This window comes from Amblyraja radiata, chromosome 6, assembly GCF_010909765.2.
Source record: "Amblyraja radiata isolate CabotCenter1 chromosome 6, sAmbRad1.1.pri, whole genome shotgun sequence".
Lineage (NCBI taxonomy): Eukaryota > Metazoa > Chordata > Chondrichthyes > Rajiformes > Rajidae > Amblyraja > Amblyraja radiata.
The window spans coordinates 20,823,867-20,895,955 of record NC_045961.1 but is presented as its reverse complement, the minus strand read 5'-3'; the positions used below and the strand labels follow the sequence as shown (position 1 = coordinate 20,895,955).

Below are 72,089 nucleotides of genomic sequence, written 5' to 3'. Positions count from 1 at the left end.
GCGTCTCCGGGAAAGTCCGCGCCGATCCTTGCTGTTAGGCCACGGGGGAGGCGACCTGAAAAAATCGCCTCTCCATGGAAGAGGCGGTCGAAACGGTTTCCCCCTTACCCCCCCACACCACCCCCCACACATAACACACAAAGAAACATTAAAAACAGACTTTTAAACATACTAAAAAATAAAAAAAGTTGGGGAAAAACGGACACGCTGCCGACAGGCTGCTGCCAGTGCAGCGCCCCCTTTAACAGCTCCGGCTAACGAAGTGGGACCGGCCCCGCGAGCCGTACGGCTTAAGCGACCACGTTAGGTTGCGCTTGCCGCATGGAGTCGCATGCTCGTTGGACAGGCCCTTTAGGTCGCACTTGCCGCATGGAGATGCATGCTCGTGGGACAGGCCCTTAATCCTGACACCCCTACTAGATTCACTACCATCTGACCAAAGACAGTTCCCCTCAGCTTCCTAAAGGACTGTCCCTTAATTCTGAGGCTATGACCTCTAGTCCAAGATTATTGGTATAAAACCCTACATAAGATGGTGGGAGAAAGACTGGAAGGTGATAGGTGGAAATGATGGGCATTTGGGCAGATGCGGGGAGGAGATAGGAGATATAAGCAAAGGGAGAAGCAAAATAAGTGGACACGTGAGTAAGTGTGGGAGAATTATATGAAATAGGTCAATTCAGGTTCTGCCCCAAAGCTTAGTCATTGTTCATGGACATTTCACCTGGCATGGAATAAGCAGCAATGAGATGTTGAATAGACCTGTGAAGCCCCAACGGTTCGTGTTTCTGCAGGGATCGGGCAGGAGAGAATGTGGGAAAGTGAATACAGTGCATTCAGAAAGTATTCAGACCCCTTCACATTTTGTTACATTACAGCCTTATTCTAAAATGGATTAAATTCATTTTTTCATCATCACACATAACAAAAAAGTGAAAACAGGTGTTTAGAAATTTTTGCAAAGTATTTAAAACTAAATAACTTAAATATCACATTTACATAGGTATTCAGACCCTTTACTCAGTACTTTGTTGAGGCACCTTTGGCAGCAATTAAAGCCTCAGGTCTTCTTGGGTATGACGCTACAAGCTTGGCACACCTGTATTTGGGTAATTTCTCCCATTCTTCTCTGCTGATCCTCTCAAGCACTGTCAGGTTGGATGGGGAGCGTCGATGCACAGCTATTTTCAGGTCCCTCCAGAGATGTTTGATCAGGTTCAAGACCGAGCTCTGGCTGGGCCACTCAAGGACATTCACAGACTTGTCACGAAGCCACTCCTGCATTGTCTTGGCTGTGTGCTTAGGTCATTGTCCTGTTGGAAATTAAACCTCTGCCCCAGTCTGAGGTCCTGAACGCTCTGGAGCAGGTTTCCATCAAGGATCTCTCTGTACTTTGCTCCGTTCATCTTTCCCTCGATCCTGACTAATCTCCCAGTTCCTGCCGCTGAAAAACATCCCTAAAGCATGACGCTGCCACCACCATGCTTCACCGTAGGTATGGTATTAGCCAGGTGATGAGCGGTGCCTGGTTTCTTCCAGATGTGGCGCTTGGCATTCAGGCCAAAGACTTCAATCTTGGTTTCATCAGACCAGAGAATCCTGTTTCTCATGCCTTTTGACAAACTCCAAGTGGGCTGTCATGTGCCTTTTACTGAGGAGTGGCTTCCGTCTGGCCACTACCATAAAGGCCTGATTGGTGGATTGCTGCAGATATAGTTGTTCTTCTGAAAGGCTCTCTCATCTCCACAGAGGAACCCTGGAGCTCTGTCAGAGTGACCATCGGGTTCTTGGTCACCTCCCTGACCAAGGCCCTTCTCCCCCGATTGCTCAGTTTGGCCGGGCGACCAGCTCTATGAAGAGTTCAGGTGGTTCCAAAGTTCTTCCATTTAAGAATGACGGAGGCCACGGTGCTCTTCGGGTCATGCAATGCCCCAGAAATTGTTTTATACCCTTCCCCAAATCTGTGTCTCGCCACAATCCTGTCTCAGAGGTCTACGGACAATTCCTTTGTCTTCATGGCTTGGTTTTTGCTCTGACATGCACTGTCAACTGTGGGATCTTATATAGACAGATGTGTGCCTTTCCAAATCATGTCCAATCAATTTAATTTACCACTGGGGGACTCCAATCAAGTTGCAGAAACATCTCAAGGATAATCAATGGAAACAGGATGAACCGAAGCTCAAGTTTGAGTGTCCTCACAAAGGGTCTGAACACTTATGTAAATGTGATATTTCAGTTATTTCTTTTTAATTACTTTGCAAAAATTTCTAAACACCTGTTTTCGCTTCTTCGTTCTGGTGTATTGTGTGTAGATTGACGATAAAAAAAAAGAATTTAATCCATTGTAAAATAAGGCTGTAACGTAACAAAATGTGGAAAAGGTGAAGAGGTCTGAATACTTTCTGAATGCACTGTATGAGGTGTGAGCTGGATCATTCAGAAACTAACCTCATACATCTGTAAAAATACGACCAATTCTGATATATTGTTTAGTATGACTCACCTATTCCTATTCGACCCTGTCCCAGAGTCATGTGATAAACTGTAATCTATTTTTGGATGTTTGGAATTCCGTGATGGGTATCAGATTCTCAATTATCTGAATCTTACTAGGATAATGTTGCAACATAGACCTTCAATTCAAACAATCTCTAGTTCCTTGCATTAGGACATAGAGCAGTACAGTATAGGAACAGTCCCTTCAGCCCACGATGTCTGTGCTGAACATGAAGCCAAATTAATCTCCTCTGCCTGCACGTGATCTATATTATTGCATTCCCATGTGCCAAACTAAAAACTTCTTAAACACCACTATCATTTCACCACAACCCTGGCAGCTTGTTCCAGAAATGCAGTACACTTTGTGAAAAAAACTTGCCTCCTTCATCCTTCCCCATTGTGACCTTGAAAAGCTTAACCCTCTAATTATTGACATTTCCGCATTAGAAAAAAACGTTTTGATTGTCTACCCTACCTTTGCCTTTCATGATAATATATACTTCTATCAGATCTCCCCTCTGACTCTCCAGATAAATAAATCCAAGACAAAACAATGCAAGATTGTCCAACCTCTCCGTAAATCTAAAGGTCCTGAATCCAGAAACCTCCTCTATACAGTCTCCAAAGCTTCCACATCCTTCCTGTAATGGGGCAAACAAAACTGCGCACAATACTCCAAATGTGGCCTGACCAGTTTTATAAAGCTGCACATGACCTCCTAACTGTTATACTCAATGCACTGACCGATGAAGGCAAGCATACCATAAACCTTCCAGACTACTCTATATACATGCGTTGCCACATTCTGGGAGCTATAGATTTGTATGCCAAGATACTTCTATGCATCAATGTTGTCATTAATTTGATGCTTTCCCCTTGCATTCAACTGCAACACCCCACAATTGCTTGGATTAAACTCCATCTGCCATTTCTCTGCCCATATCTGTAACTGATCTAAATCCTACAAGATCATTTGACATCCACCATAACTGTCTGCAACTCCACAAATCTTACTGCCATCTGAAAACGTATTCACTGGCCCATCTACATTTATATCCAAATTGTTTATATATGTCACAAACAAACAGAGGTCCAAGCACAGATCCCTGTAGAATCCCACCGGTCACAGACCTCCAGACAGAATAACATCCTCCCGCCACTACCCTCTGTCTTCTATGCGTAGCCAGTTCTGAATCCAAGCTGTCAGGTCACTATGGATCCCATGCATCTTAATCTTCTGGATCTTACAATGAGAGCCATTATCAAATGCCTTACTAAAATCGATGAAGACAAAATCCCTGCCCTCGCTAATCACGTTTGTTATCACCTTAAAAAAGTTATTAAGACAAAGGACAAAGCTCTGAACAAAGCCAACTTGACTGTCCCGAACAATTCAATTCTCTTTCAGATGCGAATAATCCTGTCAAATCCTCTCCAATAGCCTCCCTCCCACTGACGTGAGGCTCAATGGCCTACATTTTCCTGGGTTTTCTCCACTTCTTTAATAAAGGAACAACATTGGCTAATCTCCAATCCTCCAGGTCAATGCCTGTGGCTAGAGAGGAAACAAAGAACCATCTCAAGTCTCCTGCAATCTCCCCTCCCACCTCCCTCAATAACCTGGGATAGATCGCTCGGGTCCTGGGGATTTATCCACCTTAAAAAGAGCCAGCACCACCTTTTTCTTGATCTCAAACGGCCCTGGTGTATCAGCACACCCTGCACTGATCTCTCTACCCTCCATGTCTTTCTCCTTGATGAATACAAATGCAAAGTGCTCATTTAGTAGCTCACCTGCATCCTCAGACTCCAAGCATAAATTCCCTTCTCTATCCTTTACTGGACTGACCAACTCCCTAGTTGCCATCTTATTTTGAATGTACATAAAAAAAGCTTTGGGATTTACTTTAATCTGACTTGCCAATAACATTTCATGGCCGATTGGGCCCTTCTAATAGCCTGCTTAAGTTCTTTACCGCTTGTTTATATCCCTCCAAGGTGCAGTCTGATTTCAACTTCATAAACCTTACATATATTTCAATTTTTGACCAAATTTGAGCAATACTCACATATTCAAGGTACATTATTATATAATCAAAGTAAAATTGACGTTACATCAAAAATCCCAATTGGGGATATCTGTACATAGACTCAGAATGTCCTGTATTCAACTCTTTAACAGCTTTGCCTGAACCCTCTCCCACTGATTACTGATGGATTTAATATGATGACTGCGGTCTTTCATGCGTTTTTTCATTTATATTCACTAGTTGAAATAGGATTAATGTTGGCAAAAGTTAGCATTTATTGTCACCATGTTATAAAGTTTCAGGAGCATCAAATGATCTGCTGAAGGAAATCAGTGGGTTATTCAACATCTGGAGATGGAAATGAATGATTGGGTTTGCAGGTCTAATCCTTGTATTAGGACTGAGAGTGGAGAGGGAAGTGGCTGAAGTAGAGTGGAGAGAGGGAATAGTGAGACAGAAGTGAGGGATGATTGGTGGAATGGGAAGGGGTGAAGGATGATGAAAGTAGGGGAAGGGTGGAATGGAGACAGTGGCAGGTCGATGATCTGTTCAGGTAGATGGAAGAGAGACAAATACAAGGCAGATGGAGCCAGGCATGAGGGGAAGAAAATCAGTTTCAGTTCAGTTTATTGTCACGTGTACCGAGGTACATTGAAAAGCTCTGGAGGGTTATAAGTGTGAACACAAAGGCTAATAGTGCTGGAATCTGATCCGTAAGGAAGGCATCCTTGATATTACATAGAGCCTTCCGGATGCAACAGAACATGAAGATGGACGATCTGAGAGGAAGTGATAATCCGAGAGTGGACAGGGCTGTGTTCACCACTCTCTGCAGAGCAGAGCAGAGCAACTGCCATACCAGGCTGATGTGCATCCCGTCAGAATACTTTCTAGAGCACATCTACAAAGTTCAAGAGGATCCTCACAGACATGCCAAATCTTCTCAGATATCAAAGAAAATAAATTTGCTGATGCACTTTCTTGATCACTGTATCAGTGTGATGGGACCAAGTTAGGTTGCTGGTGTTCTGAATGTCTTTGAATGTGAAGCTGTTGACCATCTCTACAGCTGCTCTGTTGATAAGGACAGGGTTGTGTTCATGCACCCACTCCTCTGGCTTTCTTAAACCCCTGTCCCACGGTACAAGTTCATTCGAAGAGTTCTCCCGAGTTTGCCCTGATTCGAACTCGGAGATTTACGGTAATGGCCACTCGTCGGTACTCGGGGCTCTCGTGGACATTTTTCATCATATTGAAAAATCTTCACGAGTCTTCCCGTGCTTACCTGCCATTAGTGAGTATTCCCGAGTACCTGCCGTTAGCGCCCCGAGCTCCGACATACCCGCTACGTTCATTCTCCGTGCTTACCACGAGTTTGATTTTTTTAAAATCTCGGGAGAGCTCTTGGAATGAACTCGTACCGTGGGACAGGGCTTTAAAGGTTATCTTCTTTATAATATCATCCCTGATTTTGGCAGATGGAGGTTGGATCCCATCGCCAATCTTAGCAGTGAGATTATTTTAGCAGGGAGATAAAACCAACTCTTTCATTTTGCAATCAAGCCAATTGTAGATGCAGGTCCAAGACCCAGGTCCAGGCCTTTAGAGATGAGCCTATTTGGCATTACAGTGTTAAAGGCTGAGTTGTAATCAATGAATAGTATCCCGATATAGAGGATTTAATTGTTATTATTTAAATAAGGAATATTCCCATGACCTAGGATTTTCCAGCAATAGAAATTCCCAGTTAGAGCCAAAGATCCTATTCTTCATGTCCATTCCACTGCCCTTTCTGTTAATGCCATGAACTTTTCTGCTTGGCACTGTGCAGTATTGAAATTTAAATTCTGCACTGCCTTTGGACATGCTTTGCAATAAGGGCAATTACATGTATTTCTGTCCTTATGAAAGCATTATACATTGGTGAAATGAAATCTGAAAGCATTTGCCTCAACAGTTACTCAATTGTTCTGGAATAAGGACGTATATAAAGGAAGGTATCACTTTAGCCATGACCGTTTCCCCTGAAGACGGCATTATGTTCCTTATTATCGGCTGAATCCAACCCAGTTAAGCTACATCGGGAGGCAGTGAAGCACACACAAATTGCCAAGCACATAAAGATCTGTGAACATTCTTTCTCACCCCATAAAATAATCATTGAAAACCTCAGAATATTAAGCCAGCTTTACAACCCAAATTTAAAACTCTACAGTATATCAATCCTATTTCACAAGAGACTTGGCTGCAATCTCAAGCGTATATGACTTTTCATATTCAGTAGACTATTATCCCCGTCTGTCTTATTAAGTAATCCAATTCTCAATACAGATATTTTCCAGTTTGGTGTAAAGTACTCTTTATTAACTCATTACTAGAGAATAAAATATTTTTTTTCTGGTGATCCATCCTTCACATTATTTTATGGAGAAAACAAATCTGTCAATCTCCAGTCCAGGTTGAGGCTACTTAATTTTATATCAATGATTGCAGATTAAAACCAATCCACAGCCTCCCAAAACTGATTGTATCTCTCTCATTTCAACGGCGATCTGAATTTTGTACCATTTTAATTTCTGTTAGGCATGGTTCAATGGTAGTAAAGTAGGATTAGAAAATAGAACTTAGTACATGGTACAACACAGGAACAAGCCCTTCAGCCCATAATGTCTGTGCCAAACCTAACGCCATGTGATCTAATCTCCACTGCCCCCACATATTTTATATCCCTTCATTCCTTGTATATCCATGTGCCTATCAAAAGCCTTGTATGCCTCTTGTAAAACAAATCCACCCGAACAACACCCCAGCAGCATGTTTCAGCTGTCCACCACTCTTTCTGTAAAAAAAAAACTTGCCCTGCACATCTCCTTGCCACTCTCGCCTGGTTTAAAGCTATGTACTCTTGCCTTTGACATTTCCACTCTGGCTGTCTACCCTATCTACGCCTCTCATGATTTTATGTACGTACATAACATCCCCCCCCCCCCCCCCCTCAAGCACCGTCATGATCCACATCCTTCAATCTTTGCACACGTTCCATGCCCCTCCATCCCCATGAAACTATCTAAATGCCTCTTAAACACCAATATTATATCTGCTTCTAGCACCACCACTGCAACATGTTTCAGGTAGCCAACACTCTCTGATTAAAAGATTTGACCGCACCTTTAAACATCCCCCCTCTGACCTTATGGCTATGCCCCCTAATCTTTGACATTTCCACCCTGGGAAAAAGGTTCTGAGTGTCTACCTTATTTATGCCTCTCATAATTCTATAAATTTATTCACTGGATCCCCTTCATCTACTCTGCATGGTTGCAGTTTGAAATTGATTATTTAAACATGATTTTTCTTCCATAAATTCATGCTGATTCTGCTCAATCCTATTAGTCTTTTGAAGATGTCCTGTTCTCTCATCATTATAGATTCCAGCATTTTTATACTGCTGATGTTATATGCATAGGCAAAAGTAGCTCCTTGTTTCTCTTTCTCTCATTTTAAATAATGATAAAAAATCTAGTTCTGTAAATCCTTCATCACACTGCAAGTTATATTGATCAGAACTAGCCCTATCTTCTCCCTCTGAATTGTTTCTGATGTGTTTTTAAAGGACATCCATAGCTCTAACATTCAGCTTGCGGGAATTCTTCCATTAGCTCTATTGTTAATTACATATTTACACAATTACAAATAGCTCCTGCAACATCTTTATATATTTTGTGAATAATTGCTCTGTATACAATTATATTTATTGGTTGCTTACATTAAATTAGTTGGGCATTAAGTTTGGTTTATAATCCATTATGTTGATTTCTAAGGGCATCAATGTAAATCTCAAGGTCATGGAGACTTGAGTAAATCACAACATAATCATACCTAGCAGGAATTAAATGAGGTCTATCGAAATGAGCAATAGTAAAAAACACAGCAGAGGGTAGTAAGCTTTTCATTAAATACTAGACTAAGTGGGACCCGTTGGGTCCCAGCTTTACATTGGAGGGCTGGTCCCCAATGCAATATTCCACCTCTCCACCAATTCCAATATTGCTGGCCAGTGGGGGGAGGGGGGGGGGGGGCTTTCTGGAGCGCTAGCATGGGTGTTGTCGGCCGAAAGGACTGGTTTCCAGAGGGCTAGTATGGACATTGTGGTCCGAATGGAATCTTGGGCTGGCAGCTCAGTCACACAGGCCTGGAAGCTCAGTCGCTCAGGCCTGGCTGGCTGGCAGCTCAGAAACTGCCAGAAATTCTGCCAAAAACAGGTGACTGACTGTGAGAGAGAGAAGAGGGAGAGGGTAGACAATCAATTTTAGACATTTTCATATTTTTTTAAATCACAGCAATGAAGGAGGAAAGTCTATCCTTGCGTGGATCTCTGGAGCGCTAGTATGGGTGTTGTGGGCTGATGGGACTGGTTTCCAGAGGGCTAGTATGGACATTGTGGGCTGAATGGATTCTTGGACTTGCAGTTCAGTGAGTCATGGCTGGTGGGCTGGCAGTTCACTAAGTCATGGCTGGTGGGCTGGCAGTTCACTAAGTCATGGCTGGTGGGCTGGCACTTCAGTCACTTACAGCTGGTGGGCTGGTAGTTCACTTACTCATGGCTGGTGGGCTGGCAGTCCAGTCACTCATGGCTGGTGTGGTGGCAATTCACTCAATCACCCCTCCTCCATTCATCATCCCCCCCACTCTGCTGCTTGCCATTCCATTCCCCCGCACGCATTCATTCCATCCCTTCAACCTCCCCAGTTTTTTCTTGTTGTGTCTCTTGTTGTGTTCTGCTGCTCACTGCCTCTTGATGACTCTTTGCTGTTCATAAAATAAGAGACAATTTTAATATAGAGAGATTGAGCGGTCAAATTTTAACAAAGAAAATCTGAGAATTTACCTCAAAAGTCATCATTCAGTGCAGGCAGCAAATCCAATCGCACAGCACTTCAAGAAGAGTGCAGGCAGCAAATCCAATCCCACAGCACTTCCAGCAGAGTGCAGGCCAGCAAATCCAATCTCACAGCACTTCAAGCTGAGTGCAGGCCAGTTAATCCAATATCACAGTACTTCAAGCGGCGTGCAAGCCAGCAAATCCAATGTCACAGCACTTCAAGCGGCGTGCAGGCCAGCAAATCCAATGTCACAGCACTTCTAGCAGAGTGCAGGCAGCAAATCCAATGTCACAGCACTTCAAGCAGTGTGCAGGCTGCTAATCCAATCTCACAGAACTTCAAGCAGAGCAGCAAATCCAATCTCACAACATTTCAAACAGAGTGCAGGCAGCAAATCCAATGTCACAGAACTTCAAGCAGTGTGCAGGCAGCAAATCCAATCTCACAGCACTTCACACACATACACTCACAAACACACACATACACTCACAAACACACACACACACTCACACACACACACACACACACACACATTCACATGCACAGACACTCACACACACACAGACACTCACACACACAAGGACACTCACACACACACACACACCGACTCACACTCACACACACATACAGACTCACGCTCACACACACAGCCACACACACTCACACTCACATACACATACACATTCACTCACACACACTGACTCACACCCCATATATATGGCAGTAAACTCTCTTGAATTTACTCACACGGCTCAGCGCGGCTCTCCACTTTGGGGCCTCCGCAGTCAGTGGCACTTCCGCAATCTGCGTGACCTCTGCACTCACCGGAAATTACGCAATCAGCACGACCTGTCCACTAAGCGGAAGTCACAAAATGAGCGGGACTTTTGAATCAAACACAGTCAGATCTAATAAAGCATTGCAGTTTCAAGTTCAGGCAGTTCAGCAGGCCAAACAACTCATTTCATTTTCATCAAGGGCTAACAAATCATTTATTCAAGTACATTGCAGACTCACAGTTCAGTTGATTCCCAGCTTAAAATGAGAGTCGTGGCCTCTCCCTCACCATCTTGCAGAGTGACTGAGTCACGTCCAGGCATCCAGAGTTTTATAGTCCTGTCCACCCCCCCCCCCCCCCCCCCCTCCCCCCACCACCCACCCCCCGGAATGGGCATTGCCTTCATCGCGGTGATTGACGGGCGAGAGAATCTCAAGGTTTTTTAAACACTCTTAACTCTTTTATTCTTAATTGATGGGAAAATTCCTCGGGGCCTGATCAGCGGAGGAGGACTGTGAGTAAGATGGGCAAAAATCATAGCAATATATGTAGCATTTTTCCTAAAATCAATATACAGCGCAGACAGGAAGTGGTCAAAGTGAGACTTTTAATTATATAGATAATTTTAAGTTTATATGTTTAACATACACTGAAATAACAAGCGATGGTTTATTAACATATTTTTGATTGAATCTTCCACACTTGAGTAGTTTTAAATAGACTATGCTTATCAAATGCTCATACAGTATATCATGAATGGGTAAAATTTAGTATGGAACGTAACATGTGAGAAGTGTGCTTGAATTACACAATCTTTATCATTCTTCATATATTAGTGGATTTAAAAAAAATATATTATCCTTCTACATTCATAATTTCTAGTACATGTATTTGATAGTTTACTTGGATTGTAAACTTGTCCAATCCGCCAGGCTTCTTTTTGGGTATTTTCATTGCTAAAATCTCCAGAATTCCTGAACAAACAATAGCATCTTTCAGCAGGTATTGTTAACCTGGCCCATTAGTCCATGGGCCAGAGGGGCCAACAGTGCGACCCCCCATATGATCCTACTTCTTGGGTGTTATTTTGTTCATTGGTATCTCTTCTGTCAGAAAAATGATGTTCCCAAGAAAAAAACTAATTTGGACTATGTTTTTTAAACCCTTATTTCAATCTATGTCAAAATTAAGTTTTATCACACTTTGCCCTCTTTCTTGTGGCCCTCTTCCATCATCCTACGTCAACCGGAAAGCAAATCCAGATTTTTGTGTGCTGACCTGGAAGTGTGATGATACAATACAATACAACAATACAAATTTATTGTCATTTAAGCCTCAGTGAGACTCAAACGAAATTTCGTTTACACAGCCATACAAACAAAGACAATGTCCTACAGACATACACACAATTAAATTCACACAAACATCCATCACAGTGAACCCACTGTGATGGAAGGCAAAGTATTTTCTCTCCCCTGCTCTCAATTTCTCTCCCGATGTCCAAGCCCCAGGCGGGTGATGATAAGTCCCACGGCCATTTTAGGCCGCGCGGGGCGATTTACGGCCCCGCTCCCGGTCTGAAAGTACAAGGTTGGAGCCCCCACGGGCGATGGTGAGTCCCACGGCCATGAAGCCGCGCCAGGTGATGTACGGTCCCGGTCCGGGTCGTTCCAACCCCGTGACACGGGCTGGAGAAGTCGCGTTGCGGGAGCTCCGGGAAGCGGTCTCTCTCTCCACCCGGACCCGTGAGCTCCCGATGTCCCGGTCCACCGGACCTGCGGCTGCGTTGCTGGAGCCTCCGAGCCCCAGGAGTCGAGTCGCAGCAGCGAGTCACCACCGCTCCCCACGCTCCGAGGCCGGCCAGCCCCACGATGGTGAGTAGTCCGCAGCTCCGCAGTCTCCCGAGCCCCCGGGTCGTTCAGGCTGGAGGCCGCTCCACGGTGCTAGGCCCCAACGACAACGGAGACCCGACAGGGAAAAGGTTGGGTCTCCCAGACAGGGAAGAGATTTTAAATAGTTTCCCCCTCCCCCCCCCCCCCCCCCCCCCCCGCTCCCCACATATACACATTTAAAACCAGTATTAAAAAACACCAAACACTACATTTAACTAGACAAAAAAAAAAAAAAGACAGACAGGCTGTAGGGGCCGCTGCAACGGGTGAGCCACGCCGCCCACCATTGGGATGAAGGGGATGAAGCATTCAAACAGTGTACAAGAAAAGATCTGGCATGGATGCTTTCCTGGAAAGCGAGTAGTGAGAAAGGTCAAGAGCTTCCAGCTTGGGCTGGATTTGTCTCAGCAACAGGTGAGTTGCCTTCAAATGTGACCACAATTGACTACTATCCTGTGATCAATCATCCCATCACGGAATTTAGTACAATTCAAGAGTGTTTACGAGCTTCTGAAGAAGCAAATCATGAGGTTGGCCAAGAATTTGTCATTACAACATTCGACTTCGAAGGCATATCCTCTTGTGTGGAGTCATCCTGCAAAGTACAAGAAACACCTTTGATTGGCACATTTCATGTCATTTGTGCAAACTTCAAAATGCTTAGAAAGAAAATGGAAGGATCCGAACTTCAGGATGTTCTCATGGAATTGGGACTCATGTCTACTGGTTCTATGAAAGGTGTTATGACAGGAAAGAACTACGACAGAAGTCTGCACTGCCACAAGATGATGGTGGAGTGCTTGGAGAGGCTCCTTCTTGATGAATTCCTGTCTATGGCTGGAAAATATGTAGTGCTGTTCAGTATAGCAGAGGAATCAAAGGGCGTCTTTCAAGAGCAAATCCGATCACCAACAAAGCAGGCACTTGCTGAAGTCATGGCCATTGCAGATCTCAACACATTGATGGAGTCGTATGAGAGCTTCAAAGCTGATGTTCGACAAGGATCTCTCGGGAAGACTGCACAATTTTGGTTGTCGTACATGGATTCTGTGTGGATTGCTCTCTCATTGATTAGGTCTGTGAAAGAGAACAACTTTCCATTGTACATGCACTGTCTGTTTCTTATGCCCGATCTCTTCTTCACCTTTGGTGGTCAAAATTACTCCCGCTATCTGACCTACCTTGCTGTGTTCTTGCAAAGTCAAGCCAATCAAACTGATGCAACAGCGTAACAAATTTGTGAAATCTCTGGCAGAGTTTGGTGATTTTCATAGAGTTGAGGATGATATGGTCCTAATATAGTGGATTTTTTAATGTATCTTTATGAAGAAACAGACTCAATTGCAAGTACCAAATTCACAGACCCCAAGAGAGAGGGCAAAGTGTGAAAAAAACACAATTTTGACATATAAGTAAGTAAGTAAGTTTATTGGCCAAGTATTCACAAACAAGGAATTTGCCTTGGTGCTCCGCCCACAAGTAACAACATGACATACAGTGACAGTTACGAATGACTCAGAAAACACTAAACATTAATAATAATACATTAATGATAAAACATCATTGATCAAGTATGTGAACCAACAAAATACCAGATCAAAGGGAGGCTACAGATTTTTGGCTGTTGAGTAGAGCAACTACTCGTGGATAAAAACCTATATTGAAAACCCCTATATTGAAATAAGGGTTAAAAAAACATAGTCCACATGAGTTTTGTTCTTGGGAACATCATTTTTTCAACAGAAGAGATGCCAATGAACAAAATGACACCCAAGAGTTAGGATCATAGGGGGGGTGCACGGTAGGCCCTTCAGGCCCACGGACTCCATCTTTGATTACCTTTATTCAAATTCAGGTTTTGGTTGCTTTTCTCATCACTTTCAGCATTGTCCTTTCTTTCTATTTATTGGTTGCTTACAATAATTAGTTGAGCATTACCTGAAAGCTTTACTATGTTTGATGATTAGTTAGTCAATGATTCAGTTTCTGGACCTGCTTCTTCCTCATTAGCAAATTTGCAGATGGCACAATGCTGAGTGGCAGTGTAAACTGTGAGGAGGATGCTATGAGAATGCAGGGTGACTTGGGCAGGTTGGGTGAGTGGGCAGATGCAGTTTAATGTCGATAAATGTGATGTTATCCACTTTGGTAGCAAAAACAGGAAGGCAGATTATTATCTAAAAAGTGTCAGGTGGGAAAAGGGGAAGTACAACAGGGTCTGGGGTCCTTGTACATCAGTCAATGAAAGTAAGCATGCAGGTACAGCAGGCAGTGAAGAAAGCGAATGGCCTGTTGGCCTTCATAACAAGAGGAGTTGAGTACAGTAGCAAAGAGGTACTTCTGCAGTTGTATCGGGCCCTAGTGTGACCACACCTGGGGTATTGTGTGCAATTTTGGTCCCCTAATTTGAGGAAGGACATTCTTGCTATTGAGGGAGTGCAGCATAGGTTCGCAAGGTTAATTCCCGAGATGGCGGGACTGTCATATGCTGGGAGAATGGAGCGGCTGGGCTTGTATACTCTGGAATTTAGAAGAATGAGAGGGGATTTTATTGAAACATATAAGATTATTAAGAGTTTGGACACGCTAGAGGCAGGAAACACGTTCCCGATGTTGGGGGAGTCCAGAACCAGGGCCCACAGTTTAAGAAGGGGTAATGAATTTAGAACGGGGATGAGGAAACATTTTTTCACAGAGAGAGTTGTGAGTGTGGAATTCTCTGCCTCAGAGGGTGGTGGAGGCCGGTTCTCTGGATAATTTCAAGAGAGAGCTTGATAGGGCTCTTAAAGATAGAGGAGTCAGGAGATATGGGGAGAAGGCAGAAACAGGGTACTGATTGGGGATGATCAGCCATGATCACATTGAATGGCAGTGCTGGCTCGAAGGGCCGTATGGCATACTCCTGCACCTATTGTCTATTGTCTATTTTATTAGACATAAGTTTTTTTATCCACTTCCTTTTAGCCTTTGCTAGATCTTTTACTTTGCGTTTCTTTTGTTTCTCCTTTTCCTTTCTCTATTATCTCCTCTTCCTCCACTTTATTTTTCTCTCTCATTTTAATTTCTTGCTTTACTTTCTGCATCATATTTTCTTCTGTCTTTGCATCTTCTTTCATAACTTCTTTATCACCTTTGACATACACACAATCACATCTGTCAAGATAGAATCTAACTGCACACATGCAGTTACTGAGTGTCCCCCTTTATTTTATACTTTGAGTAATCCTTGATAGTCTTCCATATATTTTCTGTCAACAAGTAGCCCCTTGTTCTTTCTGATGCTACAATATGTTAAATATAATCATATTAACAAACCCTTGTTAATTAGTTGATGCTGTGGTACCACCAGAGAACTGTTTCTCCTTTGGTCTTTAAAAAATAGCCCCAATTATAAATGTACAATATATAACAAAGATTCAGATTTGAAACTCAGCTAAATAATAATCCATCACTGGTGTTTCAAAATAGTAATCAACCCTCAAAGTTATAATGAAGTCTCATGCTCTGTCATTAGCAAAGCCACAGAGCTTGTTGTGGTTTTGATGAAAATTATCCACACAATCCAGCAAAAGTACTCAAGCAAACTATCTTTGTACATGAGACAATAATAGAACAATATCAATACCAATCTTTGTTTTGGGATTCCACCTTCCCTGATGCCATTCAGTTTCAGTTTAGTTTATTGTCATGTGTACTGAGGTACAGTGAAAAGCTTTTGTTGGACGCTAACCAGTCAGCAGAAAGACAATACATGATTACAATTTAGCCATTTACAGTGCATAGACACATGATAAGGGAATAACGTTTCATGCAAGGTAAAGCCAACAAAGTCCAATTAAGAATAGTCCGAGAGTCATCAAAGAGGTAGATAGTAGTTCAGGACTGCTCTCTGGTTGTGGTAGGATGATTCCGTTGCCTGATAACAGCTGGGAAGAAACTATCCCTGAATCGAGAGGTGTGCATTTTCTAATTTCTATACCTTTTTGCCTGATGAGAGAGGGGACAAGAGGGAATGGCCAGGTTGCGACTCGTCCTTGATTATGCTGTTGGCCTTGCTGAGGCATTCACTGTCAATAGCTCAAAGGAAACTCCAGCACTACCAGTATAATCAAGCAGGTCAACCAGCCGATTACACTGAAAAATTGTTATAGCCACCAAACCAAGAAGTAGTATATCACTACTTTTCCACAGTGCACAAAATAAAGAACAGAACAAATTTCATGAAATTGGAGTGGAAGCATAACTGTCAAAATAATTATTTATTTTATATCATTCTAAATTGGTATATATTTTTGAAATATTTTATTTGAAACTAAGACAATCCTACAAATGAAATTAGTTTTTACTGTGCACATATATTGCTAAACTGAAATTATGTCTTAGTAGGCTATTGCAGAACTTCTTGTGCAATACACTAAACATATATTGTTTTAAGTTATAGGGAGAACAGTTCTTGTAGTTTTTGTCTGTTCATAATTCTGTAGAATAGTCTGGAGAATGCTACAATGGCGTTCCATGTGGAGGGACAAGGAATTGCAGTGTCTTGAGGACTCAATCTGAGCCAGCACTTCTATCACCAAATGCTGCTTTGTCAGAGGTGCCTGAATTCAGAATGAGTCAATAAACTCACACTTGCCATGTCTTTTCAACCTCATATAAATGATCCTGTGGGAAAAGTTGAAAAAGTTGAGTTTTCCAAGACTCATTTATTTTTCAACGGAAAATACATATTCTGTTCTTTATATTTACATGTTTACATATTCTGTTGCGCTGCTGCAAGTAAGAATGTAATTGTTCTATCTGGGACATATGACAATAAAATACTCTTGACTTGAAACAAAACAGTTTCATTATACCGTTTATCCAAGTGTAGTCTCTGTGAATTTGCCATGTGTAATTTGGTGTCCTATTGTCTGTTTGCAAGTATGTTTCTAACTAATTTTCTTTTTATAAAATGGCTTTGAGCCCTTTTCAGTATACTCTCTGAATTTAAAAAATTTTTAATAATTTTTTACAATTTGCGTTTTTCAAATTGCTTTGTATAGATGAACTAAAATCTTACTGCTATTTTAGAAATGGAGCTATTTGTTGAAGCGGTCTTTCAGATATAAAACAGTCCATGACATTATGGGTGAATTGCCCCAGTGAAAGAGTTACTCTTGGGGCCACTCGCTCACTCCTCTCGGACAAATTTGTGTAGCTGATGCTTTTATATACACTCCCTTATGCATGCTGGAAAGGAGGAAAGGGAATATGGAATGTGTGGAATGTAGCATACACTTATGAAGCTTTTATGAAATAACCCGTGTCTAAGAGGGGAGAGTAGCAACGGGAGAGAGGGTCGAGAGGGATACAAGGGATGTCTAAATGTGTGTTTTGGATCGAGACTGTTCTTCAGTAGGTGTTGAATTTATGAACAATGTATGAATGTATTTGGGTGTATCAAAGTATTAAGAGTTGCATGATTTCTTTGAGGTGAGAATGAGAAGACTGTTACTTGTTTGTTGAACCGGTTCTGGGTAAATGTTGAATTAATCCTATAATTCAGATGAAATATATCGTTGAATGAGCTTGCTCTTTTACGTGATAAATCTTTGTAGAGTCTCATGTGTTTTAAGAGCTAGTGTGTGTCTCTTTAAGAAATTGCAGTTGTATGGGGGTGGAGCCACACCCAGTTATTTTCTTTTCCTTTGTTCTTTGCAAATAGACAATAGGTGCAGGAGTAGGCCATTCGGCCCTTCAAATGCGTTAGCAATCTATGAAAATTAACTCTATTCTTTGTTCTCCTGCTCCCTGGATGTCGCTCTGTCTCTCTCTCCTAGTAGCATTCTCCCAAATCCTGTCGGGATACTTGACATCCAGTCCCAGTCTACAGTGGAGAGATGCAAATATGCAGGTTGTTTTTCTTTATCGGTGTTTTAAGTTTGTTTTCGTCCTATTTCTTACGTTTTGAATTGAGTTCAGAGACCTGAATTCCACGGTGGCCACTTAGAATCCAGGTAAATCTGTTAATTCGAAATTGTGAATTTGGTGAGATAGATTGGAACAATTGGGAATAATTTTTAATTTGTTTTTTTCTTAATAATTATCTATTTTTATAGGGTCTACCTTGTACGTAGTTAAAGAGTGATCTCACATCCACCAACACCCGTAGAGGTCTGTATTAATGGAGTGAATGAATAGGACACTAAAGAGTTTAACTAAAGCCTTGACCGAGACTGGACAGGAATAGGTTAAGGTATTCCCAGCCATTCTGATGGTTCAGAACAACCCCAGCTAGTGAGACAGGGTTAACGCCTTTTGAAACAGGACAAGCTATGAATATACCAGAAGATGGCCCTCTTTGAATCTAATTATGTACGCACAGCAATTAACTCGAACCTTGTCAGTCTTGCAGTCACAGGTGTTGGAGATGTAGATACCACTACCAGCTGACCATAATGGCGAATCCATACAACTAGGAGGACGGTGAAAGGGCCCTTCCAACTACTACTGACCACACCTACAGTAGTGAAGGTCGAAGATCATCCTCATTAGATACACCTAATCAATTGCAAAAGAATTGGAAACTGGAAAAGGGACAATGACTTTCCTTGGTGTTCTGGGAATGGCCCAGAATAAATACCTTTTTGTCTATGAGTTATGAGTTTGCTCGCAGAGGGAATGGAAGCAAGTTCCCCACAACAGCGAGGGAGGCCTACAAATAGTGCCAATACCCCAAAATCTAACAGAAAGGCTGGCCCTACTCTGTTTTTGCAACACCACGGTGTCTAGCAGTTGCCAATAAATATCTCATGTCATTACAATTACCCAGAAAAAGGGGTACATTTGGGAAACAGCTCATGCACCACAATCTCTCCTCAGGGACCATCACGACCAGTAAATGGAACATACTTTGTGTTTGGGTTATGAGTATACCCGTGGCTGCCAGGGATGCCACTGGGAGACAACAGGTAGTGGGGAAAGAACGACCACTGGAATGGGTGCTGCTATATAGCCTATATTGTTCCCTATATGAGTGTGGTCCAGGATCTAGCAGAGGTAGCTGGAACCCTGAGAGTCAAAAGGGGTATCTCAGAAGCACAGAGGTGTTGGATGATCACTTACCCCTCATATGGCACAGCCACTAATGTCCTGAACCCACCATTCCCTGGACAGTACCCTGTCCCTCACAATGGGTATCTGATCGAAGGTTGGTGACTAAATGGGAAAAATCTAACACTCTTGGGAAGTACGGTGGGATATGGATGGGCTGGCTTTTTCAGTTTAGGATGGGTAGAAAGCTCTACAGTGGCTAGCAATCATAATTACATCATATGTGGACTAACGATCCCGGGAAATGCAACCATGGAGCTCTCACAGCAGTAACTGAAGAATTATCCGAGCTCTGACTATTTGTAATGCGGAATAGATACATCCATGACTGTGTAGCCAGACATAGTGCGAACTTCATCATCAAGTTTGCCGACGACACCACTGTTGTTGGACAAATCACAGATGGTGATGAGTCAGAGTATAGAAATGAGATCGACAGATTGACCAAATGGTGCCAGCACAACAACCTGGCTCTCAACTTCAGTAAAACCAAGGAACTGATTGTGGGCTTTTTTAGGGGAAGGTTGAGGACCCACAATCCTGTTTACATCAATGGGACGATGGTGGAGAGAATCAAAAACTTCAAATTCCTGGGAATGCATATTTCCGAAGATCTGTCCTGGACTCAGCACACTGATGCAATTATAAATAATTTAATTATAAATGATAAATCAGCGACTCTGCTTCGTGAGAAGATCACGGAGATTCAGCATGTCAAAGAGGATTCTCCTGAACCTCTACAGGTGCACAGTAGAGAGCATACTGACTGGTTGCATCTTGGCCTGGTTCGGCAACATGAATGTGCAGGAGCGGAAAAGACTGCAAAAAGTTGTGACCACTGCCCAGTCCATCACTGGCTTTGACCACCCCACCATCGAAGGGATCTATCGAAGTCGCTGCCTCAAAAAGGCAGTCAACATCATCAAAGACCCACACCATCCTGGCCACACACTCATTTCACCATTGCCATCAGGAAAAAGGTACAGGAGCCTAAAAACTGTAATGTCCAGGTTCAGGAACAGCTTCTTCCCTACAGCCATCAGGCTATATTATACACAACAGCAAATAAGCTCTGAACTGTAACAGTCTATCCTTATTATTGCACTATATTTATTATTTATTGAGATTGAATATGTGTGCATGTGTATACACACACTGAACTTATTTTCTTCTCCCGTATGTACTATGTTTACATATTCTGTTGTGCTGCAGCAAGCAAGAATTTCATTGTCCTATCTAGGATAAATGACAATAAAACACTCTTGACTCTTGAACAGATTTAAGCAACATTACTGGACAAGGAATGTTGGTGCCATACTCAAACTGATAGGTTTAATATAAATATAAATAGGCTTCAGTTAATCTCTGTACAAATACTGTCAATTGACCTTGGGGCTTCTTAATTCTGAGTTTTTTTAAACAAAATAATTAATATAAAATAGAACATATTGGAGACAGGCTATTATACTATCTTTTGGTCTTCATTAACATTAGACTGCAGGTTATTTTCAGAATTTTGATTAAAATTTAAACTGGTTCTCTTCCACAATCTATAATTGGCTACTTGACAACTGAAAATGACCCTTTAATGCAGGTAAATGGCATAACAAGGAAGGGGGAGTTGATGTGATGTGAAAAAGGAGTGAATTGCAGTTCAAGGAAAGATGAAAGGGAATGCAACAGATAGGGTTGCTTTGGGAGTAGGTATGGATCTGATTGTTCATAGAGGCTTGTGTTGTTTACCAAGTAAATAAGAATGCTGTGTTTCTTTTGCATTTTCAATTGTGCATGGCAAGGAGAGGTTTTGGAAAGTGTGCACCAAAATGGTAATTTATTCCACAAGCCTTCTGATTAATCCACCAGTAAAGCTGATCTCCAAATCAGTATTTTTCCTTCCCAATTAGACCAATTACTAGCAATGTTACAACATTTTGAGATTTAAAAAATCAAGTCTTTAACTTATCCCATCAGATAAAGCATAAAAATAAGTTTAATTTGACACCTAATTCACTTTCATATCTTCAGTATTAAAAAAGTTGGCCATTTTCATACTCGGAAATTGGCATCTTGTTCCCTACTGCTTTTTCATTGACTTAACACAAAAGCTGTCATCGAGAACATTTTAAAGCCCAAAGCTTTCTTAAAATTTAAGAGAACTGAAAGAAATTTCCAGTCATTATAGATTGAAGCATTCTGAAACAAATATGAAACAATCTTACTTAGATGACTTGAAATTAAAGCATATGATTAGTTAGTTACCTAATTGTAGCTAATTACAAAATTCAATTACTAGATCTAAACATCTATTCATTTCTTAAGAATAGATTAACATTTTTAAATAGCCTAAGTGTCCAAATAACATTCACACAAGAATTCAGAATATAACATCATTTTTAAATCTCATTGTCATGGGTTTATAGGCCAAATGGAAGGAATTTAATGTTTAATACCTGTAAATTAATGGCCATTTAAATCAGCTTGCGAGTGTGATTTTCTGGAACGGGACCATTTGGAACGTTGAGTTGCGGTGATTTAGTCCCCATATTGGCAGCAAATACACTGCCGGTTCGTTTGGGGACTAAATCACCGTTTCGCAACTTAAAATGTGAATTAAATACATCTTAAGAAACACTTTTATACCTAAAAATAAACTACTTTCTTTTACCTGTCCCCTACATAAAATCTGGCCCGTTGTCGGCATTGACGGCTTCAGAAGCTGATTTTAAAATCATCCCAGCAATTAACTTGTCAGGCAAATTTTTAAAAAAAACACACAGAACGGCCGTCGGAACAATTCTTTAGCAACATCCTGCACTCCAACCAAATTTAATTCAGGACCAGGTCGGGAAAAAAAACGTGTTTTAACCCCCCCCCCCTCAAACGCACCAAAATCGCGCACACCACCAGTGGCAGAATTGCAGCGCCGCTGAAGCTAAGTAGTGTAACATACCTACAATTACTATCAGAAATTACCTCATAAGACCATAGTTCCTTGGAGCAGAATTCTGAATTCTGCTCATTGTATCTATTCTGCCATTCAATCATGGCTGAACTTTTTTTCCCTCTTAACCCAATTCTCATAACCTTTGCTGCCCTTCCTCAAGAATTTATCAATCTCTGATTTAAATATACCCAATGACTTGGCAGTCTGGAGTTCTCCAGATTTACCACCCTCTGACTATAGAAAGTCTCACTAATCTCTATTTTCATAAATTCATAGGAGCAGAATTAGGCCCGTTGAGTCTACTCCACCATTCAATCATGACTGGTCTATCTTTCCTTCTCAACCCCATTCTCCTGCATTCTACCTATAACCCTTGATACTTGTACTAATCAGGAATTTGTACTCTGGTTTAAGAGTACCCAATGACTTGGCCTCCACAGCCGTCTGTGGCAATGGGATCAAACAATTGATCAAGGATGTAACATTGACAGAGCTTCTTAAAGGATCAGTTACAGTTGGGCGATTGCATTGGGAAATTCCGGAGTTGTGGTGCTTGATTGTTTAAGGTGCAGCTTTCAATTGGGAGGCATAGGAATTTGGCATCCACAATGCAGCAGAACAGAATATGACACAGTCCGCTTTTAGCATAAGATGGTACAGGCATAGAGCTCAAGTGTATAGAGCTCATAGAGCTGGGTGCTTGCTATAATAATAATAATAATAATGGATGGGATTTATATAGCGCCGTTCTAATACTCAAGGCGCTTTACATCGCATTATTCATTCACTCCTCAGTCACACTCGGTGGTGGTAAGCTACTTCTGTAGCCACAGCTGCCCTGGGGCAGACTGACGGATGCGTGGCTGCCAATCTGCGCCTACGGCCCCTCCGACCACCACCAATCACTCACACACATTCACACACAGGCAAAGGTGGGTGAAGTGTCTTGCCCAAGGACACAACGACAGTATGCACTCCAAGCGGGATTCGAACCGGCTACCTTCCGGTTGCCAGCCGAACACTTAGCCCATTGTGCCATCTGTCATCCCGATATATACTAATATACTAATCTATTAGATTTCATGACTCTCAACCCACTCCTTGTTGGTGGCTTGATTATCTCTTGAATACACAGTCGAGCCAATTGGCAGTTTGAGGCCACTGCTTTAAATAAGGCAAATGACAAGAAATTGTGAAAGCATCTTTTCTCCCAAAAAGGACACCTGACCCGAGTCACTGGAAGGTTGATATTAATCCTTTGGTTGTGATTAATTGTTCAAATCACTGTTGTAGCACTCTACCGGCTGTACTATATGAGAATTTTCCGCTGCAGATGTTCTACCAATCGGTGGTAGCCAGTGCCATCTTATTCGCTGTCATGTGCTGGGGCAGCAGGTCAAAGCCCACGGATGCCAATAGGATTAACATTGAGGCTGGCTCTATCCTGGAAGGCGGAGTTGGATTCATGGGAGGTGGGCTTGGAGGGGACGATGCTCCTCAAACTGCAGAGCATCTTGGACAATATAATTCACCCCCTTAATAAGATTAACCTGAGGAGTACCTTCAGCAATAGACTGGTTCCACCAAGATGCAGTACAGAACGGCACAGGAGATCCTTCTTCCCTGTGGCTATCAAACTGTACAACTCCTCCCCCTTCTGTCATGGGGTAGACTGACTGCCACCCCCCCCCCCCTCCCCCCCCCTCTCCCCAATCTTTGCACACCCCCAATCCTTTCCACTCATCACTTTAATTTCATGTTTCATGTATTTTGTGTTTTATGACTGTTAGCCGATCAATTTCCCTCCTGGGGTAACTAAAGTTCTATTGTATCGTATCGTATCATTTATTCTCTGAAATAGATGAGCATTTTGGACACCCAGTGAACAGTTATTTTTAACAAGTAGTTCGGCAACCAAACCCATTTTGAATTAATTGTCATTGCCAGTTTTAACAGTTTCTTTGTAACCATTTTTTTTGTTTTATATTGTAATCAAGTGGAAATAATGTATTTAGCTGAAATGAATAACCTTTTCTATGAGATAATAGCTTGTTTCTTCTTATCAATTTATTTTGTTGAACAGTTTTTTCTCATTGTTCCCTATTATGCTCAGCTCTGAGAAGGGTACCCGGACGGGACGTCGAAGGACAAGCCGAAGCCAAGAAGTGGAAGCCAAGATACCAAAAGTACATCACGCCGAAAAGCCAAGATACTGAAAGTACATCACGCCGAAATGCCAAGATACTGAAAGTACATCATGCTGAAAGGATACGAATCCAAACGGACACCACGCCGCAGAGACAAGACGCAGAACGGACATGACGTCGAAAAGCCACTGAATGAACATGACGTCTCCGGAGACGTGATTGGTCTGATACCTTGTCGACAAAGGTCAGTGATTGGTCCAGACCTCCGCGTTCATCACAGCACTAGCCGGGGGGAGACGGGAGGGGGAGCTTGAGCTCGAGTTTGTTAAATGGTGGCGGTGACTCCAAGCTGCTGCGATTGCCACAGAGGTTTTTCAACGTCATAGAAACATAGAAACATAGAAAATAGGTGCAGGCGTAGGCCATTCGAGCCTGCACCGCCATTCGATATGATCATCCATACCCCCTGATCCCTTTAACCACAAGGGCCACATCTAACTCCCTCTTAAATATAGCCAATGAACTGGCCTCAACTACCTTCTGTGGCAGAGAATTCCGCAGATTCACCACTCTCTGTGTAAAAAATGATTTTCTCATCTCGGTCCTAAAAGACTTCCCTCTTATCCTTAAACTGTGACCCCTAGTTCTGGACTTCCCCAACATTGGGAATAATCTTCCTGCATCTAGCCTGTCCAACCCCTTAAGAATTTGGTAAGTTTCTATAAGATCCCCCCCTCAATCTTCTGAATTCTAGCGAGTACAGTCTTTCTTCATATGATAGTCCTGCCATCCCAGGAATCAGTCTGGTGAACCTTCTCTGTACTCTCTCTATGGCAAGAATGTCTTTCCTCAGATTAGGAGACCAAAACTGTACGCAATACTCCAGGTGTGGTCTCACCAAGACCCTGTACAACTGCAGTAGAACCTCCCTGCTCTTATACTCAAATCCTTTTGCTATGAATGCTAACATACCATTTGCTTTCTTCACTGCCTGCTGCACCTGCATTCCTACTTTCAATGACTGGTGTACCATGACACCCAGGTCTCGTTGCATCTCCCCTTTCGTCCCATCTCATGTTCGTTCCCTGTCAGATTTTAAGCTGAAAAACAATCTGACGCTGAACGCACGTGAAGCCGGAATGATAAATAGGTATTGTAGATGGTTTATGCATGCAACCTATAATGTAGCTACCTCAACGCCACTAACCACGCCCAGCCATATCAGTATAACTGTGATATCCTCCCCTTGTTCCTCCCTGTTTGTTCCAGTACGCCTGAAGACTAGGTGCAGTCAGTACTGGGGCATGAGTAACATGTGCCTTAATTAAAGACTCAGTAAAGGTTACAGTGTGTCAGACTCCACTCCTTTACATGGTGTCAGCAAGTTAAACGCACGCCTCCTGTTTATCGGGTTTTATTTGTCCCTAGTCCAACTAGTGTTTAATTCCCTATTCATCATGGCATTCTCATGCCGAAAGCCCTCTCCCCTTGTCTTTGACGCTGACATTGCGGAACGCTGGGCTATTTTCGTGATGGACTACAACCACTTCATCAACATCGTGCACCGAAATGACCCTGATGCGGTCAAAGCCTCGCTCCTGCTGAACCTTGCCGGTCCCGATGCAATGAAATGAGCCCAGGCTTTCAACTATAATCCAGCGGTCCTGGATGACAACGACCAGGTCGTCGAGCCGGCGGAATCCGCAAATGACCCGGTATGTCTCTTACGCAAGTTTGCGGAGATTTGTGACTTGCCCTCCAACCGCATATTGGAGCGGGCTAGATTTTTCACACGAAAACAGCAGCCTGATGAGCCTGTTGAATGTTTTATCGCCGACCTGCGCTACCTTGCTCAGCGGTGCCGTTTCGAGACCATGCGTGATCAGCTCACCAGAGATATCCTTGTCACCGGCATGCTAGATCAGAAGCTACGTGCAGATCTGCTGCAAAGACCAGACCTCTCCCTGACTCAGGCGATGCATGCATGCCGCATAGCTGAAGTAGTTGCCCCGCCACATGGGCAGAGGGGATCTGACAATCGGGCTATTAATCTGACTGGTGTTGCTATGCCCCGTCGCAAACAAGGCAACTTTCGCCCTACGCCGCGGCCGACTTATGCCCCTCGGGTCCCGCTTGTCAAGAAGTGTCCCAACTGCAATTATATCCATTCCATGCAGTCGCAGTGCCCAGCATTTGGCAAAGCTTGCAATTTCTGTAGGAAGATGAACCATTTTTCAGCTGCCTGTCGCTCCCGTGGGAACGTTCCCTCAGCTCCTAGACAAGTTTTAAACAACCTTCAGCAAGCTGATAACGATTTCGATTCCCAGTCTTCTGTCGACACTGCCCTCGACTCTGAGCCCAGCTGTTCCATGGGAGATGCCAGTGTTTACACTCTCCTTCATGGCCGATCTCGCCTCCCCGATCCTTCTGTACTCATTACTGTCAACAACAAGTCCTTCATTGCTAAACTCGACACGGGGGCGAAGGTGAATGTTATGTCAACATCAATATTCAAACAGATAAGAAATAATGAGCTGTTGACTGCTGATCGCTCCATATTGCGTGCTTATGGGGGAGAGGGGCTAACACCTGTGGGGAGGGCCACCTTCCACTGTGTGCTGCAGAAATCATCCCGTGACCTGTCGTTTTTCATTCTGGACTGTGACTGTGTGACTGTTGAGCAATCAGGCCTGTCAGGATCTCGGTCTGGTGTCTTTCGACCATACGGTCCACGAAGTGCGTGCGATGCTGAATCCACTCTCCTAGTACCCTGACCTCTTCGATGATAAGCTGGGGAAGCTGCCCCTTGTATACAAGATCGCAACTGACCCATCGGTTGTACCAGTGGTCCGTGCCCCACACAGGGTGTTGTTTGCCATGAAGGGCAAGGTCGAAGCCATGCTGAAGAACATGGTTGGCATGGGAGTGCTTGAAGCTGTCAGCGATCCCACCGAGTGGGTCTCCACCATGGTCGCCACCATGAAGAAGGGTAAGAACGAAATACGGGTGTGCATAAACCCCAAAGGCTTGAATCTGGCAAGAAAACGTCCCCACTACCCTATGAGGACTGTAGAAGATGTTGCTGCCCAGGTCGGTCAGGCCACGGTGGTTTCTGTTCTCGGTGCCAGGAGCTCGTTCTGGCAAATACCCCTAGACAAACGCTCCTCAGACTTAACCACTTTTGGCACACCCTTCGGAAGGTTCAAATTTTTGCGGATGCCATTCGGCATAAACTCCGCTAGCGAAGTGTTTCAACGCTCCATGGAGCAACTGTTTGCTGGTCTGCCGTGTGCCATTATTGTGGATGATATCCTGGTCTATGGGAAAGATGCTGCTGAGCATGACCACCATCTCCGACGGATTCTAGACCGCGCTCGCCAGATCAACTTAAAGCTTAACCCGACAAAGTGCAGGTTCCGTGTAGCTGAAGTACCCTATGTTGGCCACATCTTCACGGCCCACGGGCTGAAACCTGATCCGCAGAAGACCAACGCTATCTCCGAGCTGCCTGCCCCGACAGATGTTGCCAGCCTGCAGCGCTTCCTGGGCATGGTCAACTATTTGGGGAAGTTTATCCCTGACCTCAGCGAGTTGAGCGCACCCCTGAGGCAACTGACGAAAAAAGACATTGCCTGGTCCTGGTTTCCCCAACACCAGCAGGCTTTCGACTTCCTCAAAACAAAGCTGATCAGCACGCCGACTCTCAAGTTTTTTGACCTGCAGCGTCCAATTGTGGTAACGTGTGATGCTTCCCATTTCGGGCTAGGTGCTGCTTGCCTGCAGCTCTATGATGATGGCTTGTTGCAGCCCGTTTCTTATGCCTCGCGAACCATGACGGACACTGAGCAGCGCTATGCACAAATCGAGAAGGAACTTCTTGCGGTTGTGTTCGCCTGCTCCAAGTTCAAGGACTTCCTTTTCGGTACCAAGTTCACCGTCGAGACGGATCACCAACCCTTGGTGACAATCCTCAATAAACCCATCCACATTGCTCCAGCCAGACTACAGCGAATGATGCTACAACTCCAGCGGTTCGACTTTCAGATCGTTTACAAGAGGGGCACTGAGATGCATGTGGCCGATGCGCTGTCCAGGGCCCCCCGGTCCTCCTGCGACAGACATCCCTACGAACAGGGGGATCTGCAGGTACTCAATGTTAACTTTGTTCCCTCTAAGCAGCTCCAGTGCCTGGTTGAGCACACTGCGAACGACCCAGACCTGCAACAGCTCGCTGCTGTCATCAAGCGGGGGTGGCCAAGCAAACGCACCTCGCTGCCTGCTGGTGTCCACCCTTTCTTTCTGGTTCGAGATGAACTAGTGCTACGGGACGGGATCATTATCAAGGGTCACAAGGTGGTCGTCCCTGCCTCCCTGTATGACTTGTACTACAACGCTGCCCACATGGGGCATCCCGGAGCCGATGCCACTGTCACACATGCCCAAGAACAATATTATTGGCCCGGCATGGCAAAGTACATTAAGGCCCGAGTAGCCTCCTGTCCTGATTGTAACACTCTTGCCCCACATCAGCAGCGCCAGCCACTTCTGCAGCAGCCCGCCCCTGCTATGCCCTGGTCATCGCTGGCTGCCGACATATTCGAATGGCGTGGAAAGCAATACCTAGTGTTGGTCGACTCCTACTCGAACTGGTTCGAGGTGGACCTTCTCCCTGCTATCACCTCTGAAATGGTCATCAGTAAGCTGCGCCGGCACTTCGCCACTTTTGGGTCCCCGGTCTGCTTGCAGACCGACAATGGCCGTCAATTCACCAGTGCAGAATTTAAAGCTTTCGCTGTGAAGTGGAACTTCACTCTCTACACCAGCAGCCCTGAATACCCGCAGAGCAATGGCCTGGCTGAACGTGCTGTCCACAGTGCCAAGAATTTGCTCGAGCAGTCTCGTCTCTCCAATGGTGACTTCTACCAGGGTCTGTTAAACCTTCGTAACATTTCCAGGGACAATACCATGCGATCCCCTGCCCAACGTCTGATGTCCCGCGTTCTTCGCCCACCGATGCCGATCGCCCAGCAATCCCTAGTGCCCATGGTCCTCCAGCCTGCTGCCGTCCAGCAACGGATTGCTCAAAGGCATGAAGTACAGCGCCGCTCTCACGACAAGTCCTGCCGCCCTCTCTCACCACTACTGCCTGGCCAGGTCATCCGCATGCAGACAGCCACCGGATTCTCCCGACTCGCAACCGTGGTTGGGGTGGACAATTCACCCAGATCCTACTTGTTGGACTTTGAAGGAACTATCTACCGCCGTAGTCGCCAGCACTTGTTGGCTGTCAACGAGCCTCAGCCTCCTCCTGCGGCCCCCTATGCTCCTCCGTTGCGTTTCGAGCCTCCCACTACTAACTACCCCTCAGCTCCCTGCATGCCCCGGTCAGTCCGCTTGCCGCGTTCTCCTCCCTCTGCCCTTCCGGGGCTCTCCTCCCCTGCCCGCTCTCCTTCTCCTCCTTCTCCCCCGTCTCCTTCCCCAGGATCGCCTGTGCCAGTCGGGTCTCCTTCCGCATTCCCGGCTGGGTCTCCCCCGGCTTTCTCCTTCCCAGCTGATATTGCGCCTCCTCCTCTTCTTTCGGGTGGGGAGGGTGAGGGTGCCATGCGCACTCGCTCGGGTCGGGTTGTCAAACCCCCTGTCCGTTACGGTGATTTTGTTTAGATTTGCCGGGGTTGTATAACCACCCTGCCACTGTTATAACTTAAATTTAAATTTCCAAGGGAAAGGATGTAGATGGTTTATGCATGCAACCTATAATGTAGCTACCTCAACACCACTAACCACGCCCAGCCATATCAGTATAACTGTGATATCCTCCCCTTGTTCCTCCCTGTTTGCTCCAGTACGCCTGAAGACTAGGTGCAGTCAGTACTGGGACGTGAGTAACATGTGCCTTAATTAAAGACTCAGTAAAGGTTACAGTGTGTCAGACTCCACTCCTTTACAGGTATGAAAAACTGAAACACTTAAAAAAATCTATATTTGCTGCAAGAATTGTTGTACCTTGTAACATTTTGAAATAGTTAAATTGTTGTACCTTGTACGTCTCTGGGAAAGGTCAGACAAAGGTCAGTGATTGATCCAGATCCACGCGGTGTCCATCACATCACTGCCTCTGTAGCAATCGCAGCAGCTTGGAGTCACTGCCATCATTTTACAAACGCAAGCTCAAGCTCCCCCCCCCCCTCCCCCACCCTCCCGTCTCCCCCCAGCCAGTGATGTGATGGACGCGGGGGTCTGGACCAATCGCTGACAACAGAAAATTCGGTTTCCGGAGACGTCATGTCCCTTCGGCGGCTTTTTGACGCCATGTCCATTCTGCGTCTTGTCTCTGCGGCGTATCCTTTCGGTGTGATGCACTTTTGGCTTTGTGTCCTTTCGGCGTGATGTACTTTCGGTATCTTGGCTTTTCGGCATCATGAACTTCTCTAATCTTGGCTTTTCGGTGTGATGTACTTTCAGTATCTTGGCTTTGGCTTCTCGTCCTTCGATGTCCCGTCCGCACATACTGGAGAAGTCTGTTGAACGGGATTGACAGAAGAATGATGAACAGCAAAAAAATGATTTTGTGTAGCAATGAGTCACATACACTAAAAATGAACACACATACAATTTCAACAAGTAAAAAAAAGAACACTTTTTTACATAACACAGGAGCAATGACTTGGATTTGTGTTTAGCCTTAGAAGTAACATAGACAACATGTGTACACAAAGAATATCCAGCTTTGAAGGAAAGAAATGACAATTCAGGCACCACTTTACAACAACATTTGTACCACTTCCCAAATAGTTGTAATTCTTCTCATGACCAAAGACAAAACCCTGAATTTAAAACCATCTACAGCTCACGATTTTTTTTAAAGTCTCAAATATACTGCCAAATTCACAAGAGCATAATTAGTTTAAAAATAGACCAGATACCCCCTAAATCGCACCAACCATACATTTTTGCTGGTGGAAAAAAAGACCAATACGTGAAAATAAAATATAGCAATTGTTTCTTCCCACCCCGCAGCTGATGGAGGTCAATGACAATTACACATAACGTTTTGGGTCAGTGACCTTTTATCAGTTTTGATTTCTAATGTCAGGTCATTGGCCTGAAATATTCGACCTGTTCCTCTCCTCGTTTTTGTTTTGGCTCGTTTTGTGGATGTGGTCTTTTCCCATTTAGCCTTTATTGTAGTAAAATGAGTACAATATCAATTACAAATGTTTCATGTTATCATGCCCGGGTGTCAGAGAATTGTCAACTGTTCGGATTCTAATTGTGGTAACTATTGATGCAAGTCATTATTTTTTTTCGAACTTAACTCCAGGTTGAGCCACAGGGGAAAATGCCTTACAACTTTCTGATGTGCACCAGCCATGTAAATGTTATAGTTGATAAACTATGAGTCGTCCAGACTGAATTCCCTGCAACCAAGTCGTTATATATTAAATATATTCTAATTATTTGCATGTGCTTTGTTCCTTTAAATTAAACAATAAAGTTTCCTAGATAATTACGTTTAAATATATATTTTATCCCTTAATGACATTGTCTTTTTCGTACCAGGTGATTTTTTCCGTTTTCTTTCTTTGTCTTTGCAACTACGCCTATGGAACAATAACCACACAATACGGCTATTATCCCCGAGCTACATATTAAAATAATATTTTTGCTATCTTTGCCAATATCAACTTTAGGTATCACTAATATAAGCGGTGCCTGCTATAAACTAAAGGCAGCTTCATACTGCATTGTCTACTATCGTGTTATTTTTTTTTAATACATGGGATGTTAGTTTAAAAAGACATCTGAAATGGTTCCACTTCTTTACTTTCCCATCGTGTGAAGACGCTGATGCTTTGTTCTGTTTCGTGCCAATCTGTGCAGAGCCTCTTGCCAGATTTCTAATGACTTTTCAATGATGATTTAAGGAGGATTTGAGACGCTTTTCTTGGATCGTGAATGCGCCGATCAGCCGCTGCTCAGCATCTTTGTCACCACCAGTTCCTTTCACATGTACATACCTTTTGTTCGCCTTGCGCTTGAGAGGTTACAATGGTTTGGATCAGTATGTTAGAATTCTGGTTAGGCCATACATCAACTTACTTTGGAAAATATTTATGAATTCATTTTTTAATTTCATAAAATACAAGTTGGAGTTTTTACTAGGTGTCCCCTGTACTTATGGCTGCATTTGTAACTCTTTAATTTGAAGAGATTGGCTTTATGCTGCAGCTCTTTTGTTTTATTAGCGACCATATTGTCCACTGATTTAAAAAAACTGTCAAAAATCGTGTTAGATGTCACATATTAGTCTTCAAAACCCAGTCTTGTTAATTAAATATAGAGATGAGTGGTTTAGCAGATAATGTGAACGCTTTTTTAATATTAGAAATAAAATTACAAGAGTTTTTGTGAAACTTATGATGCAGTATATAATGATAAAACATGCGATATTTTGAGGGTACAGTACAAATAATGTTCTATACATTTGCACGTGAAGCCGTAGTTTTGTTAGTAAATGAAAGCATTGCTGGGGGGGATTAGCACATGGAGAACAAAAAACACAAAGTTATTGTGTAACTCAGTGGGTCGACAGCATTTCTGGAGGTCATGGATAGTACATACATTCACCTCTTTTCGCGATGCTTTTTAAAAATGTAACAAGTGAAATAAAAATGAACTGAGATCGCAGGAATTCGCGTGGGTGAATCCTCGGGTGTTTTTCCTAATCAAAATCCACGACTTGGAACCAAAACAAGAGAAGTGTTTAATTTGAAGAGATGGAATGTGGTCAGATGATTGAGAGGGTACAGTAAGGTAACCTGTTTTCTGCAATAACTTTCTGCAAGTTAACGCAAAAGAAAAGTCTCGCAGTATCCAGATCATGATTATACAAGACTGTTTATAAATAATCTACGTTCGCTAAAATTTCGTCTGTACATGTTGGCTTGCCTCAAGGCAAAAAAAACATGCTAATTTAAATAAACTGCTTAATGGAAGAAATAAACCGATTAGATTAACAACTACCAAAGTATTTTTTTAAGTTAGCTTTATATCAGTAATTACATTTTATCAGGTTGACCTGCAATTCCAGACTGCTGCAAAGTTCTTTAAATCAGTGGCAGACTGTCAATCACGTGATTTTATTTCAAGCTTTCTGTCTGCACGCGTTTTAGACAATACCAGCATTAGACACAGTCCGACTAAATCCAACTTTTTGGCATCGAGCATTTGCTTTCCCTTAAAGAAATAGGTCCATTGTGTCCATGTTTGCTCTCGTGATCACTAGGCAGTTGTCTGCCAAGTTACTTGGAAAATGAGCCTTTGAGATGGCTCCGCTGTCTTTTGGTATGTTAACGAGGCGATTAAACCTTCCTTTGTTCTTTGGACAAGTGATTGGCAAAAGTTTTCTCTGCAGGGATTCGGGTAGTGAGGGTGCTTTTCACATTCCGTCTACATAATCCTCGATCCATCCCTGGGAAACTCAAACCATTTCCAACAATCCAGTCTCGTTCCACTCGCGTGGCCTCATTCCAGTTAATTACTTTAAGCGCAATTTGGAACGTACTTAAACACTTTAAACGTTACAATAAAAAGATTCGTGCAATTATTCGACTCTTACCCAAGTCACTGCGAGAATGCATGTTCCATTTTCATTAGCATTACTTTTTATTTTTCATTAATAAATTATAGAAATTATATGAGTTACTATTCTATTCTTCCAATCTTGTCCTGTATTATATTATGTGCTAAATGATACTGGTTACATTCCTAAATGTCTAGCACTGAATGGAATTCAATTCTAAGATCAACCCAAGTTATACCTGAATATATAAAAACGATGAACAAACGTTATTATTAAAGCTTTTATTACCGCTGATAATATACACAGATGATTTCAAAAGCTTCTTTCAAGTGCAAGTGTAGCAGAAGTATACACAAATTGTTCTTCGGACTTAAACTCAAACGATAACATTTAAACATTGCTAAAGGCACCATCAGCACCTCCGAGATATCGAGATGAGAAGCATTTCGTGCTTCTGAATGAAACTCACTATACAGGCTAACACAAATACTATCACGCGACCTGTTTCCTGATTCTTTAGCTCTAATGGCAGATGGTTTCATTCCCTCGAGTTGAGCGATCCGAACCGCCTACTGATGTTTTGTCTCTATATATAAAAAAAAAAGCCAAGTGTTAGTGTGCACGAAAGATGGGAAATAAAATCCCGAGATAGGCGTAACATGCATATCGCTGGGGTGGATCACTAAATGTATTTTAATATCCAAAGCAATTGTATTCAATTCAGTCCACATCATCGTTTAGTCAAAGAGTTATGGCAGTTGATTGTGTCCGCATTGAAACACAGAATGGATGCATGTGGCGATTGCTCATTGTATGAAACTTAGCGCGGGTCCTCTGTGGAAATTGTCGAGTATCCTTTTGGTTTGCTGCATTGAAATAAAACAAGCATTGATGCCACAAATAGGGTGCCCTGTCGGGCTTTTCTACGCGTACTGCTAACGAGACTTTCATAAGCAATTGAACTAATCTGACCATTGAAACCACGCTAAATCTGCTAGTGCTTAAACTAAATCCTATTGGAAGCGGTTGTTCTTCACCTGCCACTATTTTCTATACAGGCCAAGAACTCGGCCAGAAAATGATATATATACAGAAACAAAAACAAAAAACTACAAAGAGGTATTGAAGCAAAATTAAACTTTTCTCACACAAACTAAATTGGTGGATATAAAAATAAATCCAGTTTGTTAAAAAAAACATTTATTTTGGTTTTAATCATGAATTGTGGAGTGCACACACATTTAAATAAATTGTGTAACTATTTCTACAATATGTTACAGCTTTTAAACATTGAATTTATAGTTATGAGCATAAATATATGGGGTCTGGTATTTCAAGGTGAAACTAGATTTATGTAGATAAGTGTTTGAGGTTTTTTTCCATGAAACTGTACATATCTTGGTTTGGCTTCTTAATGTGAGATAATATAATCACTACTGCGTATAATGTAAAACGTGATTTGTATATTAGTGTAAATAGTTGCAGTAGCATCCATTGCCATCAAAATGATTTAAAAAAAAGTCCTGACCAGAGGGGCCTCATTGAACAGCTATCAAATAAAAAATTATTACACAGAATTTAGTTGGGTTTTCTGGGGCATCTTAAAGCAGGACAGTTTAGTTTAGTTTAGATGCGTGGAAACAGGCTCTTCGGTCCATTGAGTCCACGTCAACCATTGTACTAGTTCTATCCTACACACTAGGGACAATTTACATAAGCCTCCAAACCTGCACATCTTTGGAATGTGGGAGGAAACTGGATCACCCAGAGAAAATTCATGTGGTCACAAGAAGGTACAAACTCCATACAGACAGAACCCATAGTCAGGATCGAACCTGGGTCTCTGGCACTGTAAGGCAGCAACTCTACCGCTGCGCCACTGTGCCAAGAACGAGAACCTGGAAGATACAACTATTTTGCAAATTAATTCCAGAGCTGAGGGGCCAAGGCAGCTAAAGCTATACCTGGTGAGGTAGAAAAATGACTGAACAAGCGAGCCATTCACAGTGTACAGATACATGATAAGGGAATAACGCTTAGTGCAAGGGAAAGCCAGTAAAGTCCAATCATAGATAGTCCGAGGGTCACCAATGAAGTAGATAGTAGTTCAGGTAGGATGGTTCAGTTGCTTGATAACTGGAAAGAAACTGTCCCTGAATCTGGAGGTGCAGTTCCACACTTCTATACCTTTTGGCGGATAGGAGAGGGGAGAAGGGGGAGTGGCCAGGGTGCGACTCGTTCTTGATTATGCTATTGGCCTTGCTGAGGCAGCGTGAGCTATAAATGCAGTTGATGATGCTCTCGATTACTGGGTTAACAAATGTGTAAAACTCATCTCAAGTCACACACAAGCAGTAGTTTTGGACGAATTCAAGTTTGTGTGCCAGGTGGTTGAAGGGGAGGATAGTACTGAAATAATTAAAGTCAGGGACAAGGATGAAGATTTCATCAGCAGGTAAGGTGAAGCAGAAGTAGACGATGGATTGTTGGAATTACTCAATAGGTTGGGCAGCAGCTCTAGGGAGAGCAACATAATTTTCTGCTTTTATGTCAGATTACCAACATCTATATATTTTTGTGCATGTGCTTTTTGATTACAGTCTAATTCACTGGCACTTCTCTTCTGGGAATGCACAACTTTAAGTACATTTTGTACCATATTTTTGTTTGCCTGCTTTACCTTCTTCATGATCATTGGATTCTGTTTTACTTCTTGGTTTTAATAAGATTTTCTCCAAAACTAAACAGCTCAAGTATCTTTTGATTTGGCGCATAACTGAATTCAACCATTTCGGATAACCAGCCTTTCCACGGTGTTTTTCTCATCAGAACAAAACTAGTTTGTTCTGATGAGAAATCATCAAGCTGAAACATTAAATGTTTCTCTCCACAGATGCCTCCTGACCTGCTGAGTATTTCTAGCATATTTTATGTTGTGCTGATTTCCAGCATTTGCAGTGTTTTGCTTCTCCCCTGTGTATCTTACTGTTCCAAGCATTGTTCTTGTATTTACACCTTTTCATTTATTTTCTTTCTTCTTCTGGTTCATTTGATTCCTCCTTTTAATATCTCCTCCAAAAAGGTAATCTACAAATGACAGGGCTTCACCACCTTCTCCGACAACACTATCTCCACTTGTGTTTTTCAGTCTCTCTTGGTTTCCAACGTATCGAAGATATTCACATTGCTGCCATCATCACCAAGCCTCTCCCCCTACTCTACAGTCTTGGTCTCTGCAACTTAAAACATATTTTGTTTTTACTTGTTCTCAGTTCGGATGAAACCTCAAATGGTGTTTATTTCCCTCAACAGAGAAGCTGCATGCAGAACATTACCAGTATTTTCTGTTCCATATTTCAGATTTACAGCGTGGTTTTATTATTTCCATGGGGGTTGATGGATGATACTCGTACACGGTCAAAATGGGTGCTGACAGAATATAGTCCAATTCAAGTTTATTCAAACACAGAAAGAGCGATGGAAGTGGCTGACAATAACTTTGCTTATATTTAATGCAAGGCAATGTTTGTCCATTCAGTATAGGCCAATCCCATGATTGATCAAAGACAATGCAGCTATAGAGAGAAGATGATTAAGCCATGGAACATTATTAGCATCCATGTGGAAGCTGTAAATAAATGCAGAATGTAAATGAGAAATATTGTTTCGAGGTTTTAATTTCACAAGTTAATGGACATTACGAGTATGTGATTTACAATTGCAGTATATGGCAACAAAACTAGTGTACATTTGAACCCAAGTTTTCTAAAAAGCTCAAAATCATTATCTATCAAAATCTAAAAGTCAAATTCTCAAATGACCAACCTTCAAACAGCTTTTTGTAGAAGAGAATTCCATATTTTCATTGCTTTTGCATTAAGTAGTACTTCCTAACATCATCCCTGAACAGCTGTTCTAATTTTAAATCAGTTCCCCTGTCCTGGACATCCTCAGCTAGAAGAAACAATTTCACTCCATTTTCCATCAATTTATCACAATTAGAATACCCCTTCATATTCTGCACTCTAGTGAATTCAAGTTTAGAGTATTTATATGGCAGTTATTTATAGTGAATCCCTTTTTGGCATTAATATAGGTCTGGTAAACCTGTGTTGGATGATATATTGTTAATAAAAAGTGGTATCAAGAATGGAAAACAATGCTCCAGGTAACATCCACCATTTTGTCATCCATCCTTGTACAATAAAGGCCAATATTCCATTGACCTATTGAATTACATTTCATTCCCATTCACCAGTTTTTAATCATTTCTTTCTACAATGTCTCTTTCTTTCTTTCTTACATTTCCTCCTTAACGCCAAACTTTTGATCAGGGTTTTAGTCATCTGCCCTATGTTCTTCTATGGCTCAGTGTGAAATTTGCTCTGAAAATATTCCTGCAACTAGCCATGGGATATTTAGATATGTTTTAGGTTCCATATAAACATATGAAATTACTGCTATTAAAAAACTGAATAAGGTTCATTAGTTATGTTTACCCTTTATAAAACAGTTGGCTCTCTTATGTTAAATTAGTTACTTACAATAGTATATAGGGTTTATATCTTTCAATTAAAAAAATTATATCAATTTAGTATGTATAACTCAATTGAAAGGTGTGAATTGGTATCATGCAACACAGAAGGATGCCGTGTAGCAGACGGTGATGCGTCACCATTGAGAGCTTTCTCCAATCAGGGCGAAGGCAGGAATGGGGTACTGATTGGGGATGATCAGCCATGATCACATTGAATGGTGGTGCTGGCTCGAAGGGCCGAATGGCCTACTCCTGCACCGTCTATTGTCAGTCTATAATCAGTCCCACCTTCCAGCAATTTTCTTCAACATTTGTCCTTTTCAAGTGCATGTCCAATTTCTATCCGATAGTAATTACTGAATCTACTTCCATTGTCTACACTGCCCATCATTAAAAATCAATTTATAATAATTGTCATTTGCCCTCTGGTTCTTTTGCCAATTATTTTAAAATATGTATCTCATTTCTAGCCCTCTTGCCAATACACATTTTCTACTGAAAAACAATCAAAAGCTCTTTTCATTAGGAACATTACCAAATTGGTTGATTCATTTATATTTATCATGTCTTCTTTTTACCATTCCATTTTACTTCAATAACACACGTTAATTTGTGTGAACTTTGCAAAAAACCATTTTCCTCTTTTAAATGTTGCCTTTGCTCCTTTACTGTTACCTGCCAATCTTTGTTTCCAACTCATCGGAGTCAGATTTCTCTTCAAGTATCCGAGGCATTTTCAAGTTGAACATCTTCACTGCTCCTTGTTCCTTTTACTCTATATGTAACAATGTTGTTTCTCAAATGGTATTTCACTGAAACATGCTCAATACTTCAGTCCTCAAACCCAGTCCATTACGTGTCCCTTCCTCGTTGATAAAGCAGTCTCTAACACGCCTTTCTGAAATTCTATGCCATGGATATTAATTGCATATAATGGAATTCTACCACTACTATTCCATTGATGTTAGATCTTCCTGAAATTTTCATGCAGCTTTGTTTCTTCATAACCTTTCCACTATTTGGTGGTCTAGCAACTCTACTTCTGCCACTTAACTCTGAACCATTCTTTATTCTTAAAGTTGTTTGTTTTCTTCATTCTCTGTGGGACCTTGCTTCCTCTCTTATGCCTTATTTGGGTTTCCCTTGTTGAGCTACTGTAGTTGTATGTCCCTCCTGCACTTGGGTTATGAAGTCTTACCTTCTGACTATTTCTCCAGCACTTTTCTTATTGCTATTATTACTGTGACCTACAGCACTGGGAGTAATCCTCAAAGGCCCTGCTCTTTAATTTCCAAAACTCTTGGCTCATTGACTTTGATTCTTATGCCATGGGCACCAAGGAAGCTATTTGACAAATGAGGTTTATATCACTGGTTTCAGAAATCCATATTTGAATCCATATCTATAATAAACAATAGACGATGCCATATATTCTTTGCCATTGTTTCCCTGAATAGTAATTTATCTGCGAGTTCGGAATTAATGTTAAATTACACGTTAAATTATGTCGTCAAGCTCATCATTGGACCAGCAATTCCACTAGGATCAGTGCTGGAAACTTGATGTTTGTGAAGTACATTAATGATTTGGATGCAAATGTATGAGATATGATAGGTAAATTTGTAGACGATGTGAAAACGGTGGTGTTATAGATACTGAGGAAGATTATTTAAGGCTACACCACTGAATGGATCAGCTGGAAAGATTAAGTAGTACAATGCAAATTGAAATTTAATTTTGAGAAGTGATGTTTGCCTTCCCAAAATGCAAAATTTTAAAGTTGAGGTCTTGTCTAGCTAGCTGAGGTCAGCAAGCAAATGTGGTTTACTGCAGGTAGAAAAACAGACAAAGGAGTCCTGAATGATCTGAGATTTATGGAGAGCAGGAGAGCACTGGAGTAGTTCAATTTGTGAGTAAAGAAAGTGTGGTTGAATGTTTCAACGCTATATGGGTTGAAGTAGGGGTGGAGAAAGGTGAGCATGCAGAGGTGCTTATAGTTTGTTGGTATAAAAAGATGATTCAGTTCAGTCTGAAAGAACAAAGAAAAGGCTGAGAATCTTTCTTCTTTGCTGACACAGACTAGTTCAGCCTCAATGGTCAACAAAAGATTTTATCCAAAAGGAGAATGTAGATGAGAACTAAAATGCAATGGATGGAACTTTAACAGCACAGGAAGTATTGGTGTGGGATTAAGAAGTTAAGGCTGATGAAACTCTGGCTACAATTAAATAGACAATGGATGGGAGTCCATCCCAGTAAGATGATTTAATCGTCAAAAGTATGAAGATGGTTTTAGGGATATGAGCAGGCATGAGGTATTATCATTTGGTTTAAGATGAAAATAGAATTATTCTTATGAGTGTACATGATTAAAAACTTTAACACAAAACTAATTACATACATTCGAATTCGTGGACTAAACTTTAACATGTGAAGTTAGTATTGCACAATTTAAGTTAATTGGAGCTTTGCACAATGGACATAGGTTGTGTTTATTAACACGTATGGTTTACAACTATAAAGTATGAAGCTATTGTTACATACTCTGGGTCAGTATGCTTCAGTCTGGACCTGAAAATAGTTAGGGACAATTAATTGTACATATTAATTTTCTCATTAAAATGTACGAGTTGTTCCAGAATCTTTAAATTAATCCTAACGGGTTGTCTCCCCCTCCCCCAATTATTTTTTTATCAATAGCAGTGAATGCGCACTTTTGTTAATGTGGGATGACAGGGGTGTAATAATAGATAACAACACTTTTTCTCGGCTTTTTGTGCCTCCCGGGTAGTTCTCTTAAGTTTAGTAATTCAAGACTGGGACACCCCGCCAAGTTCAGTCCCGCCAACTACGATTGGCTGCCACGCATCCAATTTACATAAACGTATCAATAAAATGACCCGAAAGATACGGGAATTGAACCAATTCCATATTTAGCCTGTGCTGGAAAGTTTCTGTTGAGAACTTGAGTTCGTCAAGCGCATTAGTGATAACCTGCTACGAAAAAAAGCAAATCTTTCATTAGGATTCGAATTTAAAGAGGCTAGAATAACCTTGCCAATGATGACCGGCGGAAGAGACAGAAACAACTTTGCTGCCCCAGTTTCTGCCACCATCCCCGGACTCCTCCGCTACCTCCTCCTCGTACTTTTAACCGCTCCAACAGCCGACTGCTTAACAGCCAACTACTCCGTCTACGAGGAGGAGCCGCCCGGCACCGTGATTGGAAACCTGGCAGCAGATCTGCAGCTGGAAGCGGCGGGCAGCTTCCGACTGATGCAAAAGTTCAACGGGTCGCTGGTGGAAGTGGGCGAGACGGACGGGCAGCTGCGGGTCGGGGGCCGCATCGACCGGGAGCAACTGTGCCCCCAACAAGCGAGAGCAGGAGCGGGATCCGACCCCGATGCGGAGCCGCAGCCGCAACTGGAGCCGTGCTCGCTGCTCTTCGACGTGGTGAACCTGTCCGGAGACAAGTTCGTGCTGATCCGTGTCGAGGTGCGAGTGCGGGACATTAACGACCACGCCCCCGACTTCGGGCGACCGGAGGTGCTGCTGGAAATCAGCGAGAGCTCGGTGCTGGGAACCCGCGTCCCGCTGGAGCCGGCGCTCGACCCCGACCTGGGCGCCAACTCGCTGCTCAAGTACCGGCTGTCGCCGAGCCGCCCCTTCGCGCTGGAGCAGCGGATCGGCGCCGACGGGCTGCGTTGCCCGGAGCTGGTGCTGGTGGAGCGGCTGGACCGTGAGAGTCAGGCGGAGCTGCTGCTGCAGCTGGAGGCCGAGGACGGCGGCAACAGTATCCCGGCGAGGACGGCCACGGTGCGGCTCCGGGTGCAGGTGCTCGACTCCAACGACAACAGCCCGGCCTTCGAGCGCAGCGCGGTGGTGCTGGAGCTGCGGGAAGACGCGGCGCCCGGCTCGTTGCTGCTGCAGCTGCGGGCGACCGACCCCGACCTGGGCGCCAACGGCGAGATCATCTACAGCCTCAGCCCGCAGCTTCCCGCCGCCGTCCGCCGCCTCTTCCACCTCGACGCGCGCTCCGGCCGCCTCAGCCTGGCCGCGCGCCTGGACCGCGAGCGCGCGCCCGCCCTGGAGCTGGAGGTGCGCGCGCGCGACCGCGGGCACCCGCCCAGCGCCGCCGCCGTCTGCAGCGTCACCGTGCGCGTGCTCGACGTCAACGACAACGCGCCCGAGATCGGGGTGGCGCCGCTCGTCCCCGACCCGGTGGCGGTGCCCGTGACCGCGGTTGTCAGTGAGGCGGCGGCGCCCGGCAGCCTGGTGGCGCTCGTCACCGCCACGGACCGTGACGCGGGCGCCAACGGGCGCGTTCACTGCGCGCTCTCGCCGCCCAACGGTCACTTCGAGCTGCGGCGCGCGCACGGCTCCAGCCTCCTGCTGTTGACGGCGGCGCCGCTCGACCGCGAGCGCGTGGCCGACTACAACCTGACGCTCGTGGCCGAGGACGGGGGCGCGCCCCCGCGCCGCACCCAGCGCGCGCTCACCGTGCGCGTGTCCGACGTGAACGACAACGCGCCCGCCTTCTCGCGCCGCCTCTACCACGTGTCGCTGGCGGAGAACAACCGTCCCGGCGCCCACATGACCACCGTGCAGGCCCACGACCCCGACCTGGCCCACAACGGCCGCCTCACCTACCGGCTGCTGGGGCCCGGCGCCGCGCTCGCCTCCATCCACCCGGCCACCGGCGCCATCTACGCGCTGCGCTCCTTCGACCGAGAGGCGCTACCCGAGGCCGAGCTGCTGGTGCGCGTCACCGACGGCGGGTCACCACCGCTCAGCAGCTCGGCCACCGTCCGCCTGACCGTCACCGACCGCAACGACAACGCGCCCGTCATCACGCACCCGCTGCCCGGCAACGCCAACGCCAACGTTAACGGCAACGCCTCCGTCTGCGTCATCACGCTGCCCCGACACGCTGGCGCCGGACACCTGGCCACGCGCATGCGCGCCCGCGATGCCGACCAGGGGGTGAACGCGGAGCTGAGCTACCGGCTGCTGAGCGGCGCCCAGGCCGGGGACGGGCTCTTCAGCATCGAGCGCCGCAGCGGGGACGTGCGGCTCGGCCGACCCCCCACACCCGAGCCCGGGGATGGCACCGGGGCCTGGCGGCTCGTCGTGGCCGTCAGTGACAACGGACAGCCCGCCCTGTCCGCCACCGCCACGCTGCACTTTGTGCTGGAGGCCGAGGAGGAGGCGGCGGGTCCCGGGCGGCGGCGGCGGCTCCTCCCGGGACAGCGGGGCTGGGACACGTCGCTGGTGGTGATCGTGGTGCTGGCGGGCGGGTGCGCCGCCCTCATCGTGGCCATCCTCATCATCGCCACCGCCTGCGGCAGGGTCGGCAAAGCGGCCGAGTGGGGAGCGGAGGTGCGGCCGCCGGAGGACGGGCTGGAGACGAGGATGGACAGTCCCGGGGATGGTCGCTGCGACGGTGCAGAGCTGCCCGCTGGCGGAGTGAAGCTGTACCCGGCCCTGGGCGACCGGAGAGCCTCGGAACCCCAGGTGAGGGTCGCTTGCATCTTGGTTTACATCCCAGTGTATCTTGAAAGTAGAGATAAATACATTCTTGAAGTACGGATGTCAGGGGTTACGGGGAGAAGGCAGGAGAATGGTGTTAGGGGAGATAAATAGATCAGCCATGATTGAATGATAGTAGACTTGATGGGTCGAATGGCCTAATTCTAATATCTCTTATGAATAGTGTTTACATCCCAGCGGCGCCCCCCCCCCCCCCCCCCATGCACTGTTTCTCCTCCTTCCCCGCGGGTCCCTCACCAAAGAACAGCATTTAATTTTGTCAGGGTTTCGGGTCGAGGGTGTCGACCCCAAACGTCACCCATTCCTTAGCTCCAGAGTGCCTGTCCCGCTGATTTACTGCTGTTTTTTGTGTCTACCTTGCACTTCATTTTTGTCTTGTTTTGTTCTTATTTTTCTAGCATTTCGTCTCCACCTCTGGGTTTAGTCAAACACTTCACCCATTCACGATCTGGCAAGGCAAACAATTCACTTTAAGTAAAAGGTAAGTCATTTGTGCAAGCTTCCACAATTCGTTCATTATATTTAAAGAGCCCATCCTTTTAAGCAGTAGAACCATATTCAAGATTCAATTTTTATATTCAATTATTTTTTGTTTGTTTTCAGCGAACTGGCAAGCCAGCCTCGGGAGAGATTCAGCGGAAAAGACAGTGGGAAAGGAGACAGTGATTTTAATGACAGTGACTCTGATATCAGCGGTATTGGACTCAGTAAGCGGAATGCTCTTAATCCGAAGCAAAATGGTGAGCCAATAATTGATAGTGCAAATAGTGCGGATCTTGGAATGTAATGCAGTTTTGAACAGGAATATAGTTACAAGATGGGAAACCATTAATTCTAAGCTGAAAAGTAATTTTAGGTTGGCTCTTCGTCATTCTGGGTCATTATAATCATTCTTATCCATGTAAACTGCTTATTATTCTTGTTTATTATTGTTAAATTAGCATTTGTTAACTTTGGGTTTGTATCTGAATTTTTCTAAACTAAATTCTCGTTTGCATTTCATAGAATGTGCATTGCAAATGTCCTTTAGAGCATTGTGCTGTGCAGTCCATTTAAAAGGAGTTTTTTTTTAATGTCCAATTTCAGCTCTTTTCTCAAACTAAAAATAAAATAAAATTTCAGTTATTTTCTCAAACTTCTTAAAATAAAATACAGCAGATCCTGACAATCAGAAATAAAAACTGAAAAACAGAAGCTCCTCAGTATGCCGGTAGCATTTGAAGAGAGAAAGAGAGATAATCTTTCAGGTCAATAACCTTTCTTTGGGACTCAAAATTTCCAGCGTAATTTGGATGGGATTTCCATTAGTCTCTTTTAGTGGACCGCTTTCCACTCACTCCCTACCAATGTTCTTTTGAAAAGTATCATCCATAAATATTTCATAACTTTCAACCTTTCTATTCTGGGCGGCATGGTGGTGCAGCGGTAGAGTTGCTGCCTTACAGCGAATGCATCGCCAGAGTCCCGGGTTCGATCCTGACTACGGGTGCTGTCTGTATGGAGTTTGTACGTTCTCCCCGTGACCTGCGTGAGTTTTCTCCGAGATTTTCGGTTTCCTCCCACACTCCAAAGACGTACAGGTTTGTAGGTTAATCGGCTTGGTAAATGTAAAAATTGTCCCTAGTGGATGTAAGATAGTGTTAATGTGCGGGGATCGCTGGTCGGCGCGGACCTGGTGAGCCGAAAGGGCCTGTTTCCGCGCTGTATCTCTAAACACAACTGAACTATTTGTGGAAACAATTACTCCACTCTCAAAATCATTTGTAAATTTTGAACACAGATTAAATGTCTTTAATTTCTGTCCTCTGCTAACTGAAGCCTTAAATCATTGGAATCATTATAGCATATATATATATTTTCCAGCCCATCTTACTGGACCCCAAGAAAGGGACTTTGTAGAGTGCCTTAGTGATGGATTATTGGAGCCTACCAGGGAGAAGGCAATTCTGGATTTAGTGTTATGTAATGAACCGGATTTGATAAAGGACCTCAAGGATAATGAGCCATTAGGAGGCAGTGACCATAACATGGTCAGGTTTAATCTACAATTGAAGAGGGAGAAGAGTAGATCGGAGGTGTCAGTGTTGCCGTTGAATAAAGGGGACTATGGGGCCATGAGGGAGGAGCTGGCCAAAGTTGACTGGAAAGATACACTAGCAGGGATGACAATGGAACAAAAATGGCAGGTGTTTCTAGGAATAATACAGAAGGTGCAGGATCAGTTCATTCCCAGGAGGAAGAAAGATTCCAAGGGGAGAAAGGGATGACCATGGCTGACAAGGGTATTGGGAGAAGAGTGCTGACATGGATAGAGAAGTGGTTGGTAGACAGGAAACAAAGAGTATTGATTAACGGGTCCCTTTCGGAATGGCAGGCAGTGACTAGTGGGGTACCGCAAGGCTCAGTGCTGGGACAGCAGCTATTTACAATATAAATCAAAGATTTGGATGAAGGGATTCAAAGAAACATTAACAAATTTGCAGATGACACAAAGCTGGGTGGCAGTGTGAACTGAGGAGGATGCTATGAGAATGCAGGGTGACTTGGACAGGTTGGGGGAGTAGGCAGATGCATGGCAGATGAAGTTTAATGCGAATAAATATGAGGTTATCCACTTTGGTAGCAAAAACAGGAAGGCAGATTACTATCTAAATGGCGTCAAGTTGGGAAAAGGGGAAGTACAATGGGATCTGGGGGTCCTTGTTCATCATTCTATGAAAGTAAGCATGCAGATACAGCAGGCAGTGAAGAAAGCAAATGGCATGTTGGCCTTTAAAACAAGAGGAATCGAATATAGGAGCAAAGAGGTCCTTCTGCAATTGTACAGAGCCCTAGTGAGACCACACCTAGAGTATTGTGTGCAGTTTTGGTCCCCTAATTTGAGGAAGGATATTCTTGCTATTGAGGGAGTGCAGCGTAGGTTTACAAGGTTAATTCCCGGAATGGCGAGACTGTCATATGCTGAGAGAATGGAGCAGCTGGGCTTGTACACTCTGGGGTTTAGAAGGATGAGAGGGGATCTCATTGAAACGTATAAGATTGTTAAGGGCTAGGACACACTAGAGGCAGGAAACGTGTTCCCGATGTTGGTGGTGTCCAGAACCAGGGGCCACAGTTTAAGAATAAGGAGTAAGCCATTTAGAACGGAGACGAGGAAACACTTTTTCTCACAGAGGGTGGTGAAATATCTGCCTCAGCGGGCGGTGGAGGCAGATTCTCTGGATGCTTTCAAGAGAGAGCTAGATAGCGCTCTTAAAAAATAGCGGAGTCAGGGGATATCGGGAGAAGGCAGGAACGGGGTACTAATTGGGGATGATCAGCCATGATCACATTGAATGGCGGTGCTGGCTCGCAGGGCCAAATGGCCTACTCCTGCACCTCATGTCTATTGTCCAGCCATTCCAAAATATTCAGTGTACTGTCTTTGATTTCCAGGAAATACATTTTGTAACATCGACATAAATTAACAAACAAAAAAATCGAGTAATTTGACTATAATTGGAATTTTTCTGAAACTTCCTTGCAAATCCAACCTGCTTATCTTAATTGCAGGGAAATGAGCCATTGTTACATTCAACTAGACAATAGGTGCAGGAGCATTGAACTTTTTCTCATCAGAGATTAAAAATGTAAGCGCTTGGAGAGTATAATGACAATTTCAAGTGGTTATTGTATCCAATGTGCACTAACGTGAACATGTAATTTTAGTGAAGTGGGACTGGGACCTGGTTTTCAGGTTATATTGCCACTTTTTGATCTGTGTGCAACAAAAGGATATCATGACATTTACACTGCAAACTTAGATTTATATTTTTGGGGACATTTGAAATATATAAACATGAGTTTTCATAAAATGAGGCAGAACAAAACCGCTTTAAATGCTGTATGTGTTAATTGATTAACTTGAATATAGTCTAATATGTCAAGAAGCACCCTTTTTCCCCAAACAAACATACAAAGATGGTCTTTATTCTTCCCTCCCATTGTACCATATGTTTTCAGTTATATTCCAATGTCACATTACCTTGTTACTGAAGGACAATTATAACGGTGTTCATATTCAAACAAGAGTTTTAATTACAATTGTCTAAGCCTGCGGCAATTGACATTGTAATCTCTGTGGACTTGAGTAAATTTCACAGAACAATTAATATTCCAATTAAAAGATAATTAAAGCTATTGATTTTCTATAACACAGGTTTATGGACCTGCACAAGTGAATGCAAGATCCTTGGCCACTCGGATCGTTGTTGGAGCCCATCTTCTCAAGGGCCAAAGACTTATTCATCCACGGGCATCGCTGAACATCTTAATACATTTGGGAAAAGCATTTCACTTCCACGTGAACTCCTCCGGAAAGACACTTACTACCAAGCACTTTTACCAAAAACTGCAGGCCTGCAGAGTGTATATCAAAAGGTTGCATGTAATGAATCTGAAACTGGAACTTCTCCTATTGTACCAATATATAATTCTGTGGGACCAATCAGTCACAAACATTGATCAATGTAGCTAGTGTCATCTCGGCTCTGAGCATGTTCCACAAAATGTTTAAGTTATTGAATTGATGCAATATGTTCATAGTGTATATCTGAACATTATTTTTATATTATATGTAAAACAAATTGATTCCTCATGAACTGTGTATAGATAAAGACAAAACAGGAAACAAAATATACATTTTTGATATAAAGTTGCATTATTTTCTGAATAATATGGAAGGTAAAGTTACTGGAATTCCTGCAGACCCCAGAATTCTGAGCTGTTAATTCAGGGACTCTGATTTGAATCCCTCGTGTCAGCAGGAGAATTAAAATCAATCTGGAACTAAAGGCTAATTTTAGTAAAGGTAATCGACAAATTACTGGATCAGTATTGTTAGTGAAACCCATCTGTTTCAGTAATGATATTTGGAGAAGGAAATTTGCAGTTCCTACCCAATGTTGCTCATATGGTACTCATGACTATATTGAACTCGTAACTGCCTCTGGGGGCAATTGGGGATGGATAATAAATGCTGGTAACAATCCATAAATCTAAAGGATAAATTAATGGAAATTGGTGATGCTTTGATTTATTGTACACTTTGTATTTTTAGTGCAGCATTAACTGATTTGTAAATAAATATATAAATGCTAATAAAATCCAGGTGCTGTTTTCCTATATTGGAGTGAATATATTACAAAAGCATTACACATTGGCAGTACATTCAATTTCTGTATTAAATGCCATGGACTAATCACAATTTAACTCTGAAGAAGAACAGAAATGCAAAGGAAATATTCCATGGTAAATCCATATATATATCCCATAAAAGTATGAGGTTTAATTGTATAATACCACTTTGATTTTTTTTTTACGGTGGTTCTTTGTCAGAGTTGGAAACCTGAATATTTAAGTACAGTAAAAAAATCATTATAACGGATCGTATATTATGCCAATTGTCCATTATATCTGATTAAGGAATGATTGTGTATTGTTGAAACAAAGAACTGCAGATGGTGTTTAATACACAAGAGGACACAAAATGCTGGAGTAACTCGGTGGGTCAGGCAGCGTCTCTGAATGACATGGATAGGTGATGGTTTCAGCCGGGTTGAGTCTGCTGAGTTACTCCAGCAGGTTGAGTCATCTATCTATATAGTGAAAACTCAAATCTTGACCACTTCCAGTTTGCACTGCATATTGATTTTAGAAAAAATGCTGCCACTTACGGCTCTGATTTTTGGCCATCTTACTCAGAGTCCCACTTCCCTGTGCAGGACAAGAGGATTTTTCGCATCGATGAAAAATAAAAGACATTAATGTTTAAAAAAGTGTTGAGATTCTCTCTCCTGCCAATCACGCCATGAAGACCACGCCCCTTCCGGTGGGAGGGGGAGGTACTATAAAACCCAGAAGTGTGGACTGCCTCAGTTTCTGCAAGATGGGTGAGCAAGAGGTCACGACTCAGTTTGAGCTATGAATAATTCTGATAAATCTGACCATTTTGATGACAGATGGCACAATGGGCTAAGTGTTCGGCTGGCGACCGGAAGGTGGCCGGTTCGAATCCCGCTTGGAGTGCATACTGTCGTTGTGTCCTTGGGCAAGACACTTCACCCACCTTTGCCTGTGTGTGAATGTGTGTGAGTGATTGGTGGTGGTCGGAGGGGCCGTAGGCGCAGAATGGCAGCCAAGCTTCCGTCAGTCTGCCCCAGGGTAGCTGTGGCTACAGAAGTAGCTTACCACCACCGAGTGTGACTGAGGAGTGAATTAATAATGCGATGTAAAGCGCCTTGAGTATTAGAAAGGCGCTATATAAATCCCATCCATCATCAATAACACTGAACACATGTCTACTAAACTGAGTGTTTTTACTGACCTGTGAGTGCCCTTAATGTGGTTTGAAAAAGCAAATGTGGTTGGTTGGTTTGGTAAAGCAAAGCAAATATGGTGGTTGGTTGGTTTGGTAAAGCAAAGCAAATATGGTGGTTGGTTGGTTTGATAAAGCAAAGCAAATGTGGTGGCGGTTGGTTGGTTTGAAAATGCAAACCAAATGTGGTTGAGAGGTTTGAAAAAGCAAAGCAAATGTGGTGGTTGGTTGGATGGTTTGGAAAAGCATAGCAATTGTGGTGGTGGTTGTTTGGTTTGAAAAAGCAAAGCAAATGTGGAGGTGGTTGGTTGGTTTGAAAAAGCTAAGCAAATGTGGTGGTGATGGTGGTTGGTTTGAAAAAGCAAAGCAAATGTGGTGGTCGTGGTTGGTTTGAAAAAGCTAAGCAAGTGTGGTGGTCGTGGTTGGTTTGAAAAAGCTAAGCAAGTGTGGTGATGGTGGTTGGTTTGAAAAAGCTAAGCAAGTGTGGTGGTGGTTGGTTTGAAAAAGTTAAGCAAGTGTGGTGGTTGGTTTGAAAAAGCTAAGCACACGTGGCTCAGTCTCTGCAAGGTGGGGGGGGGGGGGAGAGGCCACGACTCTCTGTCTGAGCTGTCTACACTGAATGTCTACTGACCTGTGAGTGTGATTTTTATATGGTTTTTACGTGATGTTTAGTGGTGTTTTATGTGGTTTTGTGGTGGTTTCACCCTGCTTAAAATGGTATGAAAATGCATTTGAATTTGGTGGCCTTGCACCCTGTTTGAAATGGTATGAAACTGCATTTGAATTTGGTGGCCTTGCACCCTGCTTGAAGTGGTATGAATCTACACTTCAATTTGGTGGCCTCGCACCCTGCTTGAAGTGGTATGAAACTGCACTTGTATTTGGTGGCTTTGCACCCTGCTTGAAGTGGTATGAAACTGCACTTAAATTTGGTGGCCTTGCACCCTGCTTGAAGTGGTAGGAAACTGCACTTGAATTTGGTGGCCTTGTACCCTGCTTGAAGTGGTAGGAAACTACACTTGAATTTCGTGGCCTTGCACCCTGCTTGAAATGATAGGAAACTGCCTTTGAATTTGGTGGCCTAACACACTGCTTGAAATGGAATTTCAAGGAATAGCAGCGAGTCAACTGCCAGCCCACCAGCCGTGAGTGAGTGAGCTGCCAGCACGCCAGGCTTGAATGACTGAGCTGCCAGCCCAAGAATCCATTCGGCCCAAAATATCCATTCTAGCCCTCGAAACCAGTCCCTTCAGCCCACAACATCCATACTAGTGCTCCAGAATGCTCCCCCCTGACCACCAATATTGGAATTGGTGGAGAGGTGGAATATTGCGTTGGGGGACCAGCCCTCCCGTGTGAACATGGGACCCAACGGGTCCCACTTAGTCTAATCCATTATAAAAGTTGGAAGCTATAGCAGGAGGATTGAATTCTTTAAAGGATCAAAACATGCCTGAGTAATCTGAACCATTTTCAAGTGTGTTTTTGACAATTGACCAGATCCAAAAAGAACTCCATGCATAATAATAGCTATCTGATTAAGTAGTCATGCTTTATGCTCGACCCGAAATGTCACCTATACCTTTTCTGCAGAGATGTTGCATGACCCACTGAGTACTGTAGCTTTTTGTGTCTATCTTCGTTTTAAACCAGCATCTGTAGTTCCTTCCACCACATTTTGACTTACACATGAGAGTTGATTAAGGACCAACTGATTAGAATTCAGGACTAGAATGTTCCAGCAAAGATGATTGATAGGGTTGGCCAGGTTCAGGAACCTTGAATGACTAGAAATGCTGTAAGTTTAATCAAATAAAGGAAGAACCCATATGTGATGTTTCAAGTAGAAGATCCTTTATCAGAACACCAGCACAGAAGTTATTCAAGATGAGCATTACTGCAAGAGAAGTGGCAAAGAATTCAACAGTCGATAGCATCTTACTGCCCTTGGGACAGAACACTAAAGGCAACAATTTCACATTGCCAGCATTTCTAATTTTGTGTCAGGCACAGCCAGTTCCAATGAAAGATCTTCAGCCTGTAAAAGTTATTCAATTTTCTCCTTCCACGGATGCTACCAGACCTACTTGCTATTCCCTTCTACTTAAGATAAGCATCATCTGCAGTGTAGATAGACACAAAATGCTGGAGTAACTCAACGGGACAGGCAGCATCTCTGGAGAGAAGGAATGGGTGACATTTCAGGTCGAGACCCTTCTTCATCTGCAGTGTTCTTGCAGTTCCTGCATCCGCACTCCTCTCTTTCACCTTATTTTATTTAATCTTGTCAGTTGTGGTTAACAAACTGGCACAATCACCTTTTGTGGTATTCAGTCTCTCTTGTCTCTTGTCTCTTTTTGGAAATAAATCCTTTATTAATGGCACATTGTTAGGTTAACATAACAACAATCGCCCAATATCTTAGTGAGTGACTCTGAAACAATAGCATTCCCATTACTCGGTTTTCAAAATTAAGAAAAATATTTAAATTTATTACTTTGCGTATAAATACATGATGGCAGAATACGCACATTTTATATAAATTAGAAAAAGCACTCTATTTTCCATGATGTGTTATGTGTTTTTTTTAAATTAAGTGCAGTGCTGAGTGTAAAAGAGGTGTGCAGCAAAAGGGTTAATTATTTCAGAACAGAAAGGAAGCGTAAATCTACAGCGCTCCTGGTGGTGAGTTCAATCGTCATTATCCTTGGTCTTAATTGTCATGTCCCAACTATGACTATCATTCGAACACTGTTTCCGTCTTTGAGCACGATTAGCTGCCTCCCAACACTGCAGCTGGATGGAACAGTTTGCCCTCGCAGCATGCCCTTCTCAGAAGGAGGGAATAGATAAGCAGGGCAGTTTCACACTTAATAATTACGTATCTCTCTTGTGTTGGAAATAGCTCTAGATTGAGAGACACAATTTGCACTGGCTCCTCATGGAGGTCAATGTGATATTCTTAGTGTGAAATTAGAATACATGCTGTAATTTCTGTAAACTGAATATTTTAATAGCATTTCTTCATTGAATATTGCTAGAACAGATTGCTAACAGTGCGAGAGACTAGATATTTCAGAAACTTGGAAGTAACTATACTGTATTGTCATTCTTGCTTGATTGTATTGAAAAATGACAAATCTTTAAATATATATACTGGTTTATGCTAACATATGATAATGATGCTGTACACCACCATTTTTGCTACATCACTTTTAATGGTAGGATAAACATTAATAATAGCTAGTTTTACATATTCATCAATTATTGTGGAAAATCTTTCATGTATTAAAATTGGAAATTAATTTTAAAGTTGAGAAGGGTCTTGACCCAAAACGTCACCCATTCCTTCTCTCCAGAGATGCTGCCTGCCCAGCTGAGTTACTCCAGCTTTTTGTGTCTATCTTTGCTTTATTCTAATATTTGCTGACATAAACTGTCATTTTCTCTCGTTTCCCTTATCCGTAACCAGTCTGAAGAAGGGTTTTGGCCTGAATCATCACCCATTCCTGCTCTCCAGAGGTGCTGCCTGCCCTGCTGAGTTACTCCAGCTTTTTGTGTCTATCTTTGGTTTAAATCAGCATCTGCAGTTCTTTCTTACTCATTTTCTCCCCCGATGTATTCTGAGGAAGGCACAAAAGTGATGGCAAGGGTTGGAGCAAAGAGCAAGGTCATGACCCCACTAACCATGGAGCGCATTAAAGTGCTGGGTTTATGTGTGCATTTTGCATACCACTCCAAACGTAGTTGATTTTAACTTTGAATTACCACATAACATTCAGCTACTGGGTTAATTACTACTGGCCTGTTAAACGTTGTTAAATGATTTGGAATGAACAATTGAAAAAACATTTCTCAATTTATCAGAGAAAATGAAATGTTAATGCAACTTAACATTTCTTCTCTAATAACAGCTCATTTGCAAGTGACACTATAGACCCCATTGATCTGGGGAAAGTGAGAATGAGTGGAGTGCCACAGAGTGGAATGACCATATAGCTTCACTGAAGTGAAGGACCTTTAACATGTTGCAAAATGCTGTTAAAGATCCAATTTTATAGAAATCAACATTGCTTTTTAAAAGGTACACAAAAATACTGGAGAAACTCAGCGGGTGCAGCAGCATCTATGGAGCGAAGGAAATATGCAACGTTTCGGGCTGAAACCCTGCTTTTTAAAATATGTGTAGGAATGAACTGTAGATACTGGTTTACACCCAAGATCGACACAAAAAGCTGGAATAATTTAACGGGACAGGAAGCATCTCCAGATAGAAGGAATGGGTGATGTTTCATGATGAGACCATTCTTCAGAAGAAGTCTGCTTAGTTTAATTTAGAGATACAGCATGGAAACAGACCATATAATTACTTTGATTTAAAAAAATATATATTTTATTAGAAGCATATACATATCATAACCAAAACACAATTTGTTTACCAGTTACATATTAACACAGCTTCTGTTTATTTTTTTAATAGATTTTTTGAAAGATAAAGCTATAGAAGGGAGGGAGAAAAAATAAATAAAATAAGAGATTACCAATAACACAATTTTGGAGATAGGTCCGTAGATTATAAAATGTAATTATTCATCCAATCCTGGATTCAAGTTATCAAATTATATTTGTGTAAGTTCCGGAATAGTATTAAGTGTTTTCTTGAAGAACAATGGGCTGTCAAAATTTGGTCCATAAACGTTAAGGAGGGTCACTTTAAAAAAATATAATTCACCCACCAGTATAATATATCTACCATCGATATCCGCAATAGTTGATATATGTTTAAAAGGTATACCCTTACGGATTAAAATTGCAACTCCTCTAGACTTATGAGAGAATGAGGAGTGATACGTTTCGGCAATCCATTTTGCTTTCAATCTATTTTGCGCTTCATTTTTAAGATGAGTTTCTTGAAGAAACATTATATCAGCTTTGAGTGATTTTAAGTGTGCTAATACTTTACCTCTCTTGATTGATTCATTAATACCCTTGACGTTCCAACTACAAAATGTAATTCCTTCACCCCCAATTTTCATATTAACATCTTGCATCTTATGGGTAGGGTGGTCTATAAAAGAGCAAATGGTTCAACACACTAAACCCGACATTCCACCCGAACACAGGATAGATGAATTTTAGATTTAATAAGTCTTCATCCCGAACATATCTCCTTTAAAAAAACTTATAATTGAATTTAATATTAAAGTTGTAATTAAAAGAAAAGTAATAAAAGTGGAAAAATATATGGTTAGAAGAGTGCAAAGAAAGGAAAAAAACTGCATCTACAATCAGTGTAGTTAGTGATAGCCACACTAGCGTGGCTAACCCTCTAGAGACTTCCGTAGCCTTATTAAAAATAATAATACTAGCTCCGTGCTTTAATAAAAAAGTAAATTTCAATAAAAGCAATTTATAAAAGGGAGGGGGGGGAATATTTTTAGGTCCAAATAATTTGTACTCTAGTAGTAGATAATTATTATTCTTCTAAAAAATATTAGTCAAATATTAGTCAAATATTTTTTTTAAAAAATGTTATTAATAAAATACCTAAATCAAACCTTGTTTACAGTTCTTAATTATAACTAATTCTAAAAATATTTTGTTAATAATAGTTAGTAATAATTAGTTGTGATTAGTACTAAATAATAAAGGCTGTAAGTCAATAGCAAGATAACTTGCTCGACTATCATTATCAACTATCATTAGTCCTTATGTATAACAATTTAAAGTTTCATTTGTTCTCTGCAAGATGATGACATCATGGAGATAATGTTCAATCATCAGTCGGATTCTCAATGTTCTGGGCGAACTCCAGTGCTTTCTTGTAATCGGTGAAGAAATGTTCCTTCTGCTTGTAGGTGACTCTCAGTTTTGCAGGGTATATCACCCATATCTCAAATTTGGTATCTTCTTAAGGATTCCTCTTGTCTCATTGAAAAGCGCTCTCCTCTTAATGACCTCTACAGGATCGTCTCTGAAAATACTGATCCTGTTGCCTTCAAATGAAAGATTTTTGTTGCCAGCAATTTTTGTCATGGTCATATTGCACCTTCAGTATCAGTTGTCTTGGGGAGGGGGGGGGGGGGGGGGGGGCGCTAGCACTCGGACGAGGTCTCAGTGCTCTGTGTGCCTGACCTAATAGAGGCTTTTTATCTAAATTTAAAACTTTTTGTAAAAGATCTGCAGCAAAGTCACGGAGGTTTTTATTTCGCTCTTTGCCGTCTTTAACACCAACAATACTTAGATTCTGGCGTTTCTGATGTCCCTCCAAGTCAATACATTTTTCAGTCACTTGAAGTTCCTCCATTTCAACTTTTTTAGTCTTTGTCTTCTGGGCCTGTTTTGAAACCTCCTCTTGCGACAACGCTGAAATTGAGCCCGAGTCTTCAGTGTGGCCTACTTCTTCCACCGGTGGTTTAGTCCTACCGGGTTTCCTTGCCTGTCCTTTTGGGGGAGTACGTTGTATCGACATTAAACCACCGGAGTCGCGGTCAGATGACGTCACTTATCCTCGACACAGGCTGCTGGTGAGTTTTCAGCAGGTCTGTCCCATTTTTCTCCTGTTTTTCTTCGGATTTAGCATGGAGTTAGCTGACGCGTGCTTCTACTCCAGCATAGCGCCACCGGAAATCCTTCTTCGATTTAAACAAGCATCTGCAATTCTTTCCTAAACTAAAAACTGAACAGGCTTGAGTGACTTACTGGCATCTTCCTTCTAATTATGTTCATATGTTTGCGCGTATACACTGGTCTTTTATATCGGAAGATTACCAACTTTACCACTTTTGTACTTTGTATTTTTAAAATTTCATATACAATATACCTTATTGAATGGCACCCAAGAATGTTGCTTATGCAGAGTGAGTGAATAGCACACTATTACTAACCTAGAATAAATGCAGGCAGAGTGAATAACACATTATTAGCTAACATAGAATACATTTTTCTACCTGTAAGTTTAAAACAACAGCCTATCATTATTCATTACTAATGTAACAGAAGACATTCTTTATCCAGAGCATGATTAAAATGGTAAATTGCTCCCAGAAGGAATGATTGAGAGAAATGAAGGTACATAAAGGGGGAATTGTACATCCGTAAGGAATAAACGTGTTCACTGAAACGTATAAAAAGCAGGATGTGCAGCTAAAATAGCTCACTTGAATTGAATGGTCTGTTCCTCTACTGTAAGGTTGATGCAGTTAAATGTAATTCATGGGTCTGATGGATGAGATAAATTGATGACTGAGGTATTAATCTCTCCCAGAATATTTTACTTTCAAATTTCCTTCCCCTTCATCGTATTCATAGACAAATACTGGCATTTCCAATAGTAGCGTAAGGATTTCATCAATATCCCCACCATACGAGCCATGCCCTCTTCCCGCTGCCACCTATGGATAAAAGACATGAAAGACTGAAGTCCCACACTACCAGGTTCAAGAACCACCGGAGTCGCGGTCAGATGATGTCACTCACCCTCGACACAGGCTGCCAGTGAGTTCCTACAAAAATCATCATTGAACCACCCACACAACCCGAATCCAACCTTGGCGTCAGAACACTACTGACAAGAGATGCTGCCTGTACAGCTGAGTTACACCAACATTTTGTGTCCATCTTCGGTATAAACCAGCATCTGCAGTTCCTTCCTACACTGTTGACCACCACTTGCACCTCCATTGATGTGTTTTCTAGTTGTGTTTTGCACGAGTGCTTTTGTTAATGCTGTCTGTTTTCCTCATTGTCTTGTCGAATTGCTGTAGGATTTACTGTATGTATAATTTATGTTTTTGATTCTATTTGATTCTATGTGCCTGCAATGTTGCTGTAAGCAAGATACCCATTGTACCTGTATATCACCTGTATTTGTACATATGACAATAAATTCAACATAATATCAAACCTTTTTCATATAATTTAGCTGCTCTTAGCTTATTTCCTCACTACATAATCGCTATCATTTTAGTACAAATAAACTATCTTTGATTTTTTTCATAAATGTATTTATATTTTATAGTCTTCTTCTTTTCTATTCCTTCCAGCAACTTTGGGTTCAGATACTATTTTTCATACCATTTGTCCTTTTTAAGATAAACTCATTTAAAAAGGTTAAGTGACCTGTTAACAAGTGTTAACATAGTAAATTAATACAGCTTAATTTAAGTTAATTGAATGTTTTGATACTGGTAGTAAATAACATTTCTGGGTGTAGACTGTTTTAAACTTGTATATAGTACAATTTAGTATATATTATTAAATACTATTATACTATATACTATAATAAATATTATTATTATTTGAAGCAATTTATGTCCTCATTTTAAAAAAAAGTCACTTACTTTAAAAAAACAAGTACAATAGTTTGAATTACATGAGACCCAATTAAAGGTACAATCCTTTCATTTTAATCTGGAGGTGTCCTTTGCCTTGGAGATTCAATGGATGTTGCAATGGGGTGAGTTATGGGCAGCACCATTGTAAAGTCATAGAAGAACAGGTTTGTCAAATAGGTGGTCTGAAGAAGGGTTTCAGCCCGAAACATTGCCTATTTCCTTCGCTCCATAGATGCTGCCGCACCCGCTGAGTTTCTCCAGCACTTTTGTCAGCCAAAATTAACTGCTAGGCAACATTAAGTACGATTCTTATGCACCTCATAATTAATGGGCTGGCGAACTTTGATGAGGTAATGTAATGCAAGATGTGATAGAGGAGTCAGAATGATCTTGGGATTATCTCGATCACAGTAAGGGTGGGCCCAGATCATGGTGACCATATTCATTTCAGTTTTCAATGACCACAATTCACCAGAAAAATCGAAGTACATGCAAGAAGGAGGAATATGTGTTGTAGTATATCAGTAAAAGGAAGGAGGCTGAGATCATAACCGTCAGCTATTGCCTCAGAATCAGAGATTTACTGATTTTGATTTGCATTGGCTGGGATTACTGATTTTATGTAGGAAGTCAACAAAAAGGGTGAGATCCTAGTAGATGTCAACCAACATGCTTGAGATGGATCCTGGTTTCAGGGAAGGTTTGTTAAATTGGAGACGACAGTACAAATTACAGGAGATAGACGAGATGGTGAGATAGGAATGAGATGGTGGCTGGCGAGGATTGGAGAGTAGCTGATGCTGTTCCTTTATTTAAGAAGGGAAGTAGAGGGAATCCGGGCAATTATAGGCCGGTGAGCCTCACACCTGTGGTAAGGAAGCTTTGGGAGAGGATTCTTCAGGATAGGATTCACTCCCATTTAGAAGAGAATGGGGTTATTAGGGTCAGTCAGCAGAGCTTTGTATCCTCAGGTTGTGTTTTACTAATTTGATGATTCTGAGGAGGTGTCAAGAGTGATCGATGAGGGTAGGGTGGCGGTGGTTGTCTACATGGATGTTCGTAAAACATTTGATAAAGTCCCCCATGGTAGGCTGATGCAAAGGATTAAAATGCATGGAATTAACAGTGACCTGGTCGTATGGATTCAGAACTGGCTTACTCATAGGAAACATAGGGTTGTGGTAGCAGGACAATATTCAGGCTGGAGGTCTGTGACCAGTGGAGTTCCGCAGGGATCTGTGCTGGGATCCCTGCTGTTTATGATACATATAAATGACTTGGACCTAAACGTAGGCAAGTTGGTTAGAAAGAAGACACCAACATTGCTGACTGTGAGGAAGGCTGTCAAAGCATACAGCAGGATATAGATCAGCTACAGAAATAGCATATGGAGTTTAATCCCAGCAAATGTGAGGTGTTGCACTTTGGGAGGTCGAATGCAAGGGGAAAATATACATGTAATGGAATGGCCCTTAACAGCATTGAGAGGGGCAATGTTTAAAGGAGATGTACGGAGCAAGTTTTTTACAGAGAGGGTGGTGAGTACCTGGAACGCGTTGTCAGATGTAGTGGTTGAGGCAGATGTGATTGTGGCATTTAAGAGACTTTTGGGTAGGCATATGGGTTTGCAGGGAATGGAGGGATATGGATTATTGCAGGCGGATAAGATTTGTTCTTGACATCACATTCAGCACAGACATTGTGGGCCAAAGGGCCCGTCCTTGTGCCGTTTTGTTATATGTTGTCTGATCTATGTATCGATGGACTAATCCTATCTTTGCTGAATTTTAAGCTTAAGTCGTGTTGCTGAGGCTGAAGTTGAATGGTTATTGTCTGACTATGTGCTGTTTCATGGAGACATGTGCCCCAAAGGATTGCCAGAGAATGATGCTTAGTGGGGCCTAGGGTATGCTTCTAACTTCTCACTCTGGCACTTTGAAATCTGCAGTATATCAAGGTTAGCTTGAAGCACTGAATTGCACTGAAGTGAATAGAATCGCCCCAAGATACATAGAGCTGTCCAGTAGAATAAATCACCCAAGTGGGCCAGGGCAGAAACTGAAGCCAAAGTGTTAAATCTCCGAGGCACAGAAAACATGCTAATAAAACTAAGGCATTTCCCAACAGATAGGAGCTAACTTCATTAAAAAAAAATACAAATAGAAGAATGGTTCGTACAGTGTTTGCCTCTTCAAATCTTTACTTCCCTGGAGGGAATACCGTTATGAATGTGTGTGCCAATTACTGCAGCGTGAGTAATGACTCATTCACCCTGACAGATTCTGGCCTAAGTAGGTGGTTTCAGGGAATAGAAATAGCTGGTGCTGCTACCTGTGAAGATAACTAAGGCAATGTGCTTGTTTTAATTCTGTCTGCTCCCTTGCAATGCCTGCTCATTATTGGTATAAAGTCAATAACGAAAAGCTGGCGAATCCAGTGCTAAATCACCAAACGTGATCCCCAGAGAAGGGGATGAGAGCCCAAGATTCACAAGAATAGAGAAGGTCCGTATACCTATAATCATTACTTGCTCTTTTGTTTTCAATTTTACTGGGCAAAGATCATAATGTAACCTTAATGGGTTGTATGAATGTTTACAATGCACGACAGCAGCTCCTTGGTTTCTTGGTACACTAAGGACTAAGCAAAATATTAGTAGTCCTGGCATGCCACCTTCCTGTTAAACACTGGCAACAGTAGCTCCTTCAGTTCCTGCACAGGCCTTCAGATTTCGATGTGTGTTTATATTCTCATAATATTCACAGTGCCATGAGTCATAAAGCTGGAAAGTTAAAGTATTCCCATGACAAATTATTAAAATATACTATTTGTGTAGGAATGACTGAAGTTGGTATGAGGACCAACTGGAGACCATGAAGCAACTCTGTCCCTGGAATTTAATAAACAGCATCTGTTGCAAAACAACACAATCAAACAACCATTCTCCCCATGTCTGTGATCCAGTTATACAAGATCGAGCTGTCACAATGAATCTGCAATATTTCTGTAAAATAATTGATACAGAACTCTTTGCAGGCGCTTTGTCACACATAGATAATGTGATTAATTTGCGGTAAATGTTAGTGATGTAAAAATGTTGTATTTAATTCTCATAATGTTTATCATTTGTTCAATGTTCCAATTTATTGCATTTTTTAATTGAAGGTTAACTTCTTTGATTAATAATGTGTAGACAATGTCCCCAAAATGTTATGGAGGATTTGTGTTCCCACAAAACAGCCTTGAACAAGATCTTCCATAATGAGAACCCTTTTACCCATTTTGAATCCAATGTTGTAAGTCTAGATGTGTTAATAAGGGAAGGATTTCTCAACATTAGTGCCCCCATGGATGTGTGGTCCTTCGGGAAGGAAATTATGATTATATTGCAGACAGAAGAGTTGGTGTTTTCATTAAATGGAAATGGATGTTATGCGTTTCATGAAATATTGTACAAGTATCAACAGAAGAGACGGTTTCCAAAGCAAATATCTTAAGTGAACCAGCTGCTTGTGATCATGTTCTTCATTCAGTTCTCTATATACTTTTTTCGCCTATCTATTTATTTATTTATTTACCTATCTATCTGTCTCGTTATTAATTTATATATTTATTTGCCTACCTATCTATCTGCTTATTAATTTATATATTTATTTATCTGTCTATTTATCTGTCTTTGCCGATTTATTTATTTATTTGTCTATTTATTCACCCATCTGATTGTTCGTCTGTTTGCTTGCTCATTTATTTATTCTCCATTATTTATTTATTTGTTTAATTATCTGTCAATCTGTTTATCTGTTTGTCTGTCTGTCTGTCTGTTTGTCTGTCTGTCTGTCTGTCTGTGTCTGTCTGTCTGTCTGTCTGTCTGTCTGTCTGTCTGTCTGTCTGTCCATCTATCTATCCATCTATCCATCTATCCATCTATCCATCTATCCATCTATCTATCCATCTATCTATCCATCTATCTATCCATCCATCTATCCATCCATCTATCCATCCATCCATCCATCCATCCATCTATCCATCCATCCATCCATCCATCTATCCATCCATCCATCCATCCATCCATCCATCCATCTATCCATCCATCCATCCATCCATCTATCCATCCATCTATCCATCCATCCATCCATCCATCCATCCATCCATCCATCCATCCATCCATCCATCCATCCATCCATCCATCCATCCATCCATCCATCCATCCATCCATCCATCCATCCATCCATCCATCCATCCATCCATCCATCCATCCATCCATCCATCCAAACTGCTGTAATGTGGGGGTACACCGTTTTATTAATGCAAACACTTGAACATGTTTCCTTTACAGACACAGCATAGGAATAGACCCCTCTGCCCACTCCAACCATGGATCACCCATTCACACTCCTTCTAAGTTATCCTACTTTCTCTTCCACTCCCTTACACACAAAGGGCATTTTTTACAGAGGCAAAGTAACTGACAAACCTACACATCTTCGAGATGTGGGAGGAAACCAGTGCACTCAGAGGAAACCCTCCTGGTCACAGGGAGAATGTGCAAACTCCACACAGAGAGTACCCAAAGTCAGGATCACACCTGGGTCTCTGGTGCCGTGAGGCAGCAAATCTACAAACTGCGTCATTAGGATGTACACTTACGTAATTGTTTATCTATTTGAAATAAAATGTTTAATATCTCAATAAAAACAAGAAACAAATTCCCTATAACTATTCGATATATTCAATTCCACAACAGTTATTCTCAGGGCCTGCCTTGATATCTAGCAGCTGCTTCTTATAATGAGGATTCAATATGAAGATTGTGCCAAAGCATTTTCAGATGATCCAAAGATATGCAAAGCCAGGAGAGTGTGCTCAAATGAATGCTAGACTGATAGACCAAGGTACACATAGAAACATAGAAACATAAAAATTAGGTGCAGGAGTAAGCCATTCGGCCCTTCGAGCCTGCACCGCCATTCAATATGATCATGGCTGATCATCCAACTCAGTATCCTGTACCTGCCTTCTATCCATACCCCCTGATCCCTTTAGCCACAAGGGCCACATCTAACTCCCTCTTAAATATAGCCAATGAACTGGCCTCAACTACCTTCTGTGGCAGAGAATTCCAGAGATTTACCACTCTCTGTGTGAAAAATGTTTTTCTCATCTCGGTCCTAAAAGGTTTCCCCCTTATCCTTAAACCGACCCCTTGTTCTGGACTTCCCCAACATCGGGAACAATCTTCCTGCATCTAGCCTGTCCAACCCCTTAAGAATTTTGTAAGTTTCTATAAGATCCCCCCTCAGTCTTCTAAGTTCTAGCGAGTACAAGCCGAGTCTATCCAGTCTTTCTTCATATGAAAGTCCTGACATCCCAGGAATCAGTCTGGTGAACCTTCTCTGTACTCCCTCTATTGCAAGAATGTCTTTTCTCCGATTAGGAGACCAAAACTGTACGCAATACTCCAGGTGTGGTCTCACCAAGACCCTGTACAACTGCAGTAGAACCTCCCTGCTCCTATACTCAAATCCTTCTGCTTTGAATGCTAACATACCATTCGATTTCTTCACTGCCTGCTGCACCTGCATGCCTACTTTCAATGACTGGTGTACCATGACACCCAGGTCTTGTTGCATCTCCCCTTTTCCTAATCGGCCACCATTCAGATAATAGTCTACTTTCCTGTTTTTGCCACCAAAGTGGATAACCTCACATTTATCCACATTATACTGCATCTGCCATGCATTTGCCCACACACCCAACCTATCCAAGTCACCTTGCAGCCTCATAGCATCCTCCTCACAGCTAACACTGCCCCCCAGCTTCGTGTCATCCGCAAACTTGGAGATGTTGCATTCAATTCCCTCATCCAGATCATTAATATATATTGTAAATAGCTGGGGTCCCAGCACTGAGCCTTGCGGTACCCCACTAGTCAATGCCTGCCATTCTGAAAAGGACCCGTTTACTCCTACTCTTTGCTTCCTGTCTGCCAGCCAGTTCTCTCTCCACATCAATACTGAACCCCCAATACCGTGTGCTTTAAGTTTGTATACTAATCTCTTATGTGGGACCTTGTCGAAAGCCTTCTGAAAGTCCAGATATAACACATCCACTAGTTCTCCCTTATCCACTCTACTAGTTACATCCTCGAAAAATTCTATAAGAATCTTCAGACCTGATTTACCTTTCATAAATCCATGCTGACTTTGCCCTATGATTTCACCATTTTCCAAATGTGCTGCTATCCCATCTTTAATAACTGACTCTAGCAGTTTCCCCACTACCGATGTTAGACTAACTGGTCTGTAATTCTCCTGCTATTTCCGGCAGATTATTTATGTCTTCCTTAGTGAAGACAGAACCAAAGTAGTTATTCAATTGGTCTGCCATGTCTTTGTTCCCCATGAGCAATTCACCTGTTTCTGACTGCAAGGGACCTACATTAACCTACATAAGTTTTATCAACAGCGATAAAGCAAAGGGAAGAGCCAGGAGGGAAAAGGCTATAATGAGGGAGTTGGTGCATATTTATGGTGGCTGGCCAGTTGGTGGTTACTTATAAATGTGGGCAAGAATTGGAAATTTCATGCATGTGAATATGGAGCCAATGTCCTATGTGAGGTCTCATCACCAACACACTGGTCGGCAGAGCACATTACTCCATTGGCACAAAATTAATTGAGATATCTTAGTAGGAATAAATATTAAATATTTAGAAAATAAGGGATCAATGGAACGGGATGGGAATCTGAAATTAAAATGAATTAAAAGTGACTGTCCTAGATACTGAATTATATTATTTAGTGAACAGGTTGGCACAGTGAAGCAGCACCGTTGACCTGGGTTCGAACTTGACCTTGAGTGCTGATTATATGGAGTTTGCATGTTCTCCCTGTGATCACATGGGTTTCCTCTGAGTCCTCCAGTTTCCACCTACGTTGCAAAGACGTGCGGGTTTGTAGGTTAATTGGCCTCTATAAATTGCCGTAACGTGTAGGGAGTGGTTGAGAAAATTGTATAACGTTGAACTAGTGGAAACAGGTGAATGATGTTCTGCATGGACTCGGTGGGCCGAAGGGCCTGTTTCCATGCTGTATCCCTAAACTAAACTGAAACGGGGTCTGGAGTGTTTTGTTCAAAACACACTACTGAAAGTTCAGCAGGTCTGGACGGAGTAGGTGTCAAAGTAAGGATCTTAAGATGGGATGCGCTATCAATGTAGAATGGATAGAAGATAGCTTGTGCTGCACTCACTATTTGGGTCAATAGACTGGGGAATTAATCGAGGGGTCAGACTGGGAATGGGCCAGGATCAGTAGCAGAGTGGCTTTCCCATAGTTTGGGAAGGAGGTAAGAGGTAAGGATTCTGCCCGTTTGGTAGAAAGGCCAAGGAGATGGCCAGCTGACAGATATTAATGGGACTGGGGGTATGTTTAGGGTGAGCGGATTACAGGGAGGGGGTGGGTGGTCTGGTGGATGGTCTGGTGGATGGTTCAGTTGTTTGGACGAAGGTGGTGAACTGTGGATGATGGTTCTGAATGTAGGTCACTAACTAAGGAGGGGTAGGGGCTGTGGAGGAACTGGTTGTGTACATTATTTAAGAGAGTCTTAGTTGTATATAGAATGTATCACCACAAACCAGATATAAAATATTATTGTTTAACATGTGCATCCAGCACAATTTCTTTCTAACAACAATTTCGTTCAGCTCCTCATTTTTCATTATATACATGATTCGCTAATGTTTCTGGAAAGTTACTCATGCCTTCTTCTGTGAAGGTAGAACCATGCTATTTGTTTAATTGCTCTGTCATTTTCCTGTGCCTTTGAGTTTTGTCATTTTTGACTGCAGGGACCTGCACTTAAATTGACGGATCATTTTCTTTTTATATACGTGTAGGAGATTTTGCAGTTCACTCCTATTTTCCTGACGAGTTTACCTTTATAATCTATTTTTGTACTCATTATCAATTTCTTTGTCCTCCTTTGCTGAAAACTGCTTCCTTTTCTCAGGTTTGTAACTTTGTTTGGCAATCTTATATTACTCTTCTTTGCATCTGATAGTATCCTTAACTTTTAATCCCTTAATCTTAATGCAAATTTATTACAAAGTCTTTCAGATATGAGAGAGGATTTTGCACATACAATGGATGGAATTTAGTAATCACCAGATCTGAGGGTATCCTTTCATCTCTGGTTTTCCATTTTGGATTCACAGTATTTTGAGTGCACTGAAGAATGATGTGATGCATAGAAAGATGTGTGAACAATGCAATACTGTGATCAGGGAGCCTTTTTTCAGGTCACTTCAAGGGCGGCACGGTGGCACAGCGGTAGAGTTGCTGCCTTACGGCATTTACTGTGCCAGAGTCCCGGGTTTGATCCCAACTATGGGTGCTGTCTGTACGGAGTTTGTACATTTTCCCTGTGATCGCGTGGGTTTTCTCTGAAATCATCGGTTTCCACCCACACGCCAAAGATGTACAGATTTTTAGGTTAATTGGCTTGGTATCAATGTAATTGTACAATTGGACCTAGTGTGTGTAGGATAGTGTTAATGTGTGGGAATCGCTGGTTGGAGTGGACTCGGTGGGCCGAAGGGCCAGTTTCCGCGCTGCATCTCTAAACTAAACTAACCAAAAACATGACTGCACGTCCCATGGAGTTAGTTACTTGCTCAAATGGTTATCATTTTCATATTTCATAGGTTGCAATATTACAGGTCTAAATTGCATGTGCTTCTCAGCAACAACTTCCCTGGTGTTCCTGGTTTCAGCACATTCACTAAGACATTAATCTTCTACCATGTGGGGTATCCATGGACATTTGTTGTGCAAGAATAATTGAAGTTGCCAGTATATCTGTTGAAAACTCTAACTTTGCCCCATAATAATTCATAGGAATTAATAATGTTTTTCCTTCCATGATTTTGCTTCAGTGTGAGCTGCAGATTAATGTCCTTTGATACTTACATAAGACTTTGCAGTTCACCATTGCCATTTAGGTGTGTCGTGATATGTAAAAGATAAAGTTGCATACTTTCTAAAGACATCGCTGTAGAACAACAATCCGTTATATAAACCCCCACTATTTTCAAAACATTAAACGGTGAAAAGATTTGATCAAGGTTTGGCATAGGACCTATCAATGATGTAAAGCCGACCAACTCCTTAAAGACACAATTCTCTACTGTGAGGACACAAGAAGCTGCAGATGTTGGAATCTAGAGCAACAGACAACCTGTTGGATGAGCTCAGCAGATCGAGCGACATTTGTGGATGGAAAGAAGTGGTCGATGTTTTAGGTTGAGATCCTGCATCAGGACTGATCATTGTTTTCTGCAATTCACTGTTGTCATCAGCAGCAGAGAGGTAGGACTATCATAACATGACATCATGTTGATGACAGTCTGAAGGAGGGTCTCGACACGAAACATCACCCATTCCTTCTCTCCAGAGATGCTGCCTGTCCTGCTGAGTTACTCCAACATTTTGTGTCTATCTTCGGTTTAAACCAGCATCTGCGTTTTTTTCCTACACAAGGACTATCATGATGTGGATCTGAAATCCATGACTTCTTCTGTGATTCCATTGGTACTGATCCTTGCAGAGTTAACATTGTGGTTGCTTTAAACCATTAGACATTAGTTAGTTTTGAGTTCAACCAAATGACGTTTTTCTGGAGAGCATACTGTACCTTCTTCCTGAGGGCAGAGTAATCGTGAGTTCATTGTGAACTCTGTGCAAATTGTGGAGTGAAGGTACAATGCAGGTTCCATGCTATGTTTATACTCTTCTGACTAAATTGCTCTTATACAGAATGATGGAGTGCCACCTTGCTCCATTGTAGCTTTGGTTTCACTCCTTGTTTTAGACATTGCATTCACAGTCACATAACCCATATATTGTTTTGTGCTCTTGGAGATCAATTTCAATGGATGGTTTACATGCTAGGATTGTTAAACTAAGTAACCGGAGCTGAAAATCACTTACAACTTCAAACTTGTTACTGCACAGATGAAAATATAAAATGCCTCAGTCACAGGTAGTGGTTCTTGCTCTGTAAATAATACTACTCCACAAAGTTTAATAATCTACTTGCACGTGTGACAATCAACATTTGACCAGTTTGTTTCTTGATGTAGTGGTCAACTAAACTTGCATCTATCAGCTGGACAGAAAGGTCAGTGAGGGACTGGGTAGAGGAGTTAAAATGGTTGGCAACGGGGAGATCCAGTAGTCCTTGGTGGGCTGATTGCGTGGTTAGCGAAACTGTCGGCAAAGTCTATGCTTGGTTTCGCTGATGTACAATAGGCCGCATTGAGAATACTGGATGCAGTAGATGAGGTTAGAGGAGGTGCATGAGAAAATCAGTCTCACCTGTAAGTACTGCTGGAATCTCTGGATGGAGGTGAGTGGGGACGTATAGGGCCACCTCTCTATACCAGTAGAGAGACTATCCTCTCTAGCCACAGACGTGGTCCCAGAGAACTGAAGAATCAGCAATGTTGTTCCTTTGTTTAAGAAGGGCATCAAGAACAAACTAAGAAATTAAAGGCCATTGCAGCTTAATTTAGTTTAGTTTAGAGATACAACATGGAAACAGGTCCTTTGGCCCACCGAGTCCGCACCGACCAGTAATCCCAACACATTAACACTATCCTACACACACAAGGGACAATTTACATTTATACCAAGCCAAGTAACCTACAAACCTACAAACCAAAGATCTCGGAAAAAACCCACAAGGTCACGGGGATAACATACAAACTCCATACAGAGACAGCACCCGTGGTCGGGATCGAACCTGGGTCTCTGACACTGCAAGCGCTGTAAGTCAGTAACTTTACCGCTGCGCCACCGTGCCACTACAGGATCAAAAAATAATTTATCCACTTTGATTCCAAAAAAATGAAAATTATCTTCATGGTTGTAGATGAGGAAAAGGAAAAGTTCAACACCTCCATTTTCTTGTAAAATATTTCCTGACATGGGTATTCAAGTTCAGTGAGCAGTTGGGAAGGTAAGTGGTACCTTGGCCTTTGGGATTTGAGCAAAGGATCTGATGGAGGAGCAAGGATGTTTGCTGTCGCTGTATGGGATCTTAGTGAGGTTCTGTCTGGAACCTAGTGTGCATTTTTAGATTGCTTATCTGAAGAAGGATGTTCTTGTCATGGAGATAATGCTGCAAATAGATGCCGTGCATGGCAAGATTAACATATGAGGAAGAATTGGGTCATAATTCTTACGTTCACTGGAGTATAGATAAATGGCATGAGCCAACGAAGGGATGGTAAAAGTCTAACAAGACTAAACACCCCAGATACAGGGAACATGTTTTCAATACCTGGTGATTCCAAATCAATGTCACAGACTATGGGTATTACCATTCACAACTGAGATCAAGAGGAACAAATGTATCCAGAGGGTGATGAAACTTCAGCATTCTCAACCACAGAGGGCTGTGGAGGCCAAGAATTAAATATATTTAAGAAGGCACATTTAAGAAGTTAATAGGTACATTTCTCAATGTTTAAGGAATCAATAGAAATGGTGAGTAGGTGATCACTGGGTAATGAAATAAATGATCACGTTGAATGACAGAGCAGGCATGAAAGGATGAATGGCCTACTCCTTCAATTTGCTATATTTCATGCCCTTACACATTCTGGGTCCCTCCATAGTTTGATGCATCAGTACTGTGCGTAACCCAGAAGGAAAAGATTAGAATAATATGTTCCAAGTTAGCAATTTTCTCAATTTAGAATAGTTTAGTTTATGCTCCTATACCAACAATAAAAATGTGGATTTCAAACATGTTCGAAACATTACATCTGGAAGAGATGAGACTCCTCCTAGCAGGCAAAGCAGACAACTTCCAAAAGACGTGGTCTGCATTTATAGACTTATTACAAGCATAAGGTGCAATAGTAATTTAAAAAATAAATGGTGCCAGGATCTGGTAACGGGGGGTGAAAAATACGGTTGGTATATCCCTTTTTGCAGAGATTTTTTATTTTATATAATAGAGCGATTGTTACTCTTTCTTTCTTTTCTAGGGTCTATTTCTTAACTTTCTTCTCTAACTCCTTTTCTAATGGCTTTCTTTTCCCAACACTTTCCTGCACCTTCATGACTCTTTCTCACTTTCCTTACTTCTTTTATTTCTATCTTTTTTAAAGTTCAAAAAATGAAGGGGTACAACAAATGTAATGAGATATATAAGGTGTGTATTACTGCAACATATTGTACTTCTAATAAAAAAAAAATTAAAAAAAAAGAAGAAGTAAAAAAAAAAAGAATAGTTTAGTTTAGTTTAGAGATACAGCACGGAAACAAGCACTTCAGCCCACCGACTCCACACTGATCAGTGATCCCCGCATATTAACACTACCCTATACCCACTAGGGTAAATTTTTACATTGATATCAAGCCAATTAACCTACAAATGTGTATGTCTTTTGAGTGTGGAAGGAACCGCCACCGTCCCACCCAAAGTTCAGTCCCTGATCTTCCTTTATGTTGTATTTCCCACTGATACTCAAATGCGTGGCACATAAAAAAGTGTTGCCACGAGATTTGATGCCATGATCAGCAAAATTGGGCTATTTCTATCTCTACGCTAATGTTCCCAGCCTTTCCTTGAGACTGCCTGACTCTGGGTCGCCTGTGACGTGTTTGTCCTGTAACACAAGCTGCACAGACCGGCTGGTATTTACTTGCCCATTATTCTATGTATTTTTCCATGAGCATGTGATTATCATGTGACATCTTCTATTCCAATGCTATGCAGAAAATGGAGACACCCCATGTAGAAATTTTTAATTTTGCAGATTTTTTTATTTTTTCCATATCGTTCTGCATTTTACCTGTTTTGTTACTTTCACTGAGACCTCATCTATACTTTCAAGGTGGCTCTTTGTGTTTTATGTCCATCTCTTACTGATCAAAGCTGCTGTCTTCCACTCAACTGGCAGGCCATATTGATTCCTTGGACACTTTGATCTTCATTAAATCACATCCTGTCAGTATCAGCGGAGCGGTTCTTATCTCTGACGGTCACTACTGCAGAGATTTGACACGCAACGTTGTCTGATTCTTCACTGTAACCTCCTTTCATTGTTGGAGGTGATTTATTTCAGACAAAGTCTTTGTCCATCTTCTTTACACTGTCTCTTTCTGCCACTGGAACACTGCATGACCTTTATCAGTCGCTGAAACACTCTTCATTACCTTCCACCCATTCCCACTTCCTTCCTGTAAACCTGCAACTTATTTTCTCTTGCATGTTCATTAACTCTCCTTTGATTTTTTTTGGTCATATACCAATGGCAAGGTTGGGGGGAGTTCCCCCCCGCCACGGGTACCATGTAATCCCGTGCTACCTGCTCTATGGTCGGATAGTCGGCGACTAAACTGTCTCCCCAACCTGGTTTGCCAGGTGAGGAGGGGGCTGTGGAC

At 42.4% G+C, this 72,089-nt stretch overlaps 1 protein-coding gene and 3 long non-coding RNA genes across 4 annotated transcripts; 2 read left to right on the top strand and 2 right to left on the bottom strand.

Moving 5' to 3' along the window:
* Positions 1 to 30,890: 30,890 nt before the first annotated feature.
* LOC116974139 lies at positions 30,891 to 31,854 on the bottom strand. The gene is made up of 2 exons (XR_004412289.1): positions 31,248 to 31,854; positions 30,891 to 31,111 (listed from the first exon to the last, which is right to left on the bottom strand). It is a non-coding gene; the product is annotated as an uncharacterized LOC116974139 (long non-coding RNA).
* A 237-nt stretch (positions 31,855 to 32,091) lies between these two features.
* On the top strand, positions 32,092 to 55,469 carry LOC116974138. Its single transcript, XR_004412288.1, has 3 exons — positions 32,092 to 32,258; positions 54,942 to 54,947; positions 55,198 to 55,469. It is a non-coding gene; the product is annotated as an uncharacterized LOC116974138 (long non-coding RNA).
* Positions 34,121 to 43,189, bottom strand: LOC116974137. Its single transcript, XR_004412287.1, has 2 exons — positions 43,042 to 43,189; positions 34,121 to 34,440 (listed from the first exon to the last, which is right to left on the bottom strand). It is a non-coding gene; the product is annotated as an uncharacterized LOC116974137 (long non-coding RNA).
* pcdh8 (protocadherin 8) lies at positions 40,667 to 49,104 on the top strand. Its single transcript, XM_033022304.1, has 4 exons — positions 40,667 to 43,905; positions 44,340 to 44,422; positions 44,545 to 44,681; positions 48,140 to 49,104. Exons 1-4 carry the CDS (start codon positions 41,452 to 41,454, stop codon positions 48,442 to 48,444), a joined length of 2,979 nt encoding a protein of 992 aa, XP_032878195.1. The 5' UTR covers positions 40,667 to 41,451; the 3' UTR covers positions 48,445 to 49,104.
* Positions 55,470 to 72,089: the final 16,620 nt, after the last annotated feature.

What these genes read in the sequence shown, in the direction of transcription:
- pcdh8 (XM_033022304.1), top strand. Translation starts at nt 41,452, where the DNA reads ATGATGACCGGCGGAAGAGACAGAAACAACTTTGCTGCCCCAGTTTCT. An exon ending in GGAGAGCCTCGGAACCCCAG is followed by an intron (nt 43,906 to 44,339) that starts GTGAGGGTCGCT and finishes TTATTTTTCTAG; the next exon opens with CATTTCGTCTCCACCTCTGG. An exon ending in CAATTCACTTTAAGTAAAAG is followed by an intron (nt 44,423 to 44,544) that starts GTAAGTCATTTG and finishes GTTTGTTTTCAG; the next exon opens with CGAACTGGCAAGCCAGCCTC.